Genomic DNA, 72,089 nt, shown 5'->3' with positions numbered 1-72,089 from the left:
TTATTATAAGCATTTATCCTCTCCTAATGATCCTGACTAAATAACTGTGATTTTGAGAATTCTGACTATATAACAGACACATGAGCTTTATGACACGACACAAGACATACATGTTTACTACAAATAATGAACAAATAATAAAGCATTATAGCTGTGAGCTTCAGTAAAATGGCATCAACCAAAACCTAATCGAAGCAGTGAAGCATCGGTACAGTAACTCAACACTAGAAGGATCTCTGAAGCTGGAGACTCTTATCTCCCTCACTAACTTTAAGCATCAGTTGTCAGAGCACCTTACCGATCACTGCACCTGTACACAGCCCATCTGTAATTAGCCCACCCAACTACCTCATCCCCATATTGTTATTTATTTTGCTCATTTGCACCCCAGTATCTCTACTTGCACATCATCTTCTGCACATCTTTCACTCCAGTGTTAATACTAAATTGTAATTATTTTGCACTATGGCCTATTTATTGCCTTACCTCCATAACTTACTACATTTGCACACACATTTGCACACACTGTATATATATTTTCTATTGTATTTTTGACTTTATGTTTTGTTTACCCCATATGTAACTCTGTGTTGTTGTTGTTTTTATCGCACTGCTTTGCTTTATCTTGGCCAGGTCGCAGTTGTAAATGAGAACTTGTTCTCAACTGGCTTATCTGGTTAAATAAAGGTGAAATAAATAAAATGAATATATTTTAAAAAAGGAAACAAAGATGTCTATTTTCCCATGATGTTTTAGGTTAATCCTTTGGTAGATGGCAGAGGACGGAGGACGACACAGCTATGGCCATTGTGTGTCCAAGAGAGCAGCTTCCTGTTTTGTCCCGGGGTGGGTAGACACACTCCTCTCATACATGGATGGCATCTCTTGAAATATACAGTACAAGCTGATGTGAATAGTGTGTCCTACACACTGTCATAGCGTACAAAATGTCTGATCTGTGTCCGAGAGACTAACGCTTCCCTCTCCATCAGACTATTTATGAGCTGTTCAGGAATGGGAAGTTTGTTCATATACATTTGTATACTACAGTGCATATGGTCAGGTTTGTATTCACAATCATAACACTTGGATATACTTGACCAGCATCACCATTGACTGCTGATTTATATTATGTTTGAATGTCTGTCACCTTATTGTAGTTCAATAAACATTTCTAGCGATCAACTAGCAATTTGACATTTGTGATGTGTGTGAACAGGATCCTTTTGGAGGTTTTGTTGATATGATGTGTGTTAACTTAAAGGGATAGTTCAAATTTTTTCCCAGCCCTATTACCACTGGTGTTATACTGTATTTATTGTGAAATAATTGACGTAGTCTCATAGATGAAAACAATAAGTACGATTTCCATTCCCATTCCTAAGAGTTTCCATTCACAAGTCAGACAATGTCAGAATAACTTGAAACAACAACAACAGAAAGACATGTTTTGGAATCTTTATTGTTGAAAAATAGGAAAATAGCAATGTCGCAAATGCAATATAAGTTATATAATTGAAAAATAGGTGGTTTCCTGTAAGATATGTATTTAAAAAAACAAAAACACATAGAACCTGAGAAACCAAGCTAGGGTTGGTATACACTAAGTGTACAAAACATTATGAACACCTTCCTAATATTGATTTGCACCCCCAGAACAGCCTGAATTCATCGGGGCATGGACTCCACAAGGTGTCGAAAGCGTTCCACAGGTTTGTTGGCCCATGTTGACTCCAATGCTTCCCACAGTTGTGTCAAGTTGGCTGGATGTCCTTTGGGTGGTGGACCATTCTTGATACACACAGGAAACTGTTAAGCGTGAAAAACCCAGCAGCGTTGCAGTTCTTGACACAAACCAGTGTGCCTGGCACCTACTACCATACCCCGTTCAAAGGCACTTAAATATTTTGTCTTGCCCATTCACCCTCTGAATGGAACACATACACAATCCATGTCTCAATTGTCTCAAGGCTTAAAAATCCTTCTTTAACCTGTCTTCTCCCCTTCATCTACACTGATTGAAGCGGATTTAACAGGTGACATCAATAAGGGATCACAGATTTCACCTGGTCAGTCTATGTCATGGAAAGAGCAGGTGTTCCTTATGTTTTGTACATCTTTATTTCATCTAAATCGGTAGGCCTATTCTATCTGAAAATTATACTAAAATGACATTTTCAACAATATCAACAACGCTGACTTGATATTTTTCCAGTCTATAAATCTTCATATCTAAAAGTTTAAGTGAAAGGTTTTATAATGCACTATCAGTGTCATCAATCACTGGTCATTTTTTAAATGGCGTTAACCCCTCCCCTAACTCACCAGGGTACAGTAAAAACTAGGGCTGTCAAACGATTAAAATAATGAATCGACTTAATGGCATTCGTTAATCGCAATTAATTGCAATTTTAGAATTTGCTAAAATTTGTCCCTAAATAAACACATTTCCATTAAAAAAGCAGTGCATTGTGTTATAGGCATACTATGTTTTGATTGTAAGGGAAAGAAACACAAAATAATCTGTATCAGAATGTTTTTAATGGCACTATAAACAACACAAAAGTCACCGTAACATACAGCTATTAATGCTCCCAATGTTTAAGTAGGCCTACTCCCTCTTATCAATGTTCTTGAAGTTTAACACTTGCGTGCAAACACACACTTCAGGCTATTCGGTGTGGGAAAGTGGGAAATGTGGGGACACGGTGTCCAAGTAGGCTACATGTAGCTATGTGTGTGGAAAACATTTCATCACAGGTAAGACATTTAACTTGTTTAGTGTAGTCCGTTTGTAACTCCACCCACTACCTGTAGCTGTATAGTCTGTTTGTTTGTGTTGTTGGTCTTGGCTAGCTTAATGTTCCGGTCCGTAGCTAGCAAGCACTCACTCACTCAAGTGGCTGCTAGCATCGTCATGAAAAGAGGCATGAGGGAAGGCCTACAATATTACGTTTTTCTAAGTGTGCGAACACTAGGGAGCATGCAATGTTGAAAAGTAATCTTTAGACATGTTGTACTTTTCTTAAATGTAGTTTTGTAATTGACTAAAACAAGCAGACAACAAGAAAATTGTGTTTGAAAAAAGTAAAGTTCTTGCTGTGAGCCAATGGGGTAACCTAGGTAACAACAGGTTGTTTTCCCCACAGGCGACTTTCTATCTAATACCGACTGGGAATGAGCACATTACTGTTTTTACTGTGAGCACAGTTTTTGCTGTTAGCCAAAAGGGTAACCACAGGTTGTTTTCACCACATGGGGTCACCACATCTAATACCGACCGGAGTCTATGGATACAAAGAACAAAGAGCTTTTAAACCTGTCCAACAATTACACAGAAGACAATAACAACAGATCAGCCAGGTCTGATTTCATGTAAAATATAATACAGCTATTTGATCTAGCCTAGGCTACTTATCCATGTTCTTCAACATGAACTAGTCACAAGTTGCTACTAGAATTGGGATCATTTGCTTAAATCTTTTGACCTGAGAACTACAACAAAAACAGTAGCTAAATGAAATGGATGTCCTGTTCTGATTAAAACCATTGTGGGAAGTTAGTTAAATCAAGAAGCTAGTGGATGTTTAAGCAACACAATAGAGACAGACAGCTTTACCGAGACCGACTGCACACAGCACAAAGCATGTGAGACAGAGATGTCAAAACCTTGTTCTCACCATTGGCGTGGCATGTTAGGATTTATTTTTGAAGAACTGAGAAAAAGGGCCACTTGCCAACTCTTATTAATTCTGTATGGAAAAACTATGTAACAAAAGCATAGCAGCAGATTTAAAAACAGCCTTACCGATTAACAGCATCATAAGGTACATATTCGTAGCTTACGCCTCCATTTTTAACAATTCATAGTAGTAAATAAATACATTTGATTTGATTTGATCTAATAGCTAGTTATAATTTATCATAAAACATGACTCTTTAAAATGTCTTATTTTCTGTAGGTTCACTATCTCACTGACAGAAGATCTACAATAACACAAGAGACATTCATCACACATTCTAATTAATAAACAGTTTGCTTTCTTTTTCATCAAAAAGGGGAAAGTGGTAACACTTTATAATAACGTTAATTTATAAGCCATTTATAGATAATTTATAAATCCCCTGTTAATGATTTGCTGAACATTTGTAGGTCGTTGTTACTTTATTAAACATTAGTAAGCTATTTTCAATGGTTAAGACTATTACTCCTTTCTGTTATCATAATATCATAATGATTCTGACTAAGTAACAGCTATTTTTAGTCAGTAATTTGGTTTCAGCATATACACCACCGTTCAAAAGTTTGGGGTCACTTAGAAATGTCCTTGTTTTCCATGAAAACATACATGAAATGAGTTTGAATAGGAAATATAGCAAAATGCATAGGAAATGTAGTCATTGACAAGGTTAGAAATAATGATTTTTAATATAAATAATAATTGTGTCCTTCAAACTTTGCTTTCGTCAAAGAATCCTCCATTTGCAGCAATTACAGCCTTGTAGTTGGATTGGCTTGATGGGCACTTCTTACATACCATACGGTCAAGCTGCTCCCACAACAGCTCAATAGGGTTGAGATCCGATGACTGTGCTGGCCACTCCATTATAGACAGAATACCAGCTGACTGCTTCTTCCCTAAATAGTTATTGCATAGTTTGGAGCTGTGCTTTGGGTCATTGTCCTGTTGTAGGAGGAAATTGGCTCCAATCAAGCGCCGCCCACAGTGTATGGCATGGCGTTGCAAAATGGAGTGATAGCCTTCCTTCTTCAAGATCCCTTTTACCCTGTACTAATCTCCCACTTTACCACCACCAACGTACCCCCAGACCATCACACTGCCTCCACCATGCTTGACAGGTGGCATCAAGCACTCCTCCAGCATCTTTTCATTTGGTCTGCGTCTCACAAATGTTCTTCTTTGTGATCCGAACACCTCAAACTTCGATTCGTCTGTCCATAACACTTTTTTTCCAATCTTCCTATGTCCAGTGTCTGTGTTCTTTTGCCCATCTTAATCTTTTCTTTTTATTGGCCAGTCTGAGATATGGCTTTTTCTTTGCAACTCTGCCTAGAAGGTCAGCATCCCGGAGTCGCCTCTTCACTGTTGACGTTGAGACTGGTGTTTTGCAGGTACTATTTAATGAAGCTGCCAGTTGAGGACCTGTGAGGTGTCAGTTTCTCAAACTAGACACTCTAATGTATTTGTCCTCTTGCTCAGTTGGGCACCGGGGCCTCCCACTCCTCTTTCTATTCTGGTTAGAGCCAGTTTGCGCTGTTCTGTGAAGGGAGTAGTACACAGCGTTATACGAGATCTTCAGTTTCTTGGCAATTTCTCGCATGGAATTCTTCATTTCTCAGAACAAGAATAGACTGACGAGTTTCAGAAGAAAGTTCTTTGTTTCTGGCCATTTTGATTCTGTAATCGAACCCACAATTGCTGATGCTCCAGATACTCAACTAGTCTCAAGAAGGCCATTGCTTATTTAATCAGCACAACAGTTTTCAGCTGTGCTAACATAATTGTAAAAGGGTTTTCTAATGATCAATTAGCCTTTTAAAATGATAAACTTGGATTAGCAAACACAACGTGCCATTGGAACACCTCTGTGCGCCTATGTAGATATTCCATAAAAAATCAGCCGTTTCCAGCTACAATAGCCATTTACAACATTAACAATGTCTACACTGTATTTCTGATCAATTTGATGTTATTTTATTGGACAAAAAAAATGATTTTCTTTAGAAAAAAATGACATTTCTAAGTGACCCCAAACTTTTGAACGTAGTGTAAATACATAACATATTATAAGTATTAGAATAAGACCATCTGACATAAAAAGAAAATTGGACAGATTGATGAAAAAGCTTTAAATAAAGTTTAAAATCCAGGCATGTCACATGATTGCGCAAAACAGGGCCCTAGGGCTCATTCTTCTTATAACAAGTAATGAAGCATTATACACACTGGCTGTAAGTAGTGTGACCGTTCATGGTTTACACACACATGATATGTTTACTAATGGTTAACAAAGTACCTGATAATGGTTTATTAGCATTTATAAACAGACCTTCACATGAATAGTTTATCAGGTCAATTGAAGAAATGTTGGGAATGATTAAAAATAAAACCAGAAAGATTTGAATAAGGGCAATTCAGACTGGATAATAATCTAAACCATTACTTGTTTCTATGATAAAGGATATGGTTTGAGAACAACTTGCAACAGATACAACAGTAGCTCAGATCATGAATAGAAGGAGTGCTTACACTGTGAAGGATAGTGGCGATAATGTACAGAAGGGTTATTCTTTGGGATAGCCATAGGATAATGCACCTGCGTAGATGAATCCAAAGATAAAGCCTATCATAGATTATTCATTAATCACAATAATTACACATGCCCCTCTCAGGGTTGAACCTGAGAGACTGGAGAGTTTTAGTTGGTGTACGTGTGTCTGTCTGTGTGTTTGTGTCTGTATGTGTGCCTGTGAGAAATAAGAGAGAAAGAAAGAGAGAAAGACAAAGAGAGAGAGGAGGTATGCAATCAGTAGACAGAACGAAAGAGAAAAGAAAGAAAGAGATAAAGAAAAACAAAGATCATCTTTCTCAATCTTTCTCTTGACTCTAAGCAGGGGGATTTTCCATGGCTCCTCTCGGTGTTGATAGACCTGACTTGACCAGAATATGTTAAACAAGACACTGTGTGGCTTCAGATGCTGTAAGAGGATGGAAAGTCTGTCTTCCCCCACATCACATAGGAAACAGGCCATATCTGAAATGGCACCTTAGTCCCTATATAGTGCACCACTTCTGTCCAGAGCCTTTGTAGTGCACCACATAGGAAACAGGCTGGACTCTGCCAAATGTAGGGGACTGTATGGGGAATAGGGTTTTGCTCTAGGTAAAAGTAGTGCACTATGAAGTGAATAGGGTGCATTCTAGCCAAAAGTAGTGCACTACCAAAGGAATAGGGTGCCATGAGGTTAGAGGAGACTGTAAGCGACTGTGGCGACTGTTGGCATACACTGGTGACATTTCCCTCTTGGATTAATTAGGTTAGTCCTGAGTAGTGATTAATCCACATAGCGTGGTGGGAGTGTTTAATCCTAAAGCTCCTTTAACCTGGACAGGGAGGTGCCCTCACAGATGGCACTGTCTCTCCTACCTGCTCATGATCTAATAAACTAGCTACACAGCTGGGCCGTGTGTGTGTGTCCGTATACATCGAGAGAGAGAGAGAGAGACAGAGAGAGAGCGAGAGAGTGAGAGAGAGATAGAGACAGTGAAAGAGAGAGGGAGAGAGACAGAGAGAGCATGCCATAAAAAAATATACAGAGAGAAAGACAGACTCTTGGCTTCTCTGGTCACGATGTTACAGTGTACATATGTTACCAGCAGGTATATGTAAAGTGTCACCAGCACTTGCAACATGCACACATCTCTTCAAGTGGCCAAGTACTGCGCATGCTGCAGTAAATCATCATTCAGACCCAATTGCCTCTTCTGTTTGTTGCCAGCCTACTGGAATGTTCAGACCCAGACGACAAAGCAAAGATTGCTTTCCATCTAATGAGATAATAATGTGTCGTCTTAATGACATGACCAGTGATGTTATTAGCCAAATGAATGATGCTCTTTTCTCTGGCAGGGCCTATTTTATATGGCGGATCTAATGTGTCAATACGGGTAGATATATCAAAGACACTCTTATTTAATTGGAATAGCAATTGCAGTAAATGGAGGGAGATCATTTTTTGAGCTATCCCAAACCCTGTAAAATGTTCAGCACATCAGTATTACTTTGACATGGCAGGGCAAGACCTGGATAGAGTTTTGAAATTAGCTCCATCCATGGTATTTCAAATGGACCAAATTGACAATAAATTGTTCAGCGTTCGACTCTGTGCCCTGATCTCTCTGTTTGCAGACCATCATGTCTTCTTCTTGTGTACAAATGCCCTTAATGTAATTACCCTCCACTTAAATGGAACGTTGAGAAAGGTTCCCTGCTGTAATTCTTTGAGTGTGGGCTCCAACGGAGTGATTCTAAGTCTGAGCTGTCCTGATTGCAGAGCGATACTCTAAGCTGCTGCTGCTGCCAGACAAGCCCACTTATTAGTCCAAGAACAAAAACCCTCAGTCCAGAATGTTCATCCTCAAATCCAGTTAGAAGGACATCAGGATTTACTCCACTTCATATCACAAAACTCTACTATTCCTTTGCCACATTTTGATTGAACTGGTTTCATAGCTTTGGTATTATACTTATGCAAAAAAAAAAATATATATTCTACTGAGCCATTTACTTTATGTTCGTATTCTTATATTTTATTATTTCTTATTGTTGTTGCATTGTCGAGAAGGAACCTACAAGTAAGCATTTCATTGGACGGTGTATACCATGTGTATCCTGTACATACGACTAATAAAACTTACATTTGACATTTTTTGTCATTTAGCAGACGCTCTTATCCAGAGCGAATTACAGTTAGTGAGTGCATACATTTTTTCATACTGAACTTGAAACTTGAACTTGAAACTTGGTGCAGCTGATAGTTGGTCACACATTCTAGTGCAGTGCAAGGATCCATTTGTGGTTGCCTGCGCCATCTTGTCTCGTATACCTGTAGTTTCAGCTCACAGACTACCCACAAGTGCTTTACAGCACAGTTCATCAACTCTCCTCACACTATCCGATTATTGATTTCCAAGCATATTTCTCCACACTGGCCTGTGCAGAGAGTCGTGTAGCATGATGCACAACAGTACCCATAATGCTCTGTACCAATTGCCTACAAGTAGAACTGCAGCAAGCGAAGGGTGTTTCCAGGGAGTGGCGGAAACTGCGGAATGGGGACTATAAACTCCTGCTACCGCGTGTTCTGGAGCAAAGATGCTGGCACAAAGGACACTCCTAGCCCAGCCGTACATGCTACTCGCTACTCGGTACCAGTATGCTCTGCCCGGCATCATGGGCGTCACCAGGCGAGGTGCAAAGGAGCCATCGACATTGTCTGCTCGACCTGAACAGCCCTAGTGCAGAACCCTTTGTTCACACACACACACACACACACACACACACACACACACACACACACACACACACACACACACACACATACACACACACACACACACACACACACACACACACACGCCACAGACACACACGCACATACAGTACACACTGAATGTCCAACTGACCAGGCCACCTTAAGAAGGCCCTAGACGCCTGTGTGTGTGCGTGTGCCTGTGTGTGTGTGTGCGTACACATGCATGTCCGCCTGCCCCAGTGCAGTGCCAGGGAAGCAACGTGAGCAGGCTGGGGCTGTGAGGCTGAGAGAGAGACAATCCAACAATGGAGCTGTAGCCAGACAGCTCTGTCTCTATGCACTGCAACACTTCAGATCTGGGCGAGACGCCTCAGCGCCGCTGTTTGCTTACCAAGCTGAACAAATAAAAGTGTTTGTCACAGGGCTGAGGCGGAGGCTCCAAATAGGTTTCCTTTTTTTATACAAGGAGAGCGCTGTAGCAGCAACAGACGAGCAAAGATTTCCATTAGAAACCCAGTTTAGTCCATTGAGCGACCCGGAAAAATCCTCAAAGACGAGACAGTTACCTGGACTAGACCTTTACAGTGCAAATCTACACCTTGTAGCGCTATACCCCAACAGTGTCTGCTGCAAAAATAAATGCTACATTTCCCACATTTCACTCTCCCCTCGAACCACACTGAACCATTGTGTGTGAATGGACAATGCAGATTTAAAACATGTTAGACTTTCAATGTTAATAAGCTAGTGGTGAGAATGTCTGACCCAGGGGTGAGCTATGTGTGCCACATGGTACATGGATGAGGCTGCTTGTTACCAAGGATTGCCCACACTGCATTGCGCTAGCAGTTAACGACACACACTCACATACTCAATCACACACACACGCATCTCACAGGGGCAGCTGCTGTTATTGCATCTCTGCTATACTTACTTATAGTAGTACAGAAGAAATAAGCATACGTTTACACACACACACACACACACACACACACACACACACACACACACACACACACACACACACACACACACACACACACACACACACACACACACACACACACACACACACACACACACACACGTCGGCCGGTGTAGGGATATCTGACTGAGGGTTACTGTTCTAGAGCACTAAGTCCCTGAGCACACTGTCACACTGGTGAGGAGCCCTGAAAGGGTGCCATTTTACACAGCCAGCACAAAGAGGTTAGCAGTGAGAGGAAGAACGTACTCCTACAGCGCAGCAATGAGGGGATGGGCCAGTGCAGCAATGAGGGGATGGGCCGAGGCTTTCATGGAGTCGCTGTTCTGAAACAGAGTTTCTCTACCTTCCAGCATGGCTCACAGAGGGAGGGAGAATCCACAGTGCTTTTATTAGCATGATGCTAGCCTAATCACACCAAGGATTGTCGACAATAGATTATGTTATGAGGACTGTAAATTCAATGTCTAGTCAAGGACAGAACGAAAACAAAAGATGTATGTTCGCCGTAAGCATGTTAGCACCGTTGCTATCAGAAGCTGGGTGTGCCGCTGTTCAGTTTGCTGTCCCTAAAGCCAGTACACATGCTGTTATTTCAAGTAATTTAGCAGATACACTAGAATTTGCTAGCTGCTCCGTTAAAAAAAGGTTACACTATATCCGATACAGCACAGCAACAGCATACAGACTCACACTCAATCAATGTGACACGGTAATAACTGCTAACATAAAGGCTCTCTGATATACAAACACCTGCGAACGTACTCTCTCTGCACACAAAGAGCGCTACCTTGTGTGTGTATGTGTGCATGAAGACGAGGGTTCCATGAGGTCAAACACAAGCATACCGAGCTGTTATAGCTTCACGCTCTCCACAGTACTTTGTGCTGCTCTCAAGACAGAATAAGGCATGGACAAAAACAGAATGAAACACTTTCCCAGTCGCCAGAGGAAAGACAAAGGAATGACAGCGCAGACAGGGTCAGTGACTAGATGGGGTTTTCGTGGGCCTCAGACATGTCCAGGATTGGTAACGTTAGCTTAAATGTTAGCTAAACGTAAGCTCCCCCCCTCCATCTTCCACCTCACCACAAAGATTCCTCAGCTGATTTCAACCCACCATTGTGTCACATGACCCTCGAGCCGGCATTCCTTCTAACCCCCCCCCCCCCTCCCCCCTCACACACACACTGCCGCCTGATTCCAGTTAACCTTTTTCCCCTTTTCTTTCCAGACGATTTTCTTTCTCCGACAATCTAGTGTGTCTATGTACGTTTGACAGTCTGAAACACCTTTGTCTTGCAGAGAGAGCGACGGACGGGACGACAGCGCACCACTCCCAGCTCCCGAGAGCCTAACCCGTGGACATGAGAGCACAACGTCACAAGTTAGGGTCTCAGGGATTGCGAGAGGCACATTTTATAGTTGTACTATTTCTATTCCCAGACAGACCGTGTTTCGAATGAATCATGCTGGTTTGAGAGTACCAAATAGACTAGAAACAAACACACGATATTCATGACAATAAAGGCATCCTTCCGTGAGGTATTTTTGCAATGCATCCTCCGCTTCTCTGCCTCCCTGCCTGTAACATACAACAAGTGCAACCGTAAGCCAGACACAACATCGACCAATCTCCCCCTCCCCCACTCTCGCTCTGGAGAGACCTCCGCCTCCCACCGACTCTCTCTCTCTCTCTCTCTCTCCCTCGCGCTCTCTCTCTCTCTCTCTCTCTCTCTCTCTCTCTCTCTCTCTCTCTCTCTCGCTCGCTCTCGCTCTCTCTCTCTCTCTCTCTCTCTCTCTCTCTCTCTCTCTCTCTCTCTCTCTCTCTCTCTCTCTCTCTCTCTCTCTCAACCCCCCGGACAAAACAATACAGAACTTTGAAAAATGCTCCTGGCTCCAGGTAAACCCAACGCTAGCCCTCAGATCCTTAAGCTCCCATGCTCTCTATTCCCAGGCTGCAGCTGCTAGTTATTAAGGGATGGACAGACAAAAATCCTGGCTTCAGCAGCCAGCAGCCAGCAGTACGCACACCAACCAACGATTCAAAACTACAATACAGAATACCCAAGCAAAAGAACACAAAGTCAGTTTATTTTGAAACATTCACGTGACTCATTTCATTTCAATATTAGGTGGGCAGAGCAATGATCTGGATATGTGCACGAGGATGGCTGAATATGAGTCCTCACTGAACCTACCACGACCATTTTGAGACAGAGAGGTGTAAGGGAGGCAAGCAGTCTCAATCTACAGCCATAGGTTAGGAAATATAGATTGAGAAATAAACGAGTGAGAGGCAGGAAAACGGCTTTGATCAACTCACCCACGTCTGGTTCGGAATGAGGAGGCAGCAGCCCTTGTCCCTTGTTGCAGCCTGCTCGACACACAGAGAAAGAGAGAGAGAGAAACTAACTCAGGTTTAAAATCATGTCGAGAAGGTTTCGGACAAGATCTTGCAGGCTTTACGGACAGTTACAGGGTGAAAGTGGCACGAGTGGGGAGCGATGAGTCGGTCGATGACAGGGAGACGAAGCGAACTGACGAATGGACGGACAGAAGAAAAGGAGGAGAGAGGATGGGTGGTGAGGCTGATGAAGAATCCACCATGTGCAGACAGAAAGAGAGAGAGGGAGAGAGAGGGAGATGAGTCAGAGAAAACGAGACAGGTTTAAGTGAACGGAAAAGTTCAGAATAACAATAAAAAAATGGCGATGGTGTTAAAAAGCAGGTCTGAAAAAAGGAGAGAGAATAGAGAGTTAGAAGAGAGGATGAGAGCGAGCCCTACCACCGCTTGCAGCCAGGGCCACAGCACCAGTGAAGCATACCAGTCTGTTGGCTCACTGAGAGAGAGGGGGAGAGGGGGAACACACACACACGTTCACTCACTTTGTTTCGCCGCTGTTAACCTATGCCGCCTTTACTCGATTGTATATCCCTATTTCATATCCAGTTCAGGTTAGAAGAAAATGTACAGTTTGTTGTCGTATATGACACAAGAGCCCAAAAAATTAAAACTAATTAAAAGACAAAATGCATCAATGGATGTTGCTGCTGTTCTGCTTCCCTCGCTAACATTGATTAAAAAAAAATAAAAAATCACCCCCCCTCTCTCTCTCTCTCTCTCTCTCTCTCTCTGTCTCTCTCAGTGCAGAACAGAAACACATGCAAAATTGGAAGAAAGGAGAAAGGAAAAAGGAATGCTGGATCCCAGGTCCCCCGCTCTCGTCTTCATGCATCTGTGTTGAAAGGCAGGAGATGAAAAAATACTTTCCCAAAGAAATTGAGAAATATCATCCATTAATTTGCCTGCACAGCTGTAATAATTTAAAGCAAGAGGCCCACTTCTCTGCTGTATCAGCCGGAGAGACAGATAGAGACAGAGAGAGAGGAGGAGGAGGCGGAGGAGGAGGAGGGAGAGGAGGAGGAGGAGGAGGAGGAGAAGGAGGAGGAGGAGGGGGAATGAGAAAGTCGGCCGCCTCTTGCTTTTCCACCTTTTCAGTGTTTTATTTAAGTCCGTTTCCCGTCGACAAATCCTCAGTTTTCCTTGATTTTCTTCTTGCATGTATCCTCTCTGTCTCATACGGTCTCTCTCACTTTCCCTCCCTCCCTCCCTCTCTGTGTCTCTCGTTTTCTCTCTCTCTCTCTCTCTCTCTCTCTCTCTCTCTCTCTCTCTCCCTCTCTCTCTCTCTCTCTCTCTCTCACTCACTACCTCACACATGCCCGACATCATTAACACCATCCTTCAAAAAGAGAATGAGAGGGGAGAGAGAGAGCATAAAGAGAGAGAAGGAGAAAGGGAGAGAGAAGGAGAGAGAGCAGGCCATAGAAACATAGCTACATGATGTGCTTGGCTTATAGAGGCTACATTTAATCTCCACTGGCTCCCCCAGGCTTTGATACGGACAGCGGAAAGAGAGGGGGAGAGATGATGGGGAAGGGACAAATATAGCTGAGGGGGAGGCTGGCGACGTACAACACAATGTAGGCTCAATTCAACGACGGGGAGAGAAAAAATCCCAGAGACCACACTGCCCTCTTCCTTTCTCTCTGCTCACTCTCTCTCTCTCCATCTTTCCCTCTCTGGGCGCGTCTGCTCTGGTTAACTAATCTCCAATCCTCTTTGACCGCTGTCTCCCAGACTGTGCATTTTATTGGCTTCTCCTGTTTGGACTGCAGTAGCAGTGCAATGAAGGCTCAGTGCCGACGGTTCTCTCTCTCGCTCACTTAAAAAAAGCCTGATGCTACCACTTTATAATTTCCCCTCCCGTTTAGAGAGCGCCAGCCTGCCCGCCACCCCCCCCCAACCCTTCTCCACCGCAGCTATCCTCATTTATCACCATCTTTTTGTCCAGATACAGCCAGTATTCACTGAGGCGCTAATTTTAGACTGGCTTTGACAGGCGCCGAGATACCACAGCAAACAGACAAAGACTTGTGCATGCACAAACACACACACGCACACATACACACACACATACACGCACACACACACACACACACACACACACTAACAGACAGACAGACATACAGTGTCTGTACGCAGCATGGCTTGATTAATTCATTCAAAACGCAATAAAACAAGCAACAAGACAAACAGAACATGCCATTGCACTTAGGAGGCTGACTGGCACAATATCTGCTGGTGGCACATATTGAAATAATGCGGGGCATACAGTATATCAGCACAGACCCAGATCTGTCAAAGAAACCAGACTACATCATACGATACACCAAAGTGCACAACACAAACACAATAAAATGTAGCACAACACGGTAATACAATATTGTGTAGGTAGGTGTCTGAAACAGAGTAGGGCACATGTGGTGAGTGTGATTGACATGTGTCACTCAGGCTGACAAGCGCAGGAGGACAGTAACCTGTCAAAGCACTAACAATGGTTAAATTCTACTTGTTGTGGATGTCTTTATTCATAAATGCTTTTACAAAGATGCATACTTTACAGAGGTAGTCACAGTTAACATACAGCAACAAACTGTAAGTCAGGTTTATAGATGGTGGTTAACGTGAATATTGGATGATGGAAACTGTACTTCTGTGTTTATATTTCTATGGGGAAGGAGGTAAGAAAAATATTATGCTGATTCATACAGTAGGGTGGACATTCACTATTGAAAAATCTACAGTGAAGTTTGATATTGATAAAAGCACTGCTATAAAGACAAGTTGAAATATTAAATAGGCAACTAAAGACATCCCTATCAAATCTTCCAAATAAATAATATGGTTGGCATGAGCACATACTGTAGGTATTTTCAGTGATTTTTTAAATTCTGTTACTGAACTGTGTGACAACATTCATACAAATACTAATTCACAATCAATGATTCAGATACAAGTAAGAGATCTTTGTAGATATTTTGGTCTACTGTAGCGTCTACAATTACAATGTAGTAGCTTGCCTTGACAACACTTTACACTTTAAGAAGTCTTCAACGTAGCTATGATAGAATTTAACCATTGTACATGCCTTAAATCATAATGCATTTGAGCACAGAGAATGGTGATAACCAATGTGTTGAAAAGACGTTTCATTATCAAAAGAGAAATAATTGATTGAGTGCACAGATGTGCCTTGGAGTGGAGGTCCTGGGTTGAAACACTTGTTTGTTTGTCACATCTCTTTTCCTTTGGCTATGATTAGCAGCAAAGAGAGCAGCGGCGAGCGGCACACCCCACTGTGCTCTGGACCCTCTCACACACACCGATCTGGTTTGGATTAGTGCATCAAGGCTGAGATTACACAGCACACAGGCCCTGACAGCCACCCCCAAAACACACACACACACACACACACACACATGCACCACACACATAGGCACGTACACACAGACACACAGTCACACACACGCTGGTGCACATGCTGGCATGCATGTACGGACATTCTCACGTGTGCGCGCGCACACACACACACACAGATAAGTAAGACACACACACTATACTGCGCAAATCTGAACCTTGAGATGCAGTCTCATTGTTCTCTTCATTTGCCCAGGAAGTCACTGCCTAAACCTCCATCTCCAACTGTCTGACAGCACAATGGTTAGACCAACAGGGGGCAGCCTTTTGCCCTATTACAACAACCAATAACTATATCCTCCAAATCCAGGATTGGGAGACAGGGAGAGAGATGGCTTGCAGGCTTCAACAGATTATATATACTGTACAGGGACTTTGTTAAATCTTTCAAAGGAATAGTAAATCTTATAGTGCAGCTTCTCTCACACATTCTTAGAAGGCAATAGCCTACACGGCAGATTTCTTACAGACCTATACATTCTCACATACAGTAATCTCCTCCAAAAGGATAGTAAGGAGGGGAAATCTGAAATCATTCCGTGAATATATTAAATAATGCCATTACTTTATCTAAAACCTAAAAGGTCGATGTCACATTTGTCTCTATCAATTGTCTTTGGAACTGCATATTTTGTTTCGCGTGAATGTGTTTGGTAAATATGGCAAAGTACTTTTATTTATGGGTAGTGATGATGTTAAAGGTCTATCATAACTCTCCCACTGGAGTGTATTAGCAGTAGCGTGCGCCTGGTCTCAACAAAGCTGTGTATGCTTGGCTTTCCATCACAGCTGAATTGTAAACTGAATACTTTTTAATATAGTGTGAGTACAGTGAAAGAATTTTAAAGTAAATGTAAATGTTGAAATAATAACATGGACTATCTGGATGTGTCCAATGAGAAACGCTCATTTTTGTTTTCTGTTGCAAAATGTTTTAATTGAGTGCCCTATAATGAAGAAGACCCAGGTATGTAAAAGAGTTACGGGTTTATGCATAGATTTTTGATGAGCGGCTCACATACAAACGTCTATATTAGCAGTAGTATCAGCATCATTCTTAACAGTTTCTGGTTATTGTTTTGTCAGGTGTATTGGAGCATTTCTGTTGACATGTATGAAAAGATGAGGAAGAGGAGATGGTAGCACACCTAAACACAATGACTTACAGTAATAATAAAAAAACATAATAAATAATGTTAAAAAACGGATTCGAACCTCTTCTAGAGTCTTCTAGTCAGTCATTTCAACTGTGGTCATTATTAAACAGATCGGATCTCTAAGCCCTGTGACTAGACAGATGATAGCGATATTCAAGACACTCAAAATAAATTAATAACAATTGGAAGCAAAAATATATAATGAATTATCAAGAATCTTCCATTTCTTGACCATCCATTCCTGGAGGCTATATCAAGTAGTCTTAGACAGACCTAATGAAGTCATCATGGTTCAACTAAAGAACGTTGGTAAAGCTTTTACATTAAGGTATCCTATTTAACAGCGGTTTATAAGTAGTTTATAGACTGTTCAGTTTGCCAGAGTGCTTCGGCTAGCACATCTCTCTCTCTCTCTCTCTCTCTCTCTCTCTCTCTCTCTCTCTCTCTCTCTCTCTCTCTCTCTCTCTCTCTCTCTCTCTCTCTCTCTCTCTCTCTCTCTCTCTCTCTCTCTCTCTCTCTCTCTCTCTCTCTCTCTCTCTCTCTCTCTCTCTCTCTCTCTCTCTCTCTCTCTCTCTCTCTCTCTCTCTCTCTGACTCTCTGACTCTCTGACTTCAGTTTGAGGTTTGGCATGATGGAGATGCTGGGTCATCATGCCTGTCCGGTTGTTGGCTTGTTGCAGTAGGCTGCCCCGTGGGCAAGAGTTGTGCGTACCACAGGGAAAGCTAGGAGGTTGTACAGTTATCTCCCGGGGTGTAATTCTCAACTATACAACCTACTACCTCAGCCTGGGAGCAAGCAGTACTGTGGTCCTGGAGTCACTGAGTAGCAAGGGTCTTAGGGACAGCGATGACAGTGAGTTGCAAATTGTGGTTCCAATGGCTCAGTGGGTTAGCGCATGGTGCTGCTGGCAATGCAAGGGTTGTTGGTTCGATTCCCTAATGGCTCACAAAAACATGTACTATATGTAGCCTACAACTTTAAGCTGCTTTGGATGAAAGTGTCTGCATACAAATCTGCTAAATTGCCAATATTTAAATAGAGGAGAGACATTCCACCAATGTACTGCACCACCATACCTACCCTTTTAGTGCCTGGAACTGTAGTGTTTCAGAGTGATCTTTAGATACTATATGGCATACCTGTCTCATTACAAAGACATAAAAAAGTATGCAGTCCTATTGGTTAACACTAATATCCATGGATTCAAGAGTGCAACAGTTTGGGTGAAGGTCAGCTGCATGGGCCCCACAGACAGAGACCTATAGAGTCAAGCTTGTGAGGTCAGTTAGCACAAGTTCGGATCTACGGGTTTGTGGCTGTGGGCAGGTTTCTTCCATCCATACGTTGGGTCCATCTACAGTAAGGAGTCAAGAGTATACAATACCTAATAACATGATGAAACCACTGATTATCAAAATGATAACACAAAGAAAAATAATATTCTCACAGATAAGCTTGATATGGTGACTAATTGTATCCACAAGGAGAAAATATAATCATATACACCACCAGTCAAACGTTTGGACACACCTACTCATTCAAGAGATTTTCTTTATTTGTATTATTTTCTACATTGTAGAATAATAGTGAAGACATCAAAACTATGAAATAACACATATGGAATCATGTAGTAACCAAAAAAGTGTTAAACAAATCAAAATATATTTTCTATTTGAGATTCTTCAAATAGCCACCTCTTGGCATTCTCTCAACCAGCTTCATGAGGTAGTCACCTGGAATGCATTTCAATTAACAGGTGTGCCTTGTTAAAAGTTAATTTGTGGAATTATTTCCTTCTTAATGCATTTGAGCCAATCAGTTGTATTGTGACAAGGTAGGGGGGGTATACAGAAGATAGCCCTATTTGGACAAATTTCCACTGGTCTAATGTCCATCGCTCGTGTTTCTTGGCCCAAGCAAGTCTCTTCTTCTTATTGGTGTCCTTTAGTAGTGGTTTCTTTGCAGCAATTCGACCATGAAGGCCTGATTCACGCAGTCTCCCCTGAACAGTTGATGTTGAGATGTGTCTGTTATTTGAACTCTGTGAAGCATTTACATGGGGTGCAATTTCTGAGGCTGGTAACTCTAATGAACTTATCCTCTTGAAATGTTCCCGTATTGACTGACCTTCATGTCTTAAAGTAATGATGGACTGTTGTTTCTCTTTACTTATTTGAGGTGTTCTTGCCATAATATCGACTTGGTCTTTTACCAAATAGGGCTTTCTTCTGTATACCACCCCTACCTTGTCACAACACAACTTATAGGCTCAAACGCATTAAGGAAAGAAATTCCACAAATTAACTTTTAACAAGGCACACCTGTTAATTTAAATGCATTCCAGGTGACTACCTCATGAAGCTGGTTGAGAGAATGCCAAGAGTGTGCAAGCTGTCATCAATGCAAAGGGTGGCTATTTGAAGAATCTCAAATCTCAAATATATTTTGATTTGTTTAACACTTATTTGGTTACTACACCATTCCATATGTGTTATTTCATAGTTTTGATGTCTTCACTATTATTCTACAATGTAAAAAATAGTAAAAATAAAGAATAACCCTTGAATGAGTAGGTGTGTCCAAACTTTTGACTGGTAGTGTACCTTGGGTAATAATAATAATAACACAAGTTAACAGGCTAATCTAGACATTTATCAATGGCAAAAGGTGATATGCAAATAGTTTTATTTTACATTTACATTTACGTCATTTAGCAGACGCTCTTATCCAGAGCGACTTACAAATAGGTGCATTCACCTTATAGCCAGTGGGATAACCACTTTACAAATTTTATCATCCAGTTATTTTCATTTAATGTTGAGCAGTGCTCGATGTATTCCCAAAAATATGACGGAATTTATTAACTACTAACATATAAACTTGCAGCAGTGTCATGGAATTTACAAAAAAGTATATTTGTAATTGTTATGAATCAGGTTACTATAGTGACTTAAGTGAATATAGTCTCCCCTGTTAGTTTAAGACAATATAAGGACAATATTATGAAATATATTATCAGTGTTTCCAATGACAAGTTGATTATGTAGTGTAGAAGATATGCTCTAGGAAACAGTTAGGCTGCCACATCACTTGGAAAAACAATTACTTCGAAAAGTCTAATCACACAAAATCCTATTCTAAGTAAACAATTATAGTATTCAATATCTCTTTGTCAATGATGATTTTTTAACACATTTGCTTAAGCTGATGTTTTCATATTAGCTACATTGATACTGAATAAAATGACATTGCAATTCTAAAGAAATGACCCGCTTATTGATCAAGTGTCACTCTGGGCTTACATATTGAGTGCTGAACTGAAAATGGAGTAAATTATAATAAAAGCTTGAGAGGATGTGTGATATTTGAATGGAGTTTCACCCCCCAAAAATATATGCACAGGAATTTAAAAAGTACCCTTTCTGCTATGAATAGATTCTCAAGGCACTCCAAACCACTCATTCAGAAATAGATACTTTACGCCAAATTTAGAAAATGACCGTCGTTCTAACCCAATCCGATAAAACATCATTCCGTTTTCTTCTTCAACTGCAAGCACGCAGATCAGTGTTATCACTAAAACTGATCCCAGATAGCACTAAGGCTTACAATCATTGATTGTAACTATGTTATATCAAATCCAACCCACCTTTGCTGTAAAGACTGTTACTAGTTCATATTTCTAGCGATAGATTCTAATTGTCTGTTTTCATACAACACTAAAACCTAAAGAGAACATCTACATAAGATAACAACAAATCAGACTAATTGATCAAACGAGTATTTGGGCATAGATGTACTCTCAAAAGCCTCTTGTTCAGTACAGTATCTTCCCAGAACATTATGTCCAACTTAGCAATCAAAGTAACTCAATTAAATTGCATTGATTGCAATAAAACGTGTAAAACAACAGAGTAATACATTTCTCGTGAGCACTGAAGATTTATTACAAATACATTGCTTTTTTCCAAACTATAACAAATCTAATTGGACACTCCCAACCTAATTTAAGCCATAAACTCTGCAGATTTGAGTTGTCCCCATCCTACATGGGCACAGAATGAACATAGTAAATCAACTCATTTGTAAATAATTGTACCTTTTGAGAAGTTTATCTTGGCAAGTTGTTGTGATTGTGAACAAGGTGTCTTTGATGATTGTGTTTCATAATCATTTCCATCATTTGGGGATAATGAACGTTGCCTTTCTCAGTGTATTGTTGTTGACTGAACTAAGTGGAGAAAGACAAAATAGTATTGCTGCAATCAAAAAACTCCTTTAAAGAGGTACTGCTGTTTGTGTATTAATTACATAATATTTCAAAAAGAGGGCTAAACTGCAGGCATCTCCAATATCCATATTTATGATATTTCATTGCTTGTTCTTTAGACCTTGAGTCCCACAAACCAGTCTGCTGTTTATTTTACCGGCCTGCTCACAGCAGTGAGAGCACATCCCCAGGAAAGAGTTATTCATTAAATCACACTAACACTACAAACCTTAAGACTAAAATGCCTCACCCCAGGTGTATCAGTGTTGACATATTTTTCTACCACATACACAAATCACATTGAAGAAATATACTGTAATCGTTGCCTGTCTATAGTTAACAAACCAAAACAGACATTCTTCAAGGTGCAACGTGGATTGAATAGACTTCAATGGATCGAAATGGATTGCATGCTTCATGTCATGCATTAGTTTTCTACCGTTCTGTAATTGTTAAGATAATCCAGCCACCTCTTCATAGATAAAAATAACATATGGGGAAAATGTTATTGATCAAAATGAAGATGTATGATAGATATTTTAGCAGATAATTATATTTGTGTTACTGTGAAGTGACAAGTGGCCTAAAAGAAGAAAACATAAGTCAATTTGAACTTTCAGAGCCCAAAATTGGTTTCCTCCTTGTTTCCCTCCACTTGAGTTGAAATCAACCGATTGACCTTTGAAGCTGCTGCCAAGTTCCTCAAACTGTGCTACTGGGGCTGTGCCAAGAAGTTAAAAGACACCTTGAGAATAGTGGGACAAAAGGGGCAGCAGGGGCCAACCACACCCTAGGAGCCCTAGCATCAGACCCAGTGGAGCAGAGCCCCTCGCCCCTGCATGGGGGTGGAGAGGTTAAATGCACCAGGGCGCTACCGTCAACACACTCTCAGAGAGACAGAACAGAGCACAGAGCACAGAGCCAGGGACTGCTACAGCCACCACCACCATCGCTCGACAGCAAGCAAACACAACAACACTAAGACAATCTGAAACGCAGGGAGATTAAAAGAGAGGTAGGTACGCGACACGTAATTAGCGCCTCGTAATACCTAGAAATTCAAACAAAACGCACAGCCAGGAACTGTAGGACCAGCTAAGCCTTTTCGCTGCACTGAAAAGTGTAAATACCACAAAAAGAGAAAGTTATATCTACGGTTGAAACAGTGAGGTTGGAGAAACTATTAGAGAGAGAGAGAGCTGGAAGATGAGGAAGAAGCACCAGCGAGCTTGAAAGCATGTTAATAATGACTTACCGATTGTCTTTTTATTGTTTCCAAATGTTTTCTCTCTCTACTCAGGGCGCCTTCAGCACTTGGCAGAAGGTCCACTGTGGCCCACAAGGAAACAAAACACAAACATGCAACTAATGAAACCACCAAAAAAGCTAAAGAAAAGAGAGAAAGAGTGAGACAAAGAAAAATAGGAAGGAAGGAAGGAAGGAAGGAAGGAAAGGAAAGGAAAGGAAATGAAAGGAAAGGAAACGAAAGGAAAGAGAGAACTAAAAGCCAAAAAACGAACTAACAAAGACAGATTTCCGTGTTTATAAGAGTTCGATTTTCATCATGATAATGAAACGATAAATAAGAAAGAACAAATATTTTCAGCCAGTAAAACCTCTGTATTCTACTAACCGGGTGCCTGCTTAGCGGCCAAATGACAGGCAACATCTGTTTGTAAGAAAGCCAATATCGACTCTTAAAAAAATTGTTTTGGTTCTCTCTCTTTCACTCTCTCGCTAGTCTCTCTCTCTCTCTCTCTCTCTCTCTCTCTCTCTCTCTCTCTCTCTCTCTCTATTGCTCTCTTTCACTGACTCACTCTGTTGAATAAAAGCGAAAGAAAGAAGAGACTGTGGAAATTCGGCGAAAGGGAAAATGGAGTTGTGCACCAGCCCCAGCCCCTTCACCCCTTTAACCTCGCCCCTTCTGCTAAAGATTTGCTTTCCCAGCTGGAGAGAGAGAGCCCAGGTACACCACAGTCCTCCTACTGGTAGCTCTCTCCCCCCACACACACACAATCACCTCTGCCGTTCCCCCACACCTCCCAACAAACACACACAAGCATAGACACGCACACACACACACACACACACACACACACACACACACACACACACACACACACACACACACACACACACACACACACACACACACACACACACACACACACACACACACACACACACACACACACACACACACACACACACACACACACACACACACACACACACACACACACTTCTTGGAAGACTTCCCTGCACCAAAAATAAATACCCAATCTGCAGTTCGCTTTGGCCCCGGACTGATAGAAAAGAAGAAGTCATTTTGGCAGCTTGGCTATCATTTACTGTAGCAGATCCCTTCACAGAGATGCAAACCGTTTCCCCATACACTGTCAACAGTCTGGGAGTAGCTCCAGATACAATATTACTACTACTGCTAACCCATGTGTCCCCCTGCTATTCTGAACTAAACTAAACACACACTGCCGATATCTATTGACCGTGTGTGTGTGTATTTCAATGAAAAAGGAATCCACTTTTTCCATTTGAGCTCCCATTCTGTACATTGCTACAGTATGGTTCAGGTTATAGTGCCTGTGTAACCCTGTCACTGTGCTGTACAGTAGATCACTGGATTACACCCATGTTGTAGCACATCTAATGATCTGAGGTGAATAAATATAGCACTGAGCAATGCACACGCACATATATCACTAGCGACAAAACCCCAAATAAGCTGGCAGGAAAAACAATGATGGCATAAAGTATTAGTTGCTCTGCACTGTTATAGAGGGCGGGCTATCATTATCAGTGTTCAGACAGCACAAACACAAGCATGGACACACACACACACACACAGCAATGCTTATTAACTTGTTATTAGCATGTATGAGCCTATAACATGTGATATAACAAGGCTTATAATGTCTTCCTATGTATCAATGTATTTCTACAATGGCTGGTATTTAGTCAGGATCATTATGATTGATAATAAGACACTATAAGGGGGTCATGCATGCTTGTGACAAGTCTTATAATGCATTACAACCATTACGACCATATCATAATGCATTATACCTGTAGGCGTTAAGTAAAGCGTTACAGACTGTGGGAACTGACATTTGTGCTCTGACCGCTCTGAATCCTAGCTTCCGCTTCCCCTTCAATAACCTGACGCTGACACCCTGACATGGGCATAACCCCGGCCCAGGCTATCAGACAGACAGACAGCCGGCACAGTGTTTCCTTGAAGAGATTCACACACAGCCAGCAAATGGAGCACAACAACCATAGAGATCCTATTAAATGACTAATTCCTAATTCTATGACAACAACAGAACACACTGAAGAATACCCATTAGAAACAATCGTGAACAAGTGACCAGCATTCACAGTGTTCTGCATGCTCAATTCTAAAGAAGGGTGGGGGGGAAATGGTGTTACGTGCATTGAAATAAATAAGCGCGGAGTGCATGCAGCCTATGAGTGATTGTCTTCATGTTAAATTACTATAAGAAGGCACAGTGTCTCACCCCTTCCAAATTTACACCCTCTCCCTCTTCTCCCCCTCTCTCTCTGATATTCCACTCACGCACTACTGCGGCAGCCCTCCACCAATGGCTTGCATTAATCCACACCTCAGCCAGCCCAGTCGCCCAGTCTCTACGCTTCCACAACGCACAGCAACGGCAAAAGTTTTCCAAGCCACAATCGCTCACCCCAGGGATGTCAATTAGCATGAATTGGCATTGATTAGTTTAGGCTAAAATTCTCCTCATGAGTTTATGATTGTTATCTGTGATCGTCATCAACGTCTGAGGAATGTGTCCGTCTGGCATGGGGACAGGACACCACTAAGAGGATCATCGGACCCCAGCCAAGCTGGAGAGGGCCATATGAGCCAATGTATGGAAGGATGCATAGGGATAAAGAGTGCTTTTGTTCTCCAGTGACACTGTGAGATCTGTTCCATCTCCACTGCCTGGCTGTCTGTCCATCCCTCAGTGGCACACAGGCCCAAAGAGCCAGAGGCAGACCCACACCCAAACCCACAAATCAAGAAACCCAGGATCCCAACCTCCCTTCCCTCTCCTGTCTTTTCTACAGGGAGTCAGTCAGTCATCTTTCCCTCTCTGCTCCCCCCTCTCTCTCTCTCTCTCTCTCAACCCATTTCTGTCTCTTTACCTCTCCCACTTTTCTCCCTCCCTTTCTTCCCCACCCCTCTCTCTCTCTCTCTCTCTCTCTCTGTCTTTATCTCTCTCCCTCTCTCTCTCTCTGTCTGTGTCCCTAGATGACCTGGCACAAATGAGCGTCAGTGCCCAGTGGGAGAGGGCACAGCTGGTGTTGCGAGCGACTGCCACCTCCGACAGTCTGTCCTTACACAGCCTTACCACTCTACTTAGCAAGCCCGGCATTAGATGTAGTTGCTAGTCAGGAGAGAGAGAAAAAAACACTCACTGGCAACAGATGTTGTTGGCCATATTAGCTAGCTGCTAGGACCTATATCTAGGAGGAGGATGAGGAGGAAGAGGAAGAAGAGGTGGAAGGGAGGAGGAGGAGGAGACAGAGCATCAATGAGAGTAATGTAAAGTATTAGTTCTGTCCAATCACAGATGAGGTGCTTGATAACACCAGGAAGTGGATTGACTGCTATAGTATTCCCAATATGGATTGACGGAGGTATTCATTGTCACACCCCAAACTGTCAATACTAAAACAAAGTTGTATTTTGTTGTGGTAGTGACACTGTTGTGACACAAACTGCTCTCCCACATATTGCATGACAGCCCCTGATTGACACGTCAACGTGATGAAGCGAAGCGTGTATTTACATTGAAATCAAACAGACTAATTCCATTCCGTTTGAAGAGAAAGCAGCTATGCTTTTGGCAAGAGAGAAGGAAAAGGGGAAAGGAAATCAATACTGGCAGACAAGGTAGGTTCCTTCCTTTCCTTTCTGAACATCAGATTTAGTAGAAAAGGGAAAATTCAGTATCCCCAAAAGAAATTCAAAGACAAACAGTTCAAGCCGTTGGGATTAGAGCACCAGAACACACACAGATTCTTACTCTTTTTATTTCACTCTAATTCATTCTTCATCTCTCCTGCATAACAACCCTCTCTACCCCGAACAGGCTTTATTTTCACTATGCACAGCCCTTTTCCCACTATCTCAGTCCTCCTTTATTTTTCGCTCTGCCTTTCTTCGTCCCTTTACCTCCAACCCACTCTCTCTCTCTCTCTCTCTCTCTCTCTCTCTGTCTCTCTCTCTCTCTCTCTCTCTCTCTCTCTCTCTCTCTCTCTCTGTCTCTCTCTCTCTGTCTCTCTCTCTCTCTCTCTGTCTCTCTATCACTCTCTCTGTCTCTCGCTCTCTCTCTCACTCTCTCTCGCTCTCTCTCTCTCTCTCTTGCTCTGTCTCTCTCTCTCTTGCTCTGTCTCTCTCTCTCTCTCTCTCTCTATCACTCTCTCTGTCTCTCTCTCTCTCTCTCTCTCTATCACTCTCTCTCGCTCTCTCTCTCTCTTGCTCTCTATCACTCTCTCTGTCTCTCTCTCTCTCTCTCGCTCTCTCTCTCTGTCTCTCGCTCTCTATCACTCTCTCTGTCTCTCTCTCTCTCTCTCGCTCTCTATCGCTCTCTCTGTCTCTCTCTCTCTCTCTCTCACGCTCTCTATCACTCTCTCTGTCTCTCTCTCTCTCGCTCTCTATCACTCTCTCTGTCTCTCTCTATCTCTCTCTCTCTCTCTCTCTCTCCCTCCCTTTGTTTCTCTCTCTCGCTCCTGATCTTTCGCTCTCTCTTTAATTTACAAATCCTCCGGTGAAGGACAGCCCAAGTGAGCTCCATGGCAACCTGGCGCGCCGCCATCTCATTACACTGCCAATTGATTCTGGTCCTCCACCACACTGCTGTCCCCTGCCAGCCCACTTCCCATCATGCACCTGACAGCCACTGTCTGGGTGCTAAGCAGATTTGAAGACAAGAGAACAAAAATCTGTAATGGTTTATTTAAAGCCGGCAAGTTAAAAGGCATTATGATGCAGTTATAATGCATCATAAGCACTCCATTATAATATCTTACAATGATATATGATCCTGACTTAATAACAGCTATTAGTGGATGTTACAAAGTAGAACCACATTGACAAAAAATGCAGTATTTTAATGCCATGGAAAGATATGATATGCTACATTCCCATTATTTTACTGTACATAATGGAATTCTTGCATTTGTCCATGAGAATAACTTGCTGCTTGGTACAAAAAGTACATTTCTCATGTAAAAGCCCTCATTATGAGCCCATACCCTGTCAAGTGTTTCTCTTTCATCCCTCCAAAAACCTTGTAATCAAGCACGGAAATACATACTTGTCTATAGCCGTGCCAGAAATCCCTCTTCGAGATCTGAATAGCAAAAAGAGCTTGCAAGATGTGGCGACAATATAGCACAAGTCCATCGTTACAAGAGGGGTGGCCTTCGAGAACCAAACAATGAGAAAAAAAAGTAACACATGAACAACTTGTTCGGTAATGGACTTCACATGCGCCGGGGGTTGTTTCGGAACACAAAGACAGTGCACATCTGGCACACACGGGACAGGGGGGAAGCCAGCAGGGAAGATAGTGAGAATGGGACCGAAGAGGTTCCAGCTGAGCCAGATGATCATTCTCAGGGCAGCCAGGTGGCTCTGCAGCCACCACACTGGAACTCAATACCACGCAGGACGGCCCCGGGCCCCAACCCCTGCCCCCAACTCCCGCCCCTGATCAACGGAGCATCTTCCAAAAAGTAGCCAATTAGGTAAAAATGTGAAATGCCGGAACTCATCAGTGTGTGTGTGTGTGTATGTGTGTGTGTGTGTGTGTGTGTGTGTGTGTGTATGTATGTGTGTGTCTCTGTGCGTGTCTCTGTGTGTGTCTCTGTGTGTGTGCTTGGCCAAATACAAATAACTGCCCTCCTGGAAACGTAATTTCTAGAAATGCTGGGGTCCAAGCCATTGAGGAAAGCTTGTGGGTGGGGATTTCTTGATCAAACTATACTTACCTTACAGTACCTTACCTTACAGTCTCTTACAGTACCTTACCTTACAGTCCCTTACAGTACCTTACCTTAGAGTATCTTACAATACCTTACAGTACCTTACCTTACAGTCCCTTACAGTACCTTACAGTACCTTACCTTACAGTACCTTACCTTACCTTACAGTCCCATACAGTACCTTACAGTCCCTTAAAGTCCATTACAGTACCTTACTGTACAGTCCCTTACAGTACTTTACCTTACAGTCCCTTACAGTACCTTACCTTAGAGTATCTTACAATACCTTACAGTACCTTACCTTACAGTCCCTTACAGTACCTTACAGTACCTTACCTTACAGTACCTTACCTTACCTTACAGTCCCATACAGTACCTTACAGTACCTTACAGTACCTTACAATCCCTTAAAGTCCATTACAGTACCTTACTGTACAGTCCCTTACAGTACTTTACCTTACAGTCCCTTACAGTACCTTACCTTACAGTCCCTTACAGTACCTAACCTTACAGTCCCTTACAGTCCCTTACTTTACAGTATCTTACAGTACCTTACAGTCCCTTACAGTACCTTACAGTCCTTTACAGCACCTTACAGTACCTTACCTTACAGCACCTTACCTTACAGTCCCTTACAGTACCTCACCTTACAGTACCTTACAGTCCCTTACAATACCTTACCTTACTGTACTTTACAGTCCCTTACAGTACCTTACCTTACAGTATCTTACAGTACCTTACCTTAAAGTACCTTACAGTCCCTTACAGTACCTTACCGTACAGTACCTTACCTTACAGTACCTTACAGTACCTTACAGTACCTTACCTTACAGTATCTTACAGTACCTAACCTTACAGTACCTTACCTTACAGTACCTTACAGTCCCTTACAGTACCTTACAGTACCTTACCTTACAGTACCTGACAGTACCTTACCTTACATTATATTACCTTACAGTCATTACCTTACAGTACCTTACAGTCCCTTACAGTACCTTACCTTACAGTCTCTTACAGTACCTAACAGTAACTTACAGTACCTTACCTTACAGTATCTTACAGTATCTTACAGTCCCTTACAGTACCTTACAGTCCCTTACAGTACTTTATAGTCCCTTACTGTACCTTACCTTACAGTACCTTACCTTACAGTCCCTTACAGTACCTTACCTTACAGTACCTTACAGTCCCTTAGAGTACCTTACCTTACAGTCCCTTACCTTACAGTCCCTTACAGTACCGTCCCTTACAGTACATTACAGTACCTTACCTTACAGTACCTTACAGTACCTTACCGTATCTTACAGTACCTTACCTTACAGTCCCTTACAGTACCTTACCTTACAGTCCCTTACAGTACCTTACAGTACCTTACAGTCCCTTACAGTCCCTTACCTTACAGTATCTTACAGTACCTTACAGTCCCTTACAGTCCTTTACAGCACCTTACAGTACCTTACCTTACAGCACCTTACCTTACAGTCCCTTACAGTACCTCACTTTACAGTACCTTACAGTCCCTTACAATACCTTACCTTACTGTACTTTACAGTCCCTTACAGTACCTTACCTTACAGTATCTTACAGTACCTTACCTTACAGTCCCTTACAGTACCTTACCTTACAGTACCTTACCTTACAGTCCCTTACAGTACCTTACAGTCCCTTACAGTACCTTACCTTACAGTACCTTACCTTACAGTACCTGACAGTACCTTACCTTACATTACCTTACCTTACAGTCCCTTACAGTACCTTACACACCTTACCTTACAGTACCTTACAGTCATTACCTTACAGTACCTTACAGTACCTTACCTTACAGTCTCTTACAGTACCTTACAGTAACTTACAGTACCTTACCTTACAGTCCCTTACAGTACCTTACAGTCCCTTACAGTACTTTATAGTCCCTTACTAAACCTTACCTTACAGTACCTTACCTTACAGTCCCTTACAGTACCTTACCTTACAGTACCTTACAGTCCCTTAGAGTACCTTACCTTACAGTCCCTTACAGTCCCTTACAGTACCTTACCTTACAGTCCCTTACAGTACCTTCCCTTACAGTACCTTACAGTATATTACAGTACCTTACCTTACAGTACCTTACAGTACCTTACCTTACAGTATCTTACAGTACCTTACCTTACAGTACCTGACAGTACCTTACCTTACATTACCTTACCTTACAGTCCCTTACAGTGCCTTACAGTAACTTACCTTACAGTACCTTACAGTCATTACCTTACAGTACCTTACAGTCCCTTACAGTACCTTACCTTACAGTATCTTACAGTACCTTACCTTACAGTCCCTTCAGTACCTTACCTTACAGTATCTTACAGTATCTTACAGTCCCTTACAGTACCTTACAGTCCCTTACAGTACTTTATAGTCCCTTACAGTACCTTACCTTAGAGTACCTTACCTTACAGTCCCTTACAGTACCTTACCTTACAGTACCTTACAGTCCCTTAGAGTACCTTACCTTACAGTCCCTTACAGTCCCTTACAGTCCCTTACAGTACCTTACCTTACAGTCCCTTACAGTACCTTCCCTTACAGTGCCTTACAGTACATTACAGTACCTTACCTTACAGTACCTTACCTTACAGTATCTTACAGTACCTTACCTTACAGTACCTGACAGTACCTTACCTTACATTACCTTACCTTACAGTCCCTTACAGTGCCTTACAGTAACTTACCTTACAGTACCTTACAGTCATTACCTTACAGTACCTTACAGTCCCTTACAGTACCTTACCTTACAGTATCTTACAGTACCTTACCTTACAGTCCCTTACAGTCCCTTACCTTACAGTATCTTACAGTATCTTACAGTCCCTTACAGTACCTTACAGTCCCTTACAGTACTTTATAGTCCCTTACAGTACCTTACCTTACAGTACCTTACAGTCCCTTACAGTACCTCACCTTACAGTATCTTACAGTACCTTACCTTACAGTACCTTACAGTCCCTTACAGTCCCTTACCTTACAGTACCTTACAGTACCTTACAGTACCTTACCTTACAGTACCGTACAGTACCTTACCTTACAGTACCGTACAGTACCTTACCTTACCTTACAGTACCTTACCTTACAGTCCATTACAGTCCCTTACAGTACCTTACCTTACAGTACCTTACAGTCATTACCTTACAGTACCTTACCTTACAGTCTCTTACAGTACCTTACAGTAACTTACAGTACCTTACCTTACAGTCCCTTACAGTACCTTACAGTCCCTTACAGTACTTTATAGTCCCTTACTGTACCTTACCTTACAGTACCTTACCTTACAGTCCCTTACAGTCCCTTACAGTCCCTTACAGTCCCTTACAGTACCTTACCTTACAGTACCTTACAGTCCCTTAGAGTACCTTACCTTAGAGTCCCTTACAGTCCCTTACAGTACCTTACCTTACAGTCCCTTACAGTACCTTCCCTTACAGTACATTACAGTACCTTACCTTACAGTACCTTACAGTACCTTACCTTACAGTATCTTACAGTACCTTACCTTACAGTACCTGACAGTACCTTACCTTACATTACCTTACCTTACAGTCCCTTACAGTGCCTTACAGTAACTTACCTTACAGTACCTTACAGTCATTACCTTACAGTACCTTACAGTCCCTTACAGTACCTTACCTTACAGTATCTTACAGCACCTTACCTTACAGTCCCTTCAGTACCTTACCTTACAGTATCTTACAGTATCTTACAGTCCCTTACAGTACCTTACAGTACCTTACCTTACAGTATCTTACAGTATCTTACAGTCCCTTACAGTGCCTTACAGTAACTTACCTTACAGTACCTTACAGTCATTACCTTACAGTACCTTACAGTCCCTTACAGTACCTTACCTTACAGTATCTTACAGCACCTTACCTTACAGTCCCTTCAGTACCTTACCTTACAGTATCTTACAGTATCTTACAGTCCCTTACAGTACCTTACAGTCCCTTACAGTACTTTATAGTCCCTTACAGTACCTTACCTTACAGTACCTTACCTTTCAGTCCCTTACAGTACCTTACCTTACAGTACCTTACAGTCCCTTAGAGTACCTTACCTTACAGTCCCTTACAGTCCCTTACAGTACCTTACCTTACAGTCCCTTACAGTACCTTCCCTTACAGTGCCTTACAGTACATTACAGTACCTTACCTTACAGTACCTTACAGTACCTTACCTTACAGTATCTTACAGTACCTTACCTTACAGTACCTGACAGTACCTTACCTTACATTACCTTACCTTACAGTCCCTTACAGTGCCTTACAGTAACTTACCTTACAGTACCTTACAGTCATTACCTTACAGTATCTTACAGTACCTTACCTTACAGTCCCTTACAGTACCTTACCTTACAGTATCTTACAGTATCTTACAGTCCCTTACAGTCCCTTACAGTACTTTATAGTCCCTTACAGTACCTTACCTTACAGTACCTTACAGTCCCTTACAGTCCCTTACAGTACCCTACCTTACAGTACCTTACAGTCCCTTACAGTCCCTTACCTTACAGTACCTTACAGTACCTTACCTTACAGTACCGTACCTTACCTTACAGTACCGTACAGTACCTTACCTTACCTTACAGTACCTTACCTTACAGTCCATTACAGTCCCTTACCTTACAGTATCATACAGTACCTTACCTTACAGTACCTTACAGTACCTTACAGTCCCTTACAGTACCTTACCTTACAGTACCTTACCTTACAGTATCTTACAGTACCTTACCTTACAGTACCTGACAGTACCTTACCTTACATTACCTTACCTTACAGTCCCTTACAGTGCCTTACAGTAACTTACCTTACAGTACCTTACAGTCATTACCTTACAGTACCTTACAGTCCCTTACAGTACCTTACCTTGCAGTATCTTACAGCACCTTACCTTACAGTCCCTTCAGTACCTTACCTTACAGTATCTTACAGTATCTTACAGTCCCTTACAGTACCTTACAGTCCCTTACAGTACTTTATAGTCCCTTACAGTACCTTACCTTACAGTACCTTACCTTTCAGTCCCTTACAGTACCTTACCTTACAGTACCTTACAGTCCCTTAGAGTACCTTACCTTACAGTCCCTTACAGTCCCTTACAGTACCTTACCTTACAGTCCCTTACAGTACCTTCCCTTACAGTGCCTTACAGTACATTACAGTACCTTACCTTACAGTACCTTACAGTACCTTACCTTACAGTATCTTACAGTACCTTACCTTACAGTACCTGACAGTACCTTACCTTACATTACCTTACCTTACAGTCCCTTACAGTGCCTTACAGTAACTTACCTTACAGTACCTTACAGTCATTACCTTACAGTATCTTACAGTACCTTACCTTACAGTCCCTTACAGTACCTTACCTTACAGTATCTTACAGTATCTTACAGTCCCTTACAGTCCCTTACAGTACTTTATAGTCCCTTACAGTACCTTACCTTACAGTACCTTACAGTCCCTTACAGTCCCTTACAGTACCCTACCTTACAGTACCTTACAGTCCCTTACAGTCCCTTACCTTACAGTACCTTACAGTACCTTACCTTACAGTACCGTACCTTACCTTACAGTACCGTACAGTACCTTACCTTACCTTACAGTACCTTACCTTACAGTCCATTACAGTCCCTTACCTTACAGTATCATACAGTACCTTACCTTACAGTACCTTACAGTACCTTACAGTCCCTTACAGTACCTTACCTTACAGTCCCTTACAGTCCCTTACCGTACCTTACAGTACCTTACCTTACAGTACCTTACCTTACAGTACCTTACAGTCCCTTACCTTATAGTACCTTACAGTCCCTTACAGCACCTTACAGTACCTTACCTTACAGTCCCTTACAGTACCTTACCTTACAGTACCTTACCTTACTACGGAAGAGAAAATGATGAGCAAAAATGTAAAAAAATCAGATTATTGGAAGTAGAGCCCGACCTATATTTATATATATATATATATATATATATATATATATATATATATATATATATATATATATATATATATATCGGTTCACCGATATTATCGGACGATATTGGCCTTTTACCGCTGTATCGGTATCGGACGATAATTCCACCGATAAATAGGATGAAAAAAGGGAATCTCATGCTTATCTGAACATTCGCAGCCATTCTCATGATGTGTCATTATTGTCACAATGTTTAAAATCAAAATTTTAAGCATAGTTATTGGACAATTGCTCTTTTGGATGGCAATTTATCAAAGCTCAGTGTTGAAAAGGCCACTTTTTAATTTCCCCGCTGTACAACAGTATATTGGCAGATATATCGGTACGTTTTGTCACCCTAAAAAATCGGAATTGGTATCGAACCCAAATAAACATATCGGTCGGGGTCTAATTGGAAGGCCTTATAGTATGTCAGTAAGTACTAAACCCAAAGGAAACTGGCTCTAGCCATTTTGATTCCCAGAAAATCACTACATAGCTTTCAACTATTTCTTGGAGCACATAGATGTTGTTGAGGACAATTTAGATTGGCTATAGTATAGCAAGGGTTTTACAGCATACTAATAGTGCATCTCACCACACTGTACAGGATAAAGTGAGGGTATCACAGTTACAGTTCATTCAAATCTGTTGATAACTGATATTGATCTCAATGATCTATTCTCGGAATGGTGTAAACAAAGAAGAATTCTGTTCATCTGGAAGGGCTGGCATATATAAACCATCGATGAATCGATGAATGCTGCTTCGGAGCTGGAAAATGGCTGCTGGCACTGGGAGTTGTAGCTGGTTGCCAATGCGGGCCCCCTTTAGCACATGTCTGAATGTACATGGGTTGTTTGAGGACACAGTAATTTATGCTACTCGATCCTGACAAAAGACAGCCAGCAAGCGAGAGAGAGGATGCCTGGCTCTGGGAAGAAGCATGCCAGGAATTTTAAGAGCTGAGAATGCTGGCTTAGTGCTGCCTCCAGATGTGGGAAGGGAGGCTTTATGCTGGCTAGCTACCTGGAGAGGAGAGGCTGCAGTGCACGCTACTTAGCCTATGCGTTGAGGCAGGGAGGAAGGAGAGATGGACCGTGTCTCAAATCACACACTATTTCCCATGTAGTGTACGTCTTCCTATTGTAGTGTACTTCACAGTTTTACCTCATTTCTACCAGCATGTTAAATGTGCAACCAGAGGGAGAAAAACTCTAGACCACCTTTACTCCACACACAGAGACGTGTACAAAGCTCTCCCTCACCCTCCATTTGGAAAATCTGACCATAATTCTATCCTCCTGATTTCTGCTTACAAGCAAAAACTAAAGCAGGAAGCACCAGTGACTCGGTCAATAAGAAAGTGGTCAGATGAAGCAGATGCTAAGCTACAGGACTGTTTTGCTAGCACAGACTGGAATATGTTCCGGGAAAAAAATTATGCACGCATGACTGTAAGTCGCTTTGGATAAAAGCATCTGCTAAATGGCATATTATATTATATTATATTATATTCTTCCGATGGCGTTGAGGAGTACACCACATCAGTCACTGGCTTCATCAATAAGTGCATCGTACATACGTACATACCCCAACCAGAAGCCATGGATTACAGGCAACATCCGCACTGAGCTAAAGGGTAGAGCTAACGCTTTCAAGGAGCGGGACTCTAACCCGGAAGCTTATAAGAAATCCCGCTATGCCCTCCGACGAACCATCAAACAGGCAAAGCGTCAATACAGGACTAAGATCAAATCATACTACACCGGCTCCGACGCTCGTCGGATGTGGCAGGGCTTGCAAACTATTACAGACTACAAAGGGAAGCACAGCCACGAGCTGCCCAGTGACACGAGCCTACCAGACGAGCTAAATTACTTCTATGCTCGCTTCGAGGCAAGTAACACTGAAACATGCATGAGAGCACAAGCTGTTCCGGATGACTGTGTGATCACGCTCTCCGTAGCCGATGTGAGTAAGACCTTTAAACAGGTCAACATTCACAAGGCCGCAGGGCCAGACGGATTACCAGGACGTGTACTCCGAGCATGCGCTGACCAACTGGCAAGCGTCTTCACTGACATTTTCAACATCTCCCTGTCTGAGTCTGTAATACCAACATGTTTCAAGCAGACCACCATAGTCCCTGTGCCCAAGAACACTAAGGTAACCTGCCTAAATGACTACCAACCCATAGCACTCATGTCTGTAGACATGAAGTGCTTTGAAAGGCTGGTCATGGCTCACATCAACACCATTATCCCAGAAACCCTAGACCCACTCCAATTTGCATATCGCCCCAACAGATCCATAGATGATGCAATCTCTATTGCGCTCCACACTGCCCTTTCACACCTGGACAAAAGGAACACCTATGTGAGAATGTTATTCATTGATTACAGCTCAGCGTTCAACACCATAGTGCCCTCAAAGCTCATCACTAAGCTAAAGACCCTGGGACTAAACACCTCCCTCTGCAACTGGATCCTGGACTTCCTGACGGGCCGCCCCCAGGTGGTAAGGGTAGGTAACAACACATCCGCCACGCTGATCCTCAACATGGGGGCCCCTCAGGGGTGCATGCTCAGTCCCCTCCTGTACTCCCTGTTCACTCATGACTGCATGGCCAGGCACGACTCCAACACCATCATTAAGTTTGCCGATGACACAATAGTGGTAGGCCTGATCACCGACAACGACGAGACAGCCTATAGGGAGGAGGTCAGAGACCTGGCTGTGTGGTGCCAGGACAACAACTTCTCCCTCAACGTGATCAAGACAAAGGAGATGATTGTGGACTACAGGAAAAAGAAGAGGACCGAGCACGCCCCCATTCTCATCGACGGGGCTGTAGTGGCTCCACATCACCAACAAACTAACATAGTCCAAACACACCAAGACAGTCATGAAGAGGGCACGACAAAACCTATTCCCCCTAAGGAGACTGAAAAGATTTGGCATGGGTCCTCAGATCCTCAAAAGTTTCTACAGCTGCACCATCGAGAGCATCCTGACTGGTTGCATCACTGCTTGGTATGGCAACTGCTCGACCTCTGACCGCAAGGCACTACAGAGGGTAGTGCGTACAGCCCAGTACATCACTGGGGCCAAGCTTCCTGCCATCCAGGACCTATATACCTGGCGGTGTCAGAGGAAGGCCCTAAAAATTGATAAAGACTCCAGTCACCCTACTCATAGACTGTTCTCACTGCTACCGCACGGCAACCGGTACCGGAGCACCAAGTCTAGGTCCAACAGGCTTCTAAACAGCTTCTACCCCCAAGCCATAAGTCTCCTGAACATCTAATCAAATGGCTACCCAGACTATTTGCATTGCCCCCCCCCCCTCTTTTACACTGCTGCTATTCTCTGTTTATTATCTATGCATTGTCACTTTAATAACTACATGTACATATTACCCCAATTACCTCGACTAACCGATGCGCCCGCACATTGACTCTGTACTGGTACCCCCTGTTTATAGCCTCGCTATTGTTATTTTTACTGCTGCTCTTTAACTATTTGTTACTTTTATTTCATATTATTTTATATTGTATTTTTTTGTGATTTTTTTGTTGTTGTATTCTTTCTTAAAACTGCATTGTTGGTTAAGGGCTTGTAAGTAAGCATTTCACTGTAAGGTTGTTGTATTCGGCGCATGTGACAAATAAGATTTTATTTTATTTGACTTATAGTGTACTACTTTTGACCAGAGTCATTCGTCTCAAGTCTCAACTTACTCCCCAGAGCCAAAAGTAGTTCACTGTATGCGTGTGGCTCTGGTAGTGGATCATACTGTATGAGCAATCGGATGTGATGTGAGACACAGCCATGGTCCTTCCACCCAGCTCTCCTCTCCTTCACTCATGACAATGGCCATGTCCTCTGTTGAGTCCATAGTTCATACTTGCCTTTGATTGACAACCATAAACCTATAAACTTTTAAACACAGAAAACTTGCTAGCTAACATCCTTATTTGCATTTTGTGAGGGTATCACCTCTACAAAATGAACAAAACTATTTTGGAACAATATACACATGATTATAAATAAATATCCAAAGTATGAGGCCTGGTTTGAGAAAATTCTAAAGGACTATAGAGTTTTGATGGCATTTCATTCCGTGTATATTTTGATTGTGTGTGTAATGTGTCATTTGAGACCTTCAGCCTCTGCTATGGCTGGGGCTCGGAGAGCCATTACTGAGTAATGAATGTGTGACCTGAAGGTCTGCACCTGCTGTGGGGAGTCCATAACTTCCTCTCTCTCCTCAAGATCTGGAGGAGGCCCATCATTTCTCCTCTGTGAATCACTTCCAGGACCTCTAAGACAGCAGCAGCAGACAGTAGAGCTAGCTGGGATCCTAAGGTAGGCAGGGCTGGAGGCACCACTGGGATTTTCACATAACTTTACCATTAGGAATGACGCACACAGGCATGTACGCACACGTACACACATGCACACACTGGGTAGAGCACAGGTGGCTGGTGGCATCTTAACTGGGGAGGTTGGGGCTTATAGTAATGGCTGGAACGGAATTAATGGAATGGTATCAAACACATCAAACACATGGTTTCTATGTGTTTTAATACCATTCCATCTATTCCATTCCATCCATTATTATGAGCCGTCCTCCCCTCACCAGCCTCCTGTGGGGTAGAGGATAGCGTATCTGCCCAGAAAATCAGGGGGTGTCAGCTAGGTTAATCTCAATCTCTATCTACAACTGCAGAGATACTGTGTGGCTGTACACTCTTCGAAAAAAGGGTTCCAAAAGGGTTATTTGGCTGTCCCCATAGGAGAACCCTTTTTGATTCCAGGAGAACTCTTTTAGGTTCCACATAGAACACTCTGTGGAAAGGGTTTTACATGGAACCCAAAAGGGTTCTTTAAAGGGTTCTCCTATGGGGACAGCCGAAGAACCGTTTTAGGTTCTAGATACCACCTTTTTTTCTAAGAGTGTATGCAGTGAGTGTCGGGATTTGGAAATATCCACCCTAACTCTCGTCATCAAATGCTGTAGGCTTATGGCGATGGTCCGGATTTCTCTTGCTATTGAGAGTCGAACTTGGGAGAGAGTTTGCTGACTTTGCTTCCCTCAAAACACGTTTGCCATTAATTTTCCGATTAGAAGAGCCTGGGGGATGCATAAAATAGCGGGATTCCGCTGAAAGGACAAGGTCTCTAAATTGTATTCCATCACACATAAAATCAGAGCTCTGTCATCTTGACATAAACTACAGCAAGGTTTTAACCTCTAGAGACCCCTTGCTCAGAAAAATAAAAGCTATTCTTTAAAACAATAGGGGTGGTGGGTATATGATAGCTTTTGAAAAGTTCCTAAACTTAATTGATGTTGAACATTGCATTTGTTTTGATACTAGACCAGATGCTGCCCACACAGTCAGTTGTGGGGTTATGGGTTGATAATCATCACATGAAAATGTTCAGTGAGCCTTCCTGACAGATCTATAGTACACAGTATAACGAGTGAGTGGTTCAAAAGGCTAGTGACACTTACACCTGAACCATAATACCCCTCACTCTCTCTCTCTCTCTCTCTCTCTCTCTCTCTCTCTCTCTCTCTCTCTCTCTCTCTCTCTCTCTCTCTCTCTCTCTTCTCTTCTCTCTCTCTCTCTCTCTCTCTCTCTCTCTCTCTCTCTCTCTCTCTCTCTCTCTCTCTCTCTCTCTCTCTCTCTCTCTCTCTCTCTCTCTCTCTCTCTCTCTCTCTCTCTCTCTCTCTCTCTCTCTCTCTCTCTCTCTCTCTCTCTCTCTCTCTCTCTCTCTCTCTCTCTCTCTCCAAAAGGCCGGTGACACTTTGACCGGACCCAAATACCCCTCTCTCTTTTTCTCTCCCTCCCATTCTGTGTCTCTCCATCGTGCCAGGCCCCTGCTGGACTGGCTTTGTTTTTTAATAGGGGCTAATACTCAACCCTGGCTGGTTTCCGTGGGGACGGGACCTATGAATACCCCCAGTGTGTTCCTGCTCATTCTCTCAGGGAATGCCAATGCCATGAGGTAAGGAGCCTTTGTACCTCCCAGACCAGAGCAACACACACACACACACACACACACATGCACACGCAAATACACACCCACCCACACACACACACACTGGTCACGTGGTGCCAACGGCCCTCAGTAGGTAGTATTGTAAACTCACTCCCACTCACTCTTTCAAGCAGTACTGAATGTCCTGCAGAAAGTGTTTTAGCAGGGGTGGAATTTAGGAAGCGCATTCATTCATTTTCTTCCCAACGTGCCCATTGTCCGAATCAATAAAGATAGCGAAGGTCGAATTCCCTCACAGGCTGACGGGGAAAATGAGCTGTAACACTTTATAAGACATCATACTATTTCAGCTTTTGACGTCGTTGCGCTTAAATGACGATAACCTTTTGGCTTCCGCATACTGTGTTAAGAGCTCTCATTATTTCGAGGGCTCCTCAATCCCACAATACCTCCTCATGGGCTCTGAACAGCCAGGGACCACACAGTGAGTGAGTTTATTAAAATGGCCCCCAATGCAGCTCTGGGGGGCAGAGTGTACCCCCAAGAGGGCATCCAAGTGGGTTATTGTGTTCACTGGCATAGGTACTATGTTGGAGGAGCATCGTTTCAGGCTAAACGAGGCCAGGCCAGGCCAAGCTAAACAGGCTGCTAACAGAATGCTGAGCCAGCCATGTCTTTGTGCTGTGACCTCCACTATCGCAGGGGGGCTTCACATACAGTTGAAGTCAGAAGTTTACATACACCTTAGCCAAATACATTTAAACTACGTTTTTCACAATTCCTGACATTTAATCCTAGTAATAATTCCCTGTCTTGGGTCAGTTAGGATCACCAATTTATTTTAAGAATGTGAAATGTCCGAATAATAGTAGAGAGAATGATTTATTTCAGCTTTTATTTCTTCCATCACATTCCCAGTGGGTCAGAAGTTTACATACACTCAATTAGTATTTGGTAGCATTGCCTTTAAATTGTTTAACTTGGGTCAAACGTTTCGGGTAGCCTTCCACAAGCTTCCCACAATAAGTTGGGTGAATTTTGGCCCATTCCTCATGACAGAGCTGGTGTAACTGAGTCAGGTTTGTAGGCCTCCTTGCTCGCACACGCTTTTTCAGTTCTGCCCACACATTTTCTATAGGATTGAGGTCAGGGCTTTGTGATGGCCACTCCAATACCTTGACTTTGTTGTCCTTAAGCCATTTTGCCACAACTTTGGAAGAATCCTTGGGGTCATTGTCCATTTGGAAGACCCATTTGCGACCAAGCTTTAACTTCCTGACTGATGTCTTGAGATGTTGCTTCAATATATCCACATAATTTTCCTTCCTCATGATGCCATCTATTTTGTGAAGTGCACCAGTCCCTCCTGCAGCAAAGCACCCCCACAGCATGATGCTACCACCTCCGTGCTTCATGTATGGGATGGTGTTCTTCGGATTGCAAGCCTTCCCCTTTTTCCTCCAAACATAACGATGGTCATTATGGCCAAACAGTTCTATTTTTGTTTCATCAGACCAGAGGACATATCTCCAAAAAGTACGATCTTTGTCCCCATGTGCAGTTGCAAACCGTAGTCTGGCTTTTTTACAGTGGTTTTGGAGCAGTGGCTTCTTCCTTGCTGAGCGGCCTTTCAGGTTATGTCGATATAGGACTCGTTTTACTGTGGATATAGATACTTTTGTACCTGTTTCCTCCAGCATCTTCACAAGGTCCTTTGCTGTTGTTCTGGGATTGATTTGCACTTTTCGCACCAAAGTACGTTCATCTCTAGGAGACAGAACGTGTCTCCTTTCTGAGCGGTATGACGGCTGCATGGTCCCATGGTGTTTATACTTGTGTGCTATTGTTTGTACAGATGAACGTGGTACCTTCAGGCGTTTGGAAATTGCTCCCAAGGATGAACCAGATTGTGGAGGTCTACAAAAAAAATTCTGAGGTCTTGGCTGATTTCTTTTGATTTTCCCATGATGTCAAGCAAAGAGGCACTGAGTTTGAAGGTAGGCCTTGAAATGCATCCACAGGTACACCTCCAATTGACTCAAATTATGTCAATTAGCCTGTCAGAAGCTTCTAAAGCCATGACATCCTTTTCTGGAATTTTCCAAGCTGTTTAAAGGCACAGTCAACTTAGTGTATGTAAACTTCTGACCCACTGGAATTGTGATAAAATTAATTATAAGTGAAATAATCTGTCTGTAAACAATTGTTGGAAAAATTACTTGTGTCACTGTCACGCCCTGGCCTTGAGAGCCCGTTTTTTTTTTTTTTGGTGTAGATCAGCTTAATATTGCAGATAGATTGTAACTTCCATCAATATAATTGTCTGCATCACTTCCAATCCCCCATGTATATATATATATATATATATATATATATATATATATATATATATATATATATATATATATATACACACATACACACACACATACATACATATATACATACACATACATATCCTTTAAAAAATATATATATATATTCCCCTTTATTATATATTCCCCCGGTTGTCTTTAGTTGGTTTGGTCAGGGTGTGAATTTCTATGTGTATATCTAGTTTTGTATTTCTATCTTTGGCCGGGTGTGATTCCCAATCAGAGGCAGCTGTCGCTCGTTGTCTCTGATTGGGGATCATACTTAGGTAGCCTGGTTGCCTACCTTAGTTGTGGGATCTTGTTTGTGTTCCTGTTAGGCTTGTTGTGTGTATAGCCCATAGGACTGCACGTTTTCGTTGTTTTGTTATTTTGTCAAGTGTTTATTCGTCTTAATAAACATGTACGCATACCACGCTGCACCTTGGTCTGACCCGTCTCTCAACGATCGTGACAGTCATGCACATAGTAGATGTCCTAACCGACTTGCCAAAAACGATAGTTTGTTAACAAGAAATTTGTGGAGTGGTTAAAAAACGAGTTTTAATGACTCCAACCTAAGTGTATGTAAACTTCCGACTTCAACTGTAACTCTACCCACCTCTTTCTCTCTCTCTCTCTCTCTCCCTCTCTCAGCTCTTCTCTTCTTTTGTAGGTGGAATCTTTCCCAAGGTCAGTGCCAGTGCTTTCAAAGGATGAGAGAGAGGGAGAGAGCGAGAGAGAGAGAAGAGTGTGTGTATGAGAGAGAGAAAGGAGAGGGTTGTGTCCTCAATCAACATACAACAGGACTAGAGACATCGTTGTGGACAAGGCATTGGAAGGGTTTGAGAAGGGTTTGGACTGGAAACTTGGGTTTTGTGTGTCAATGGAACTGACTAGAGGGATGAATGACTTTCAGCTCTTCAGTAATGTTTGCTAAACAGGTGACCCACAGCTGATTGGAATTCAATAATTACCTTTACCTAGTCATTTCGATTGCTGACATACAGTATTTCTGAGAAAACCTCACAGAACTTTACAATTCATTGTATGTACAGTCGGAAAGCACATTTTGATAGAGTAGGGTTAGGTCAGGAGAATAATTACTGAGTATGAATCAAATTAGGGAAAACAAATTCACTGAGTTTCAGAGTGGGCCTAGATATCATGATCCTAGCCATATTATCATATACCGGAACAAAATGATGAAATGGGCATCCTCTCAAAGGGCATTCAAACAGTGGGATTAGAGAGAACATGCACTGACCTGCCTCCACTCCTCTCTCTCAGTCTCTCCACAGTCCACAGCCTCTAGAGTACAGCATCTGCAAATGGAACCAAAGGTCTGGTCAGATCAGATGAAACAGGCCAGAATTAAATAGAACATTGTCTCTATAGTATATGGGCCAAAGCATATGGGGAAAATGAAAAAAATTAAATACACGGAAAAGCTTCCAGAAAATAGATGAAATAATGTACAGTTTCATATCATCATATCAACCCATTTGACCCTACATCGCTGTGTATACCATTAGTGATCGACCATGTGACCTTGCTGCGGCGGTATAGCTAAGCAGGTTGTTGACTCGGGCTAATAGAGGGGAGTACAGTATATCGACAATAACATTTCCCACTGCTAATTTGCATTAATGCAAATTAATAGCATATCGAAATCCACAAGCAAAGAAGAATTCAAGTAACACTTCCTCCATGTAATATCACACGACACAGGATATTTCAGGAATTTTCCTGAAATGACAGTGAAATGACAAACTCCCACTTAGTCTTTGAAATGCACTTGAAGCCATGACACCAGCAGAGCATTCAGCAGTCAATTGTACGCAGCACTAGTAGCTCAATCAAAAGCTCTTAACAGACTCGCTTAACAGACTTGCGTTGACTCTTTCTTTTGACATAGGCTACTTCACATACTCAGCCTGTGACCTTCAAACGTAATAAAACCCCACTAATTATCCTCAATGCATTAAGTACCAAGAGAACATCATCTGTTGCAGGTTGGCTAGGCTCTGGGCTCTACACATAGGCCTGTGAGGTCTGCTAGGCTCTGGGTTCTACACATAATCATGTGACAGCATGGCAGGAAGCCATCAAAAGAGCAACCAAAGTAGAGACAAGGAAAAATACTGTACCCCAGGGAAATGTCAGCATGTATGGTATGGTATGGTAAAATGTACTTCTCTGATGATCCAAATGCATGGTATAGGATTATGTTCACTAATGTTGGTGTTCATCTCTAGCTTTGTCTCCAACCTTGGATGGTAGCTCTCCTTGCTCCCTAGCAGTTTGGTTGTTGGAATATGGTTTACTGCTTATGGATGTGTCGTTATGTAAGGTACCCTCAAATAAAGTGTTACCTAATGTAGATTAGAAAGCCAAAAAGTGGTCTGAAACATCACCATCGCTATGATTCCAACACAACCACATATACAGTGCATTAGGAAAGTACTCAGACCACTTCACTTTTTCAACATTATGTTATTCTAAAATGGATGAAATTAATTCTTCCTCATCAATCTAAACACAATAACCCATAATGATGAAGCAAAAACCGTTTTTTTTGTAATTTTTGCAAATGTATTAAAAATAATAAACATAACTACCTTATTTACATAAGTATTCGGACCCTTTGATATGAGACTCGAAATTGACCTCAGGTGCATCCTGTTTCCATTGATCATTCTTGATTGGAGTCCACCTGTGGTCAATTCAATTGATTGGACATGATTTGGAAAGGCACACACCTGTCTATATAAGGTCCCACAGTTGACAGTGCATGTCAGAGCAAAAACCAAGCCATGAGGGTGAAGGAATTGTCTGTAGAGCTCCGAGACAGGATTGTATCGGGGCACAGATCTGGGGAAGGGTACCAGAAAATGTCTGCAGCACTGAAGGTCCCCAAAAACACAGTGGCCTCCATCATTCTTAAATGAAAGAACTTTGAAACCACCAAGACTCTTCCTAGAGCTGGCCGCCCGGCCAAACTGAGCAATCGGGGGAGAAGGGCCTTGGTCAGGGAGGTGACCAAGAACCCGATGGTCACTCTGACAGAGCTCCAGAGTTCATATGTGGAGATGGGAGAACCCTCCAGAAGGACAACCATCTCTGCAGCATTCCACCAATCAGGCATTTATGGTGGAGTGGCCAGAATGATGCCACTCCTCAGTAAAAGGCACATGACAGCCCGCTTGGAGTTTGCCAAAAGGCCCTAAAGGACTCTCAGACCATGAGAAACAAGATTCTCTGGTCTGATGAAACCAAGATTGAACTCTTTGACCTGAATGCCAAGCATCACGTCTGGAGGAAACCAGGCACCGCTCATCACCTGGCCAATACCATCCCTATGGTGAAGCATGGTGGTGTCGGCACCATGCTGTGGGGATGTTTTTCAGCGGCATGGACTGGGAAACTAGTCAGGATCGAGGGAAAGATGAACGGAGCAAAGTACAGAGAGATCCTTGATGAAAACCTGCTCCAGAGCGCTCATGACCTCAGACTGGGGTGAAGGTTCACTTTCCAACAGGACAACGACTCTAAGCACACAGCCAAGACAACGCAGGGGTGGCTTTGGGAAAAGTCTCTGAATGTCCTTAAGTGGCCCAGTCAGGGGCCGGACTTGAACCCGATCGAACATCTCTGGAGAGACCTGAAAATAGTTGTGCAGCGACGCTCCCCATCTAACCTGACAGAGCTTGAAAGGATCTGCAGAGAAGAATGGGAGAAACTCCCCAAATACAGGTGTGCCAAGCTTGTAGCGTCATACCCAAGAAGACTCAAGGCTGTAATCACTGCCAAAGGTGCTTCAACAAAGTACTGAGTAAAGGGTCTGAATACTTATGTAAATGTGATATTTCAGTTTTTAATTTTTAATACATTTGCAAACATTTCTAAAAATCTGGTTTTGCTTTGTCATTATGGGGTATTGTGTGTAGATTGATGAAGGGGAAAAAAACAATTTAAACTATTTTAGAATAAGGCTGTAATGTAACAAAATGTGGAAAAAGTGAAGGGGCTTAATACTTTCCAAATGCACTGTATACACTATAGCACTACAGAAGGCTTTTAATGGCCACCTAAAATGTCTAAGAAGTGACACACAGAGGGGGTTAGGACATGGTCATCTAAGTACACAGCAACATGTTCAGTCCCAACCCAGATGGAAATCGGGGTCAGTGGTCTCTATGAGAAAGGGACTGTGGCCTCTTAATGTACAAAGAGTTCTGAAGAGAAAACGACACAAAAATACACTGACGTCTCTTAAAGATATTGTTCCCATTTGGTACTGTTTTAACCTCTAATAATGTGTTTGATCTATTTTGGAAAAAGCGTTAAAAGCAACATTTGCTGACTTCAACAAAAGTCGAGTGGAGGAGGCCATCACAGCCCCCTGTCTCATTAAACACAATGACCTTGATCAGCATGATGTGACAGCTTGGCTCCAGATGAGAGGACAGCTATTTCCATACACTCCATTTATTTGTGTATCTGTTTTAAGAGACCTCCAGCATGCAGCAGGCAGCGCCATGATGATAAAGCATAAAAAGCCACTGAGTGTTTTCCCCTAGGGAGACAGCGATGGGACAAGTGGATCTGTGCCCGTGACTGACTGTTCAACTGGCGCCCCAGCTCGCTGGGTGCCCGACTACTCCACTGACTGACTGACTAGCTGGTTGGTGCTTGTCTGGATGACGGACTGACTGGTTGGATGACTGGCAGTCTGGTTGGATGACTGACTGACTGGCCGGCTACCCGACTATTCCACTGATTGACTGACTGGCTCCGACGAACCATCAAACTGGCAAAGCGTCAATACAGGACTAAGATCGAATCGTACTACACCGGCTCTGACGCTCGCCGGATGTGGCAGGGCTTGCAAACTATTACAGACTACAAAGGGAAGCACAGCTGCGAGCTGCCCAGTGAAACGAGCCTACTAGACGAACTAAATTACTTCTATGCTCGCTTCGAGGCAAGCAACACTGAAGCATGCATGAGAGCACAAGCTGTTCCAGATGACTGTGTGATCACGCTCTCCATAGCCGATGTGAGTAAGACATTTAAACAGGTCAACATTTACAAGGCCGCAGGGCCAGACGGATTACCAGGACGTGTACTCCGAAAATGCGCTGACCAACTGGCAAGTGTCTTCACTGACATTTTCAATCTGTCCCTGACTGAGTCTGTAATACCAACATGTTTCAAGCAGACCACAATAGTCCCTGTGCCCAAGAACACTAAGGTAACCTGCCTAAATGACTACCGACCCGTAGCACTCACGTCTTTGAAAGGCTGGTCATGGCTCACATCAACACCATTATCCCAGAAACCCTAGACCCACTCAAATTTGCATACAGCCCCAACAGATCCACAGATGATGGACAGGTGACTACCTCATGAAGCTGGTTGAGAGAATGCCAAGAGTGTGCAAAGCTGTCATCAAGGCAAAGGGTGGCTACTTTGAAGAATCTAAAATCTAAAATCTATTTTGATTTGGTTAACACTTTTTTGGTTACTACATGATTACATATGTGTTATTTCATAGTTTTGATGTCTTCACTATTATTCTACAATGTAGAAAATAGTAAAAATAAAGAAAAACCCTTGAATGAGTAGGTGTGTCCAAACTTTTGACTGGTACTGTACGTGAGAATGCTATTCATTGACTACAGCTCAGCGTTCAACACCATAGTGCCCTCAAAGCTCATCACTAAGCTAAGGACCCTGGGACTAAACACCTCCCTCTGCAACTGGATCCTGGACTTCCTGATGGGCCGACACCAGGTGGTAAGCGTAGGTAACAACACATCTGCCACGCTGATCCTCAACACAGGGACCCATCAGGGGTGTGTGCTCAGTCCCCTCCTGTACTCCCCGTTCACCCATGACTGCATGGCCAGGCACGACTCCAACACCATCATTAAGTTTGCCGACGACACAACAGTGGTAGGCCTGATCACCGACAACGATGATAGGGAGGAGGTCAGAGACCTGGCCATGTGGTGCCAGGATATTAAAACATATCCCTCAATGTGATCAAGACAAAGGAGATGATTGTGGACTACAGGAAAAAGAAGAGGACCGAGCACGCCCCCATTCTCATCGACGGGGCTGTAGTGGAGCAGGTTGAGAGCTTCAAGTTCCTTGGTGTCCACATCACCAACAAACTATCATGGTCCAAACACACCAAGACAGTCGTGAAGAGGGCACGACAAAGCCTATTTCCTCAGGAGACTGAAAATATTTGGCATGGGTCCTCAGATCCTCAAAAAGTTCTACAGCTGCACCATCGAGAGCATCCTGACTAGTTGCATCACTGCCTGGTATGGCAACTGCTCGGCCTCCGACCGCAAAGCACTACAGAGGGTAGTGGTACAGCTCAGTACATCACTGGGGCCAAGCTTCCTGCCATCCAGGACCTCTACACCAGGCGGTGTCAGAGGAAGGCCCTAAAAATTGTCAAAGACTCCAGACACCCTAGTCATAGACTGTTCTCTCTGCTACCGCACGGCAAGCGGTACAGGAGCACCAAGTCTAGGTCCAAAATGCTTCTTAACAGCTTCATCCCCCAAGTCATAAGACTCCTGAACAGCTAATCAAATGGTTACCCGGACTATTTGCATTGTCGTCCCTGCCTGCGGGGACAGACTGTTTGCGCAAGTCTAGAATGCCCATCTGATAGCCCCTCTGACAAACTCACTGAGATTTTACTATGGATGGACAATGTCGGAGATACGGTATGGTATAACAGGGTCATTGTCACGGTCTGTTCCATAGAAGAGGGAAGAGAAGCTAGCATGTAATGCTGCATTCAAATTTTACTCTGAATATCATTTTCTAGTTGGTGAAGTCATAAATTGCTTGGTCGGTCTAATGCGATAGCTAGCCATTACAGTATAAGCAGAAGCTGAGCAAGCTAATGTTGCCAATAATAAATTAGATCACTTGCTAACATTGACAATATAGTTAAACTAGCTACATAGCTACATTATTAAGGTTGTACAAATATTTTATAATCATTCATAGAAAATGTGAAAATGTTGAGGGTCGTTCAACTTGGAGGGTCGTTCAAATTGTTTTTCCAAGTAGAAAATAAAAGTTTCTGATTATTCTGACACCACGTAAATTCATCATAAACACTTGCAATAAACTCACCAACAATATGTTCAGTGATATTTGCTAAAATGGTTGGAATTCATGACGATGCCAACAACTACGATATGGAAAACTGTGGAACAGTAGCACGCATGAAACAAATCGTCTTTGATGGCCAATGAAAAACATAGTGGGCAAAAACAAACACACAACCATGAAAATAATCCAGTAGCACATTCCAAACAGTAACCGACAGATCTCATAAAACTCTGCACAGGCCAACCCCATATGCCCCGGAGCTACACTTCAACAAGAATGAAAATATATGGAAAATGGGTTGCCAATTTCTTGGTAGGGATTTTATGTAAAGAAAATCACATATTTGGCTAAGCATAATAATTCTGTCACTCTAGTGCAGACACCCATTGCAAATTCCAAACAATTGTCCTACAAATACATTCAGCTCTGTTGCTTCTCTTAATTACTTGTTATACTTCTCAATCTGAATTTGGAGTGGTCAGCGTCAAACTGAGCATGATAGCAAAGCAATAATTGGTTATTCAATTTGAATCCCGGTGGCCAAGGCTGAGTGGGTGCAAGCACGATCAGAATGAAAATTAATTTTCATAGAAAATACAGTGCATTTGGAAAGCATTCAGAACCCTTGACTTTTTCCACATTTTGTTACGTTACAGCCTTATTCTATAATTGATTAAATTGTTTTTTCCCCTCATTGATCTACACACAATACCCCATCATGAAAAAGCAAAAACAGGTTTTAGAAATTTTAGCAAAGTTAATAAAAATAAACAGCTGAAATCTCACATTTACTTAAGTATTCAGACCCTTTACTCAGTACTTTGTTGAAGCACCTTTGGCAGCGATTACAGCCTTGTGTCTTCTTGGGTATGACGCTACAAGCTTGGCACACCTGTATTTGGGGAGTTTCTCCCATTCTTCTCTGCAGATCTTCTCAAGCTCTGTCAGGTTGGATGGGGAGTGTCGCTGCACAGCTATTTTCAGGTCTCTCCAAAGATGTTCGATCGGGTTCAAGTCCGGGCTCTGGCTGGGCCACTCAATTACATTCAGAGACTTGTCCCGAAGCAACTCCTGCGTTGTCTTGGCTGTGTACTTAGGGTCGTTGTCCAGTCTGAGGTCCTGAGCGCTCTGAAGCAGGTTTTCATCAAGGATCTCTCTGTTCTTTGCTCCGTTCATCTTTCCCTCGATCCTGACTAGTCTCCCAGTCCCTGCTGCTGAAAAACATCCCCACAGCATGATGCTGCCACCACCATGCTTCACCATAGCGATGGTGCCAGGTTTCCTCGAGACGTGATGCTTGGCATTCAGGCCAAAGAGTTCAATCTTGGTTTCATCAGAACAGAGAATCTTGTTTCTCATGGTCTGAGAGTCTTTAGGTGCCTTTTGGCAAACTCCATGCGGGCTGTCATGTGCCTTTCACTGAGGAGTGGCTTCCATCTGGCCACTCTACCATAAAGGCCTGATTGGTGGAGTGCTGCAGGGATGGTTGTCCTTCTGGAAGATTCTCCCATCTCCACAGAGGAACTCTGGAGCTCCTTCAGAGTGACCATCGGTTTCTTGGTCACCTCCCTAACCAAGGCGCTTCTCCCCCGATTGCTCAGTTTGGCCGGACGGCCAGCTCTAAGAAGAGTCTTGGTGGTTCCAAACTTCTTCCATTTAAGAATGATGGAGGCCACTGTGTTCTTGGGGACCTTCAATGCTGCAGAAATTTTTTGGTGTCCTTCTCCAGATCTGTGCCTCGACACAATCCTGTCTCGGAGCTCTACGTACAATTCCTTCAACCTCATGACTTGGTTTTTGCTCTGACATGCACAGTCAACTGTGGGACCTTATATAGACATGTGTGTGCATTTCCAAATCATGTCCAATCAATTGTATTTACCACAGGTGGACTCCAATCAAGTTATAGAAATGTCTCAAGGATGATCAATGGAAACAGGATGCACCTGAGCTCAATTTCGAGTCTCATAGCAAAGGTTCTGAATACTTATGTAAATAAGGTATTTCTGTTAATTTTTTCAATAAATTTGCAAAACATCGTAAAAAACTGTTTCGCTTTGTCATTATGGGGTATTGTGTGTAGATTGAGGAGGAAAAATATTTAATCAATTTTAGAATAAGGCTGTAACGTAACATAATGTGGAAAAAGTAAAAGGGTCTAAATACTTTCCGAATGCACTGTATGTGGCTTCACAAAGAAATGCTGCATCAATTCAGCAATGCCACATGGTAAAAGCTGGCACTGTGATGCGCATTCTCCATCTTTTTTGCCAAAGGACACAAGTCCTCAAGGACAGCTAGAGCCCACTAATAATAACAATCATGAAAATGGCCAGTTTCTGAATCTCAGAAAAGAGCAGTGCTTAGTCAGTGAGTTTCCATAATGTTTCCATAATCTGCATTTAATCACATTTAGATCCTTTTCAGAAGAGTGACATATTAATGGCAGATTTATTTGTGCAAGAGCTTAACCAAGGGGAGCAGTACTCATCGTGAAATGTGACTTATATTTGTTCCTTTTGTTGTTGTTTTTTAGTTTCAAGTCTTCCAGCTGGAGAAGGCAAGCACTTCAATAATTCAATTTCTGTTGTTTTTTTGTTTCAAGTCTTCCAGCTGGAGAAGGCAAGCACTTCAATAATTCAATTTCTCCTTTATTTGGATATGACTTGTTTAAATCCCGAAAATACGAGTGGATATAATTCAATACTTGTAACAGATACTGAGTAACATGTGCTACGACCTTGAAATAAGCACTAAATATATGTCTAGCGAGAAGGCCTGTCCTGGCAAAATCTCTCAGAGCTGACATACTGTAGTGTTTGCGTGCAGCGATGTTTACATTGACAGACATCTTAATTGCTGTTGGCTGTACAACAAACATACAGCTATAGTACATTGGATTATGTTTCTATGATAAACATATCCACCCAAGCCTAGTCATTCGCTGTTTCTCTTTACTTGAGGAATCTTCATGTGTCAGACTAACCTTACTTAAAATATTCCCTCATATTAGATGATACCCTAGTACTGTATAAGTCTGAAAAACCCTAAAGAAAACTCATCAGTTCATAGTGACAACATTGTCCAAATGGATGGCTATTGTCCATGTGAGGCAGTTGGACAGAGTCTGATAGTGCTGTTGATCAGCCAGACTAAAAGGCTAGCTGTGTTGCTAGCTGATCCTCAGTTTTTCTTGACACTGAGCCATGAGAGGGCGTTGGTGTTGGGGACAATTGAGAAGCCACCGGGTTCTCACCGTCATATTGCTAGCTGCAGAGAGAGAGAGGGAGTGGTGGCGGCAGGACCAGATGGCTAGCTTTCTGGACTCAATATACCATCCCTCTGATAAACCCAGACAGAACCGTTACACTTTCCAAAAGAGAGCTGAAAGGAAATACAGGGAGGGAGGGAAAAAAGCAAAGGCTCGCATTTCGCAAATCTTTAATTACCCAACTGTTGACTGCTTTTCAGAGTGCTGCTTTTTAAAATACCCCCTTCCCCAAAGAACATACACACAAACACACGCGAACACACACACAACAACCCCCCCAGAGGATCCCTATACGACAGGCTTGGTCTGCTCAAGAGGGAATCAAAACTGTTAAAAAAGGAGGAAAAAACACATAACAGATATGCAAATACAACTGTCTGAGGGCGACGACGAGCATTAACCAGCGTTGGGGTTCTATCTGGCTATTTTTAGCTAGCGTCTCTTTGCAGACTCTGAAAGGTGTGTGATAACTTCCTTAAGCCCAGGATTTTATGTGCTACAGAGACAGCTTGGCTGTGCAGATATGTCGGGAGAAATATTCCCCTTAATTGAGACACTTCACAAATGAAGCAGTCAAACCTAGTACAAACAGAATACATTCAGAGTTGAAACTGGATTTCATGGAAAGAGCTACATTGGAGACTTCACTCTTCACACACAAAACAGTACAGCGTATAAAGTGATTAGCGAGGTTTGGAGCTGATGTTACGGAGCCAGTTAGGCCGTAACGCACAGATTCTCTCCCTATCTCGAATTTAATGAACTGAATGTTCATTTCTCTACCATAAGCTGCCTCCTACATCGTTTTAGAGAATTTGGCAGAATGTCCAACCTGACAACTGCAGACCACGTGTAACCACGCCAGCCCAGGACCGCCACATCTGGCTTCTTCACCTGCGGGATCGTCTGAGGGGGGGTGGGGTGCTGAGGAGTATTTCTGTCTGTAATAAAGCCCTTTTGTGGTGAAGAAATAATTCTGATTGGCTGGCCCTGGCTCCCCAGTGGGTGGGCCTGGCTGCCAAGTGGGTGGGCCTATGTCCTCCCAGGCCCACCCATGTCTGCACCCCTGTCCTGTCATGTGAAATCCATAGATTAGGGCCTAATGAATTTATTTTATTTACATATTTCCTTATATGAACTGTAACTCAGTAAAAACGTTGAAATTGTTGCATGTTGCGTTTATATTTTTGTTCAGTATATTAGAGTTGCGGTGGAACCTGTCTGAATGAAACTGGTGTAAAAGGTCTAAAACCAGCACAGTTCTACCAAAGTAGCAACCCTTTTCTCTTGTGTCACTGTTTACATGAAGTCAAGCCTTGAAAACAGCAGACTAGCTCAAAGTGTGATTCTCCTTTCTAAATACAACACAAAAAGAGGGCATAAAAAATAGGAGCTATGATTACATGCAGTACAGTACGTCACAAAACATGGTGTGTGTGTGTGACATACAGAAGGCACCTTAAAAAACTGGAGCGCTAGCAGGAATAGTTCTTGAGGGAGATACAGAGCATCAGATGGGAGGATCAATGGACCAACGTCAGCATCCTGACCGAGGCAAACATCCCCAGCAAAGAATCCCAAATCATCGGGCACTCCGATGGACAGGACACTGTGTTTGTATGCATGACTCAAGGCTGCCCAAACAACTTCAGGTCGATGTCCACGCCAGTGAGGGGATCTAATTAGCATCATAAAAAAATCCCCATCAAAATCTGTCTGTTTAACCCTCAAACTACTGAATGGAGTCATTTTGATCATAGCCCAAAGGTGGTTTATTCAATTCTTCTAACTTTTCATGACTTTGTCAATAAGCTTGTTCTTAATAAATGTAAATAATTGTTTAGTGTTTCTGTATCAATATGGACTTTTAAAAAATGTAAGTATTTTGGGGGAATTCCTATATACCCTTCAATATTCTATATTTGAAACTTGTTATGGTATTTGGGTTGCTGTAACATTTGGTTTGAAGTGACTGAGGATTTGGGCATGCTTTTTGAGGCATCCTAGCAGCGATGCTAACGCTGGCTGTGGGGTAAGTAAATAAAGAAAACTAATGCATATTTTTGGTCATTGTCTCTCAGGATCAATGGAGGAATCACTTTTTGTTAATAAAATTAAGTATATTTCAAATGTTGGTGTACTGCCCCTTTAAATGGCAGTCGTTTTAACCACATTAATATGAAAAAAAGTATATTTACTTTAAAATTCTCAAAACTAAATGATACTACAATCAAATGTGGATTTTACTTTGGAAAAAAGCTGCACATTATATGAGGGAAAAAGGTATATTTCTGTTTAACAGAATATGCTAATTATCTATAATTTTGCAAACATAACAGTCTGTGTTGGTCATTATTTATTTCAGATAACATTATCTACATGTCTAATGATTTTTGCTAGGAATTAAGTTTATATTTTGCTATGATTGTTGCTTTTTCCAATAATTTGTTATTGGTGTCAAAATCACCCCAGTTGGTAATCCATGTATGTAAAATATGTTGGTATTAAGATGGTCCAAGGCTTAGACTCTAAGGGGTTACGAGGACACCCGCACCACACTGGCCATTGAAAAATGACAGAAATGCGAAGACCAACCCGCCAAGAAACCCATTCCCCTCCCCTCCAAATTCACTTGCAGCATCTGTGGACGGGTCTGTGGCTCCAGAACCAGCCTTACAGCCACAGCCGGACCCACAACAATCAAGCCACCTAAAAACCCTGTGAGGAAGAGATCATCCTTGAGGGATTGCTGATGATGTGTGTGTGTATGTGTGTGTGTGTGTGTGTTTGTGCGTGTGAGCATGCATGTGTGAGAATGCGTGGTTTTGTGCGCCTGTGTGAGCATGTACAGTATGTGTTTTGGGTGAATTTTGGCCCATTCCTCCTGACAGAGCTGGTGTAACTAAGTCAGGTTTGTAGGCCTCCTTGCTCGCACACACTTTTTCAGTTCTGCCCACAAATTTTCTATAGGATTGAGGTCAGGGCTTTGTGATGGCCACTCCAATACCTTGACTTGGTTGTCCTTAAGTCATTTTGCCACAACTTTGGAAGTATGCTTGGGGTCATTGTCCATTTGGAAGACCCATTTGCGACCAAGCTTCCTGACTTGAGATGTTGCTTCAATATATCCACATAATTTTCCTTCCTCATGATGCCATCTATTTTGTGAAGTGCACCAGTCCCTCCTGCAGCAAAGCACCCCCACAGCACGATGGTGTTCTTCGGCTTGCAAGACCCCCTTTTTCCCCCAAACATAATGACGCTCATCATGGCCAAAAAGTTATATTTTTGTTTCATCAGACCAGAGGACATTTCTCCAAAAAGTATGATATTTGTCCCCATGTGCAGTTGCAAACCGTAGTCTTGCTTTTACATGGCGGTTTTGGAGCAGTGGCTTCTTCCTTGCTGAGCGGCCTTTCAGGTTATGTCGATATAGGACTCGTTTTACTGTGGATATAGATACTTTTGTATCTGCTTCCTCCAGCATCTTCACAAGGTCCTTTGCTGTTGTTTTGGGATTGATTTGCACTTTTCACACCAAAGTACGTTAATCTCTAGGAGACAGAACGCGTCTCCTTCCTAAGCGGTATGACGGCTGCGTCGTCCCATGGTGTTTATACTTGCGTACTATTGTTTGTACAAATGAACGTGGTACCTTCAGGCGTTTGGAAATTGCTCCCAAGGATGAACCAGACTTGTGGAGGTCTACAATTTATTTTCTGAGGTCTTGGCTGATTTCTTTTGATTTTCCCATGATGTCAAGCAAAGAGGCATTGAGTTTGAAGGTAGGCCTTGAAATACATCCACAGATACACCTCCAATTGACTCAAATTATGTCAATTAGCCTATCAGAAGCTTCTAAAGCCATGACATCATTTTCTGGAATTTTCCAAGCTGTTTAAAGGCACAGTCAACTTAGTGTATGTAAACTTCTGACCCACTGGAATTGTGATACAGTTAATTTTAAGTGAAATAATCTGTCTGTAAACAATTGTTGGAAATATTACTTGTGTCATGCACAAAGTAGATGTCCTAACCGACTTGCCAAAACTATAGTTTGTTAACAAGACATTTGTGGAGTGGTAGAAAAACGAGTTGTAATGACTCCAACCTAAGTGTATGTAAACTTCTGACTTCAACTGTATGTGTGTGTGTGGTATATACAGTATGACATAAGTGGTGCAGAGCAGCAGCAGACGAGGAGAAGGCCAGTGGGTCTGACAGAAAGGAGGGCAGCCAGGCATAGGCAGTGCTGTGGCCTGGGGGGTATGAGTGGTGTCCAGGGGGACAGACAGAGAAAACTGAGCCACTCTCACTGGGAAACAATATGCAGTTTCATCTGGAGAAGACATTTTTATTTTGCATCTCTCTCTCTCTCTCTCTCTCTCTCTCTCTCTCTCTCTCTCTCTCTCTCTCTCTCTCTCTCTCTCTCTCTCTCTCTCTCTCTCTCTCTCTCTCTCTCTCTCTCTCTCTCTCTCTCTCTCTCTCTCTCTCTCTCTCTCTCTCTCTCTCTCTCTCAGAGCCAGAGAGCCAACAGCACAAAGAGCTCCATTGTTCCATCTGCAGCAACCTCACCGCTCCCAACTAGAGCAGCAGGGTCGAGGCCGCACAGGACCTGCCAGGGGCTGTTAGAACCTGTGTGTGTGTATGTGTGTGTATGAATATCCATTTTCTTCAATATAATGTTTCATGCTAGTTCTTGGTCAGGATTATCGTACAGTTACAGAGCATTCGGAAAGTATTCAGACCCTTTGACTTTTTCCATGTTACAGCCTTATTCTAAAATGGAATAAATTGTTTTTTTTCCTCATCAATCTACACACAATACCCCAAAATGACAAAGCAAAACTTTTTTTTTTATAGCTGCACAGCTATTTTCAGTCCGGGCTCTGGCTGGGCCACTCAAGGACATTCAGAGACTTGTCCCGAAGCTACTCCTGCGTTGTATTGGCTGTGTGCTTAGGGTCATTGTCCTGTTGGAAGGTGAATCTTCGACCCAGTCTGAGGTCCTGAGCATTCTGGAGCAGGTTTTCATCAAGGATCTCTCTGTACTTTGCTCCATTCATCTTTCCCTTGATCCTGAATAGTCTCCCAGTCCCTGCCGCTGAAAAACATCCCCACAGCATGATGGTGCCACCACCATGCTTCCTCCAGACGTGACGCTTGGCATTCAAGCCAAAGAGTTCAATCTTGGTTTCATCAGACCAGATGATCTTGTTTCTCATGGTCTGAGAGTCCTTTACGTGCCTTTTGGCAAACTCCAAGCGGGCTGTCATGTGCCTTTTACTGAGCAGTGACTTCCGTCTGGCCACTCTACCATAAAGGCCTGATTGGTGGAGTGTTGCAGAGATGGTTGTCCTTCTGAAAGTTCTCCCATCTCCACAGAGGAACTCTGGAGCTCTGTCAGAGTGACCATCGGGTTCTTGGTCACCTCCCTGACCAAGGCCCTTCTCCTCCGATTGCTCAGTTTGGCCGGGCAGCCAGCTCTAGGAAGAGTCTTGGTGGTTCCAAACTTCTTCCATTTAAGAATGATGGAGGCCACTGTGTTCTTGGGGACCTTCAATGCTGCAGAAATGTTTTGGTACCCTTCCCCAGATCTGTGCCTTGACACAATCCTGTCTCAGAGCTCTACGGACAATTCCTTCGACCTCATAGCTTGGTTTTTGCTCTGACATGCACTGTCAACTGTGGGACCTTATATAGACTGGTGTGTGCCTTTACAAATCATGTCCAATCAGTTGAATTGACCACAGGTGGACAATCAAGTTGTAGAAACATCTCAAGGATGATCAATGGAAACAGGATGCACCTGAGCTCAATTTCGAGTCTCATAGCAAAGGGTCTGAATACTTATGTAAATAAGTTATTTCTGTTTTTAATTTTTAATACATTTGCAAACATTTCTAAAAACGTGTTTTTGCTTTGTCATTATGGGTTATTGTGTGTAGATTGATCAATTATTTAATCAATTTTAGTATAAGGCTGTAACGTAACAAAATGTGGAAAAAGTGAAGGGGTCTGAATACTTTCCGAATGCAATCTGGTGTTTTTTCTATACTGTATAAATGGAAGCGAGTTCTAACACTGTACCACACACTGTATGTGGTTCTAATTTTTCATGCAGGAATGTGTTTCAGCAGGTTGTGTCAGTATCAGATGATGAACAGTTGGGAGAGACTGTTTCACCCTCCATCACTGTCTCTCTCTAACACACACTTACAGTACTCGAGCACGAACACACACACACACACACACACACACACACACACACACACACACACACACACACACACACAAGGCTACAGGTCATAATGGAAAATCCTTTTATAAAGAAGTGCAGGTCACATCCTGAGAGGATCCAGCAGAATTTTAGTTCATAATGCTCTGGCTGGCAGGCAGGGTCTGTGGAGAGACGAGGGGAGGAGAGGTAGAGGGAGGGAAAGGGAGGATAAGGGAGGATAAGGGAGGGGAGGTGAGGTCAGGAGAGGGAGAAGATAAATCAAAGGCTGGATGAGAGAATTCTTCAAACTCAAGGGGCTATGAGAAAATTAAGAGACATGGACGGCCGCAACTAATCAGCAGTCGGAAAATCCTACCGCTCCACTACCGGGTACAACGGTACTCCCCGTAAAATGTAGGGAGACAAATGCTTGCATCATTCACTGAAGTCAAATTCCATTTTCAGAGAGGTGAAAACTAGTATCAGTGTAATAATGAAGGTGATTCGGTGAGCCACGGTAGTGTGATGAGTAACCTTGTCTGAGACTTGTGTTCGCTCCCCAAACTAATGCCTAAGCTTGAGCTCAGCGAGCTAACAGAGTCTAATAATGAATACAACCTCTTCTTAAGTACATACAGAGGAAATCAAGGTTACTGCTATCAATCATGGGTTGATGATTCTGTTTGATCAACGTACTAGTTTAGCGGATGTGAAATAGTTAGCTGTGTGCGCTAGGAGCGGTGCGGTAGTGTTTAGCATGTTAACTAACACCCGGTAGTTTGTCCTCACCAACCAAGACCATGGTTTTGGTAAGGTAATGGTTAGCATGCTAGCTTCAGGAGAACAAAGTGTCGTTGTTGTTGGGGATTTAATCCTGGGTCGGCCTTAAGCGCTTATCAGATTCCAAAAACATGAACGTGTCTGCACAGCAGTGTTCTAGAATATTGGACCATTGGCTTTCAAGCAATTTCTGCAACCATCACCCCATTCAAATGAATATAAGATGTGTACGCGGAACCCCGCTGGTTGGGAATTTTGGGAAGGTCCGCGGTCAGGCTGTGCGTCCCCTGTGGACGGGGGTCTCAGAGCAGTGTAGCTATGTCACAATGGGCGACAGACTATCGGGTCTCCGCGTCTTTGAACTCTGAATTACAGTTTACAGGGATGGCTTACGTCAGAGTTTCTCAAAGAAGGGTCCGCGGACCCCTTGGGGAGGTACTGCAGGGGGTCCGTGGTCAGTATATAAACTCAGCAAAAAAAGAAACGTCCCTTTTTCAGGACCCTGTCTTTCAAAGATAATTCGTAAAAATCCAAATAACGTCACAGATCTTCATTGTAAAGGGTTTAAACACTGTTTCCCATGCTTATTCAATGAACCATAAACAATTAATGAACATGCACCTGTGGAACGGTCGTTAAGACACTAACAGCTTACAGACGGTAGGCAATTAAGGTCACAGTTATGAAAACTTAGGACACTAAAGAGGCCTTTCTACTGACTCTGAAAAACAAATACCAAGGGTCCCTGCTCATCTGCGTGAACGTGTCTTAAGCATTTTGCAAGGAGGCATGAGGACTGCAGATATGGCCAGGGCAATAAATTGCAATGTCCATACTGTGAGACGCCTAAGACAGCACTACAGGTAGACAGGACGGACAGCTGATCGTCCTTGCAGTGGCAGACCACATGTAACAACACCTGCACAGGATCGGTACCTCCGAACATCACACCTGCAGGACAGGTACAGGATGGCAACAACAACTGCCCGAGTTACACCAGGAACGCACAATCCCTCCATCAGTGCTCAGACAGTCCGCAATAGACTGAGAGAGGCTGGACTGAGGGCTTGTGGGCATGTTGTAAGGCAGGTCCTCACCAGACATCACCGGCAACAACTTCGCCTATGGGCACAAACCCACCATCGCTGGACCAGACAGGGCTGGCAAAAAGTGCTCTTCACTGACGAGTCGCAGTTATATCTCACCAGGGGTGATGGGATGAGCGTTACACCGAGGCCTGTACTCTGGAGCGGGATCGATTTGGAGGTGGAGGGTCCGTCATGGTCTGGGGCGGTGTGTCACAGCATCATCGGACTGAGCTTGTTGCAGGCAATCTCAACGCTGTGCGTTACAGGGAATACATCCTCCTCCCTCATGTTTTACCCTTCCTGCAGGCTCATCCTGACATGACCCTCCAGCATGTCAATGCCACCAGCCATACTGCTCGTTTCAGGCAATCTCTCCTGCAAGACTGGAATGTCAGTGTTCTGCCATGGCCAGCGATGAGCCCGGATCTCAATCCCATTGAGCACGTCTGGGACCTGTTGGATCGGAGGGTGAGGGCTAGGGCCATTCCCCCCAGAAATGTCTGGGAACTTGCAGGTGCCTTGGTGGAAGAGTGGGTTAACATCTCACAGCAAGAACTGGCAAATCTGGTGCAGTCCATGAGGAGGAGATGCACTGCAGTAATTAATGCAGCTGGTGGCCACACCAGATACTGACTGTTACTTTTGATTTTGACCCCCCCTTTGTTCAGGGACACATTATTCAATTTCCGTTAGTCACATGTCTGTGGAACTTGTTCAGTTTATGTCTCAGTTGTTGAATCTTGTTATGTTCATACAAATATTTACACATGATAAGTTTGCTAAAAATAAACCCAGTTGACAGTGAGAGGACGTTTCTTTTTTTGCTGAGTTTATATATAAAATATTAATAACATTTATTTGTTTATGAATATTACTAACAACAACAGATTAAACTAATTTTGGCCAAGGTATCTGTTGAATAAGTTTAGAGGTTGTAATATAATACAATGTAATAATATTGAAGGAGCTATATGGAATATTTTTGCATTGTAATTTCAGAACATTTCCTTAATGTACAGTATACATTAATAGTGGAATTATAGTGTTTCACAATCACTATCATTCCACTATTACTGTATACTGTACATTAAGGACATTTTGTGAAATTACTATGAAAAAATATTACATATAGCTCCTTTAATCTACAACTTATGTTCTTAACCCAGGGCAACATTGGCCTGGGAGGCTCACAGGAATATTGGTATCCACAGTACTCCACCAATAATCAATTGTTCAAATACTTATTATATTCCCCCCAAAAATAAAAAAAATAAAAAACATAAATGCAATGTTATTTAAGCTTTAAAACTGCATTTCTTTCTCTCTGCCTCTTGGCAAAATGTGTAAAAGTACATAAAATTAGCTTGAAAACTGCAACATTTCTCTCCAATGCCAAGAGGCGGGCCTTTAAGATGTTCCTTCCCAGGGCCTGAGACTTGGTTCCTCAAAATGGGTCCACGGCCCCAAACAGTTTCAGAACCCCTGGTCTACCTAACGTTACACTACCAGTGTATACAATGTTTCAGGTCATGGTCTCTACTATTCCTTTCCTTAAATTCTGAGTCACTCATGACAAACATCAAACCTTTGGTAGGTGATGTAGACATTAGCCACACAATAAAGCAATCTACTCTTTGCCATTATTAACTGAATAAATAGTGTTTCCCTGACCAACAAAACAATGACTGTACTGGGTATTAGGATTTTGAGTAGAAATGACAACCACATCCACATCCTCTGTCAAAAACAAAAATGCAGACAATCTTGTTTTAAGAGGCAATGGAAGTCTTACTGGGTAATGACAGATTATCAGATTCTCTGACAGCCCTCACACAGGCAGGCGCTTGAACACACACACAAACACACACACAGGGAACTGCGCTGGTGGTCTTGCTACGGAGGCCTGGTAATGCACAGCACCATGCCAAGCCAGAAGAGAGAGAGCAGAGCTAGAGGGATGCTATGAGGGGGAACAGATACTGTAGAACAGACTATATTACATTGTGCCCTTTTTAAACTGACAAGTCAACAGCTGTTCCCATAGTAAAATCATTCATCTGAAACATGCTCAGAACTGCTCTGTTTCAGTAGCGTTGTATGTTAACGCCAATAAGATGACGAGCTCTAATCATAGTTGTTTTTTCTTTGTTTAATTATCTATTGTTGGAGCCTAGATATCGCTGCAGAGCCATGTCTCCCTGTAACCAGCTCATCTCTGTCACCATTTCAAAGGCTCTCTCTCTCTCATTCCCTTTCTCTCTTCCTCTCTCTTTTCATTCTCTCTCTTCCTCTCTCTCTCTCTCTCGCTCGCTCTCTCTCTCTCTCTCATTCCCTTTCTCTTTTTTCATTCTCTCTCTTCCTCTCTCTCTCTCACTCTCTCTCTCTCATTCCCTTTCTCTCTTTTCATTCTCTCTCTTCCACTCCCTCTCTCTCATTCCCTTTATCTCTTCCTCTCTTTTCATTCTCTCTCCTCCTCTCTCTGTCTCTCACTCTCATTCCTTCACTCTCTTTCTCCCCCCCCTTCCTCACTCTCTCTCCCACCCTCACTCTCTCTGCCACAAAACACAGTCAGCTCTTATTGGCTGATAGTCTGTCCCTGACTCATGCGTGGGTATTGGCTGGCGCTGGCTCAGCTAATGGCAGGTGAGGCAGTAATGCTGTGCTGTGTTGTTGTGTGCCACTTAATCAATGCCCTGCAGAGGGGAGAAGTGCCAGACATCTCAGCACTGGCATCTCCCTCTGCGTTGGGCACGGCTAACCTTCTGGAGCCAGCAGAGCTGGGGAGGGCATGGCATTGCTACACACACACACACACACACACGCATTCATGTGCACACACACATACACATTAGTGGTGGATGCACACACGCATGCGGGCTCGCACACACCCAACACTTTCCTCTTCAAAACACCCTGCCCCCACCCCCAACCCCCACATCAGCTCTAGTGGTGTGTTGTCAGGTACAGACAGTGTATGCCAGGCTGGACTGACATACCCTACACCCCACGTCGCCCATCCTGCCTTGGATCAGGGACAACATCCAAGATGCCGTCTCTCTCTCTCTCTCTCTCTCTCTCCCTCCCTCCCTCCCTCCCTCCCTCCCTCCCTCCCTCCCTCCCTCCCTCCCTCCCTCCCTCCCTCCCTCTCTCTCTCTCTCTCTCTCTCTCTCTCTCTCTCTCTCTCTCTCTCTCTCTCTCTCTCTCTAGCAGCTGCGGTAGCCATGAGCTGCAGTAGACAGTGGCTCCAGGCCCCAGACTGAAAACCCCTCAGCTTAAAGCTTTCAGCATTATCTCTGTAACCCCAATGCAATTTGCTAGAGGCACTTGGCCTTTTCTGCCATCATCAAAATGTATTCCTTATCCCACTTCTCTCTCGTTCTATGACATGCTGCTGGGCTTTAACCTTCCTCCTCCTCCGCACCAGGTTAATGCCTGGGATTGTTTGCCACGCTCACTCAGTCAAACCCTTTCAAGCGTTCATCTCTCATTTCATTGTTCATTTACAAAGAATTCTAATGGATGTCTGTTGTTGCAAGTGTAGTAGACGACATGTCCTTGAGGCAGGTTAGTGGGAGATGCCAAAAACAATAAACAGACTGCATTTGAAATTATAAACACTAAAGGTATAGGAGTTGTCCAGCTGCTGCTGTCATGGGCAGGAGGCAGACTCTGCTGGTGTTAGTATAGTGTGTAGGTACAGGGATTGTTCTATCGCTCATAATAACATTCACGTAATGAGGACTATCATTATACAGTACTTGTGGTTTGGTATTGTAATGGACATACACTACACGACCAAAAGTATTGTGTACTGTAAACTTCTCGTCGAACATCTCATTCCAAAATCATGGGTATTAATATGGAGTTGGTCCCCCCTTTGCTGCTATAACAGACACCACCCTTCTGGGAAGGCTTTCCACTAGATGTTGGAACATTGCTGCGGGGACTTGCTTCCATTCAGCCACAAGAGTATTAGTGAGGTCGGGCACTGATGTTGGGCGATTAGGCTCGCAGTTGGTGTTCCAATTCATCCCAAAGGTGTTCAATGGGGTTGAGGTCAGGGCTCTGTGCAGGCCAGTCAAGTTTTTCCACACTGATCTCGACAAACCATTTCTGTATGGACCTCGCTTTGTGCACGGGGGCATTGTCATGCTGAAAGAGGAAAGAGCCTTCCCCAAACTGTTGCCACAAAGTTGGAAGCACAGAATCGTCTAGAATGTTATTGTATGCTGTAGAGTTAAGATTTCCCTTTACTGGAACTAAGGGGCGTAGCCCGAACCATGAAAACCAGCCCCAGACCATTATTCCTCCTCCGCCAAACTTTACAGTTGGCACTATGCATTGGGGCAGGTAGCGTTCTCCTGCCAAACCCAGATTTGTCCGTTGGGACTGCCAGATGGTGAAGTGTGATTCATTACTCCAGAGAACACGTTTCCACTGCTCCAGAGTCCAATGGCGGCGAGCTTTACACCCCTCCAGCCGACGCTTGGCATTGCGCATGGTGATCTTAGGCTTGGGTGCGGCTGCTCGGCCATGGAAACCCATTTCATGAAGCTCCCGACGAACAATTCCTGTGCTGTCGTTGCTTCCAGAGGCAGTATGGAACTCGGTAGTGAGTGTTGCAACCGAGGACAGACGATTTTTACGCGCTTCAGCACTCGGCGGTGCCGTTCTGTGAGTTTGTGTGGCCTACCACTTCACAGCTGTGCCATTGTTGCTCCTAGACCAGGGTTCATCAACTAGATTTAGCCGCAGGCCGATTTTTTTCTGGAGCGGATGGTCAGGGGGCCGGAACATATTTACAAATAATTTGTAGACTGCAAATTGACCACAAGAAGCCCAAATAGATATAATGTTTGACTAAAACATTTCAAACCTTGCTTACATTTATATACGAAGGTAACCTGCCTAAATGACTACCGCCGCGTAGCACTCACGTCGGTAGCCATGAAGTGCTTTGAAAGGCTGGTCATGGCTCACATCAACACCATCATCCCGGAAACTCTAGACCCACTCCAATTCGCATACCGCCCCAACAGATCCACAGATGACGCAATCTCAATCGCACTCCACACTGCCCTTTCCCACCTGGACAAAAGGAACACCTTTGTGAGAATGCTGTTCATTGACTACAACTCAGCGCTCAACACCATAGTGCCCACAAAGCTCATCACTAAGCTAAGGACCCTGGGACTAAACCCCTCCCTCTGCAACTGGATCCTGGACTTCCTGACGGACTGCCCCCAGGTTGTAAGGGTAGGCAACAACACATCTGCCACGCTGATCCTCAACACGGGGGCACCTCAGGGGTGCGTGCTTAGTCCCCTCCTGTACTCCCTGTTCACCCAAGACTGCGTGGCCAGGCATGACTCCAACAACATCATTAAGTTTGCTGACGACACAACAGTGAGACAGCCTATAAAATCAAATCAAATCAAATCAAATCAAATTTTATTGGTCACATGCGCCGAATACAACAGGTGCAGACATTACAGTGAAATGCTTACTTACAGCCCTTAACCAACAGTGCATTTATTTTAAACAAAAAAGTAAGAATAAAACAACAACAAAAAAGTGTTGAGAAAAAAAAGAGCAGAAGTAAAATAAAGTGACAGTAGGGAGGCTATATATACAATAGAATAAAGTGACAGTAGGGAGGCTATATATACACAGGGGGGTACCGTTGCATAGTCAATGTGCGGGGGCACCGGCTAGTTGAGGTAATATGTACATGTGGGTAGAGTTAAAGTGACTATGCATAAATACTTAACAGAGTAGCAGCAGCGTAAAAAGGATGGGGTGGGGGGGCAGTGCAAATAGTCCGGGTAGCCATGATTAGCTGTTCAGGAGTCTTATGGCTTGGGGGTAGAAGCTGTTGAGAAGTCTTTGGACCTAGACTTGGCACTCCGGTACCGCTTGCCGTGCGGTAGCAGAGAGAACAGTCTATGACTAGGGTGGCTGGAGTCTTTGACAATTTTGAGGGCCTTCCTCTGACACCGCCTGGTATAGAGGTCCTGGATGGCAGGGAGCTTTGCCCCAGTGATGTACTGGGCCGTACGCACTACCCTCTGTAGTGCCTTGCGGTCAGAGGCCAAGCAGTTGCCATACCAGGCGGTGATGCAACCAGTCAGGATGCTCTCGATGGTGCAGCTGTAGAATTTTTTGAGGATCTGAGGACCCATGCCAAATCTTTTTAGTCTCCTGAGGGGGAATAGGCTTTGTCGTGCCCTCTTCACGACTGTCATGGTGTGTTTGGACCATGATAGTTCGTTGGTGATGTGGACACCAAGGAACTTGAAGCTCTCAACCTGTTCCACTACAGCCCCGTCGATGAGAATGGGGAGGAGGGAGGAGGTCAGAGACAACAACCTCTCCCTCAACGTGAGCAAGACAAAGAAGCTGATCGTGGACTACAGGAAAAGGAGGGCCGAACATGCCCCCATTCACATCGATGGGGCTGTAGTGGAGCGGGTCGAGAGTTTCAAGTTCCTTCACCAACAAACTATCATGGTCCAAACACACCAAGACAGTCGTGAAGTGGGCATGACAACACCTTTTCCTCCTCAGGAGACTGAAAAGATTTGGCATGGGTCCCCAGATCCTCAAAAGGTTCTACAGCTGCACCATCGAGAGGATCCTGACCAGTTGCATCATTGCCTGGTATGGCAACTGCTCGGCATCTGACCGTAAGGCGCTACAGAGGGTAGTGCGTACGGCCCAGTACATCACTGGGGCCAAGCTTCATGCCATCCAGGACCTATATACTAGGCGGTGTCAAAGGAAGGCCCAGAAAATCAACCAAGTCATAGACTGTTCTCTCTGCTACCGCACGGCAAGCGGTACCGGAGCGCCAAGTCTAGGTCCAAAAGGCTCCTTAACAGCTTCTACCTCCAAGCCATAAGACTGCTGAACAATTAATAAAATGGCCACCCGGACTATTTACATTGACCCCCCCCCTTTGTTTTTACACTGCTGCTACTCACTGTTTATTATCTATGCACAGTCACTTTACCCCTACCTACATGTACAAATTACCTCGACTAACCTGTACCCCCGCACATTGATTCGGTACCGGTACCCCCTGTATATAGCCTCGTTATTGTTATTTTATATTATTTAGTAAATATTTTCTTAACTCTATTTCTTGAACTGAATTGTTGGTTAAGAGCTTGTAAGTAAGCTTGTAATCAATTGGAGTTGATTTCCTGGTGTTTTTAGAGTATTTTATGTCCAACAATGAAAATTCCACCAAAAACAACTTGGGGGGCCAAATAAAACCACCCGCGGGACAAAGTCGGCCCGCATGCCACCAGTTGGGGAACCCTGTCCTAGACGTTTCCACTTCACAATAATATAAGTTACAGTTGACCGGGGCAGCTCTAGCAGGGCAGAAATTTGACGAACTGACTTGTTGGAAAGGTGGCATCCTATGACGGTGCCACGTTGAAAGTCACTGAGCTTTTCAGTAAGGCCATTCTACTGCCAATGTTTGTCTATGGAGATTGTGTCTGTGTTTGTGTGTGCATGTCTGTGTCTGTGTGTGTCTGTGTGTGTGCAAGTGTGTGCGTGTGCATGCATGTGTGTGTGCAAGCGTGCGTGCCTATTTTTGTGTCCGTGTCCGTGCATGAATGCCTATGTCTATGTATGTGCGTGTGTGCTTGAATGTGAATGTGCAAATGAAAGTGTGTATTTTCTGTGCATGCATGTGTGCGAGAGTGCATGCATGCGTGTGTGCGTGTGTGTGTCTATACATGTGCCATGGGAAGGCTGTCGGTGGCAGCTGTTGTATTTATAGGCTGATGACCACAGAGAGGGAATAGCTGCAGCAGCTGAACAGAGCTGAGAGGGAGACAGGAGACAGGACACACTGAGGGAGGAGGCCCAGACCCTTCACTGTGTTTGTTTAACGTCTCCTCAATCTCAGTAGACCGTTCAAGGTACATTTCAGCAGGGTGGCTAGCTCCAAGGACTGTTCCAATACAGATACTACAGGTACACTTGAAATGCAGTTAGGTACAAGTAGTCTTGGTAAATGTAGACTTTTGAGAAGTGTAAGTTGGTCCACGTTTGATTTCACCTAATTTTAACATTCTGTCATAAAGAGCACATGTTCAACTTAATAAAAACACGTTTTCCCATCTCGAGAGGTTAAATAAAGAAAGTAGTAATTGTCTATTAAGTGCCAAATAAACTAACAGAGTTCACGATTTCATCTTAAATCAGCCATGAATCCCCTTGTGACATGGAAGCTTGCTGTGTGCAACAGGGAGTAGCAATTGAATGCAAGCTTCACAAAAAAATTGCAATTGTTAAAACATTTCTAGCCTGTCTATCTATGGGTAACAGGGTTGACGTGTTATGCTCGACCCGCTCAGTTTTCCTCCACAAAACACAAGAAAATGGCCAAAAAGAGTAGAACCAGCTCACCTGCATTTACACTATGATTGGAATATTCGATGTTCAGCACCCAAAGGACATCCAGCCAACTTGACAAAACTGTGGGACGCATTGGAGTCAACACCTTGTAGAGTCCATGTCCCGACGAATTGAGGCTGTTCTGAGGGCAAAAGGGGGTGCAACTCAATATTAGGAAGGTGTTTCTAATGTTTAGTATACTCAGTGTATATGGCATAAAGGGACTAAGACAGTTGAGCAGTATCTGTTTGCATACACTTCTCCCTTGATGCTTCACTAGCTTCAGTCTACAGTTGAAGTCGGAAGTTTACATACACTTAGGTTGGAGTCATTAAAACTTGTTTTTCAACCACTCCACAAATTTCTTGTTAACAAATTATAGTTTTGGCAAGTCGGTTAGGACATCTACTTTGTGCATGACACAAGTATTTTTTCCAACAATTGTTTACAGACAGATTATTTCACTTATAATTCACTGTATCACAATTCCAGTGGGTCAGAAGTTTACATACACTAAGTTGACTGTGCCTTTAAACAGCTTGGGAAATTCCAGTCATGGCTTTAGAAGCTTCTGATAGGCTAATTGACATCATTTGAGTCAATTGGACGTGTACCTGTGGATGTATCTCAAGGCCTACCTTCAAACTCAGTGCCTCTTTGCTTGACATCATGGGAAAATCAAAAGAAATCAGACAAGATCTCAGAAAAAACATTGTAGACCTCCACAAGTCTGGTTAATCCTTGGGAGCAATTTCCAAACGCCTGAAGGTACCACGTTCATCTGTACAAACAATAGTACGCAAGTATAAACACCATGGGACCACGCAGCCATCATACTACTCAGGAAGGAGACGCGTTCTGTCTCCTAGGGATGAACGTACTTTGGTGCAAAAAGTGCAAATCAATCCCAGAACAATCCCAGAACAACAGCAAAGGAACTTGTGAAGATGCTGGAGGAAACAGGTACAAAAGTATCTATATCCACAGTAAAACTAGTCCTATATCGACATAACCTGAAAGGCCGCTCAGCAAGGAAGAAGCCACTGCTCCAAAAGCACCATAAAAAAGCCAGACTACGGTTTGCAACTGCACATGGGGACAAAGATCGTACTTTTTGGAGAAATGTCCTCTGGTCTGATGAAACAAAAATAGAACTGTTTGGCCATAATGACCATTGTTATGTTTGGAGGAAAAAGGGGGACGCTTGCAAGCCAAAGAACACCATCCCAACCGTCAAGCATGGGGGTGGCAGCATCATGCTGTGGGGGTGCTTTGCTGCAGGAGGGACTGGTACACTTCACAAAATAGATGGCATCATGAGGAAGGATAATTATGTGGATATATTGAAGCAACATCTCAAGACATCAGTCAGGAAGTTAAAGCTTGGTCGCAAATGGGTCTTCCAAATGGACAATGACCCCAAGCATACTTCCAAAGTTGTGGCAAAATGGCTTAAGGACAACAAAGTCAAGGTATTGGAGTGGCCATCACAAAGCCCTGACCTCAATCCTATAGAACATTTGTGGGCAGAACTGAAAAAGTGTGTGCGAGCAAGGAGGCCTACAAACCTGACTCAGTTACATTTTACATTACATTTACATTTTAGTCATTTAGCAGACGCTCTTATCCAGAGCGACTTACAGGAGCAATTAGGGTTAAGTGCCTTGCTCAAGGGCACATTTACGTCATTTAGCAGACGCTCTAGTCCAGAGCGACTCACAAATTGATGCATTCACCCTATAGCCAGTGGGATAACCACTTTACAATTATTATTTTTTTTGGGGGGGATTACTTTATCCTATCCCAGGTATTCCTTAAAGAGGTGGGGTTTCAAATGTCTCCGGAAGGTGGTGAGTGACTCCGCTGACCTGGCGTCGTGAGGGAGCTTGTTCCACCATTGGGGTGCCAGAGCAGCGAACAGTTTTGACTGGGCTGAGCGGGAACTATGCTTCCGCAGAGGAAGGGGAGCCAGCAGGCCAGAGGTGGATGAACGCAATGCCCTCGTTTGGGTGTAGGGACTGATCAGAGCCCGAAGGTACAGAGGTGCCGTTCCCCTCGCTGCTCCAAAGGCAAGCACCATGGTCTTGTAACGGATGCGAGCTTCAACTGGAAGCCAGTGGAGTGTGCGGAGGAGGGGGGTGACATGAGAGAACTTGGGAAGGTTGAACACCAGACGGGCTGCGGCATTCTGGATGAGTTGTAGGGGTTTAATGGCACATGCAGGGAGGCCAGCCAACAGCGAGTTGCAGTAATCCAGACGGGAGATGACAAGTGCCTGGATTAGGACCTGTGCCGCTTCCTGTGTAAGGCAGGGTCGTACTCTCCGAATGTTGTAGAGCATGAACCTGCAGGAGCGGGTCACCGCCTTGATGTTAGCGGAGAACGACAGGGTGTTGTCCAGGGTCACGCCAAGGCTCTTCGCACTCTGGGAGGAGGACACAACGGAGTTGTCAACCGTGATGGCGAGATCATGGAACGG

The 72,089-nt window shown here is 43.3% G+C and overlaps 1 long non-coding RNA gene across 1 annotated transcript; it reads right to left on the bottom strand.

The window, feature by feature from the left end:
- Positions 1-43,309: 43,309 nt before the first annotated feature.
- Positions 43,310-69,730, bottom strand: LOC121567639. Its single transcript, XR_006001138.1, has 3 exons — positions 69,623-69,730; positions 43,955-44,012; positions 43,310-43,393 (listed from the first exon to the last, which is right to left on the bottom strand). It is a non-coding gene; the product is annotated as an uncharacterized LOC121567639 (long non-coding RNA).
- Between the last annotated feature and the right edge of the window lie 2,359 nt (positions 69,731-72,089).

The sequence above is a fragment of the Coregonus clupeaformis genome, chromosome 6 (assembly GCF_020615455.1).
Source record: "Coregonus clupeaformis isolate EN_2021a chromosome 6, ASM2061545v1, whole genome shotgun sequence".
Classification (NCBI taxonomy): Eukaryota; Metazoa; Chordata; class Actinopteri; order Salmoniformes; family Salmonidae; genus Coregonus; species Coregonus clupeaformis.
Note: the sequence above shows the minus strand (reverse complement) of the source record. Positions and strands in the feature narration are given on the sequence as shown.